We start from the raw sequence: 72089 nt of genomic DNA, 5'->3' as shown, positions 1-72089 counted from the left end.
TTAGCCAGGGTTTCTATTGCTGTGACAAAAAACCATGATCAGGAGCACCTTGGAGAGGAAAGAGTTTGCTTCAGCTTGCAAATCTCAGAGTGCACCTGGTCACTGAGGGAAACTGGGGAAGGAACTCAAGGCAGGAACACAGGTGAATCCTGTTACTGGCTTGTTTCTAATGGCTCATTCAGTCTTCTTTCTTTCTTTCTTTCTTTCTTTCTTTCTTTCTTTCTTTCTTTCTTTCTTTTTCTTTCAGAGCTGAGGACCGAACCCAGGGCCTTGTGCTTGCTAGGCAAGCGCCCGACCACTGAGCTAAATCCTCCAACCCCCAGTCTACTTTCTTATAGGATCCAAGACAGCCAGCCTCGAGCTGACACAGATAATAAGTGAGATGGGCCCTCCCACATCTACCATCAATCAAGAAAATCATTACAGGATTGCCCACAGGGCAGTCTGTTGGGGGCATTTTCTCAATTGAGATCCCCTCTTTCAAAATGATTCTATCTTATGTCAAGTTGACATGAAATTTGCCAGCACAGCTATTTGGTGAACATTACAGCAGAATCTGCCGCAATGCAATATCTTATGGCATGGTGTTTCTCTCACCATAAAAAACAAAGTAGACTGTATTCTAACAACTTCATGTTTCAGGTTCGATTAGTAAGGCCAAGGAAATTTAAATTCCTTTCCTTTAATAATCATTAATGTATCATCATAGTATTTCTTCTACCTCTATAAAAGAAGGCACATAGGGAATAGGAGAGTCATATAATTCTAAGTTGTGGTCATTTAACAAAACTATGTTTTAATGTGAAGAAGTTTTATTTTGTTTTATTTCATTTTACTCTTGAGCTAATAAGAAACTGATACAATGTCGATTCTTATTTTCTATAATAAAGTTTCAAACATGCTATATAATCTTACTTTAATGACTAAATTTCATTCACAGTAAGAACAATAAGATGCAGAAACTCTAGGATGAATCTGTTTCAAGTATTTTGAGATACGTACATGCATATATTAAGACATATGCTCTAATTTAGTTCATTTCAAATATGGTTTGCATACTCAATTGTCTACAGAACGGGATCTTCTTGTCTATCTTTAAAGGATTCTTTTTGACAATATGTCAACTCAGTCCAAATAAATTGCTTCTGTGTTATCTATGTCCCACAACACAAGTAGCAGAGGCTGTGATTGCAAAGTTGCCATTGACTGTGGAATTTCCTTTTTTCTTACACTTTCTTAATGTTGTCCTATTTTTTCTACCTTTCCCTTCCTTCACTGCATCATCCTTTCCATCTCCTCCTGATCACGAAGACTTCTTCCTCTCTCCTATACCAAATTCTAGCACTTCCTCTACCTTTCTAAACCACTAAGAGCCTTCTAATTTCTTGGTACTTTGTGAATGCTCAGAGAATGACATCTCTAGATCATCACTTTATGAAGAGTCCAGAAATCTAATCTGAACAGATTCTCCAGCAAAGTTTTATGTCAATCCTGTCCAGCCTTGTTTCATTCCCTAACTCTTTCCTAGCCCTCAGAATTCCCCAGAGACATCACTTCTGCCAGCTCACTGAGAGAACATAATTCCCTGGGTGACTTCACACTAGGTCATTTACATGTCCTTGTACAGGTTGGGTTCATCTTTCTTAATCCTTCTTCCATGTTTTGAGACAAATGTGCAATATCAAAGTACAGAGACATTTCAAACACTCAGAAAGCCGAAGCAGAATCCCTGGGGATATACATATTACCAAAGAAGTTGGGGGAATGAGGAGAATTTAGTCCACATTACATGTGCTCAACATTCTGAAAGATGTCCTTAACATGTCTTCATGGAAAAAAGAGAACATTATACTATAGGAAATAGGAATTATGGACATTGGTTGGTTGAATGAAGATGAGAGAAGAAATGAAACACTCGGTGCATAATTATATAATGTTTTTCTTACATGGGAAGTGATTTACATTTATAATAACATTCTCATTTGGGGGAGGAGGGCACAAAATGATATAGCACACTAGAACACATACTTTATGAGAAGTATGGCCTTTCAGGAAAAAATAGGACCCCATTGAGGTGCTTCAACAGGAAGCAGATGAGGTGGTGCAGGAGCTTACTCAAAGTAACAAAGGGATTATTGGAAAGATTCCTAGTTTGCAGGGTAAATTGGAATCAAAGCTGGAGATGAGCCAGGCCAATGTTGTATGCTTTTAAAGTATATGTAAATGAGTTTGTATTTCTATATCAAGAAGGAGAACATTCAACTGCCAGTGACCTTAAGAATGCTGGAACCTGCTTTGCTTCCAATGGCGGTACTGATCCTAGAGGTCTGTATCAAGCAACAGCTGAGAGGCTGTGTTGACTGCACTGAGCCATAAATGTTGAGAAGAAGGCCCACTTTAAAAGATACCACATGAAATTTAGAAAAAAGATTAGAGAGGGAACCTGATTGCTCTGCTTGGAAAGGCTAGTTGATCACAAAGAGGAAAATAACATACGCAAACCCAGGATGATAGCTCATATAACAAAAATATCCTTTGTCGAATGTCTTATGTCTTTATGCACAGGCATATGATATATATATATATATATATATATATATATATATATATATTTTTTTTTTTGGTTTTTCGAGACAGGGTTTCTCTGTGTAGCTTTGCGCCTTTCCTGGAACTCACTTGGTAGCCCAGGCTGGCCTCGAACTCACAGAGATCCGCCTGGCTCTGCCTCCCGAGTGCTGGGATTAAAGGCGTGCGCCACCACCGCCCGATATTTTGTGTAGTAATACATCCAAATATGGCGTGAAAGTAGGTACAAGAAATCTCTGCAGTGTATTTCACTGATGCGCTGTTATCACGGAAAAGATCTGTGATGTCCAGGCAGAAGTGAAACAGAATACAATGTGGAAATCAGCGATCAAACTGGTGTCTTCTGCCATTTAGATGTGTATATTTTGAAAACTACAGTTATAAACAAAGTTTGTGGGGACCCTGAATGGACTTACGGTTGGAGATTTCTCTATCATTAATACTCCCAAATGATTCACAGGTATGACTCTGAAAGCAAGGATTTCAATCCAGAAGTCTATCACAAACCTACCACCAGTCAGACTCCTGCAGAGTGGATGAGATGCCCGAGAGTAAAAGGGGCTAGGTTTATAACTTATTTTCCTGGCGATATGAAAACATACAATTATAGACGAGATCGAGGGGGTATATATGAAATATATGAAAGAATCCGTCCATGAGAAGAACCTAAACAGAGAACTTTAAAAAAAGGAGATGGTATTGTTACAAATTTTCTTTGCCCAGATGAAAGATGAGGCATTGCAGAGGGAGGCAAGCTCCGTCAAATCTCAGGGTTCCGCACCTGAGAGATAAACCAAAGGATGACTTTCTATGAAGGGATTTTTTTAGACAGTAAGTGTTTGTCATGACAATTTTTTTTTTTTAAAAAAAAGGGAAAAATAGAGAAATGATAAAAACTCTTTGAAAGTTTCTTGATATATATGGCAAGGAATACACACACATACACACACACACACACACACACACACACACCCCACATATTTATTTCCTCTTAAAGAATACACTAAGCGCTTCACAAAATTATTCTGTATCTCTTTAATGAATCCCCGAAGGACTTATGAATGATTTTCTTCTATGCTTGGGCTTGGCAGGTGTGGAATAGTGTCTCTCAGAAGTCCGCCTTCAACTCTCCTGGGTTTCACTAGCTGTCCTCTATTGGGCCACCTGAGCATTTTTCTCATAGCATAATCCTCTTCCCTTCAGATGCTTTTCCCAACTGGCTAGATGCAACGCTCAGGGTCATCTATGATTTACCTTGTATCCAAACTGCAATCTCTGTCCATACTGCTTCCCAAATATAACCACTTCTTCCTGCAGCCACCGATCTCAGGAGAGACAGGTCACCCTGTACCTGGATGGCTGTCATCTCTCTCAGATTTCCTATCACTGCTCTCTTTGCTACAAATTAACCATTGCATTTCATATTAAAGCAGTTTTGTTCATTGTTATCTTATTCAAATTTTCCATGACAACAGTGACAAAATTCTTGGTCAAAGTGTTCGAAGCAAAGTTTTTAAACTAGGAAGACTTCTGAGGCATTTGTAAAGGGGAATTGAGGTACACATGCAGTTTGCAGGTATTTAAAAGATCCCATGAAAACTCTAATATCTTCCTTCTCTATGTATCAGACCAGCCATTCCCTGGGTGGTAACACAATGATGCTAACATATACTAACTCTCATGATTTCTGTCTGTCCAGCTCCAACAGAAATGGAAATCCTATTTCCAATAATTTCACACAAATCCCAGCATGTATCCTCTTATCCTGCTTGATTTAATTCTACAGAAAAACAACTGTAACAAGAACAAAGACAACCCACAAAATGTTCAATGGAAGCCACATATATGCTGTCCATTTAATCTAAGTAGTATCAATTTTTCCTCCTCAACACCATTGACAGAATCGAATAGAAGGGATGCTTTCACATGGGAATGAAGAAAACGTCCATGAAAGCCTTCTAGAGAGAATCTAACAAATATCAATTTTAATACATCCAGCATACTCCTCAAAGGCTACAATGCCTCCTATTATCATGGACTTAATTAAGTACTACATGATTATTCACAGTTTTCCAATTTTAACTGAAAATCACTTTGACCCTCCCCAAACCCAACTGACATCTGAGAAACCGAGGCTTGTTAGCAGAGCTAAGGGCAGGAACCAGATATATTGACCCCTGAACTTGAACTTTCCTTTTGTAGTTCTACTTTGGAATCTACTGTTCGGTCTTCAAGAACTTTCCATAACCTGCCGTGTATCATACAGCTTCTTTATTTCTCTGCTAGTGTTTCATCACTGTGATGAAATGCTTGAGACGATGAAAATGAGAAAGATGTGTAGTGACTCATGGATTAAGGGGTATCAGTCCATGTTCCCCTGGCCTTCTTGACTTGGATCTGTGATGCCAGATATTATGTGGGCAGCGCATGGTGGAGGGGCTATTTATTTGAGGGTGTCCAGGAAAAAGAGACAGGAAGAGGAGGGGACAACGTTTCAGTATCCCCTTCATGAACAACCTCTATTCAGCTAACTTTTTTTTTTTTTCAGTTAGAAAACACAACTGCTTCAGGTTCTACAACATTCCAGTAGGAACATGGATTGAAGAAGATGCCCTCAACCACTGGGCCCCTGGGGAAATATTTAAGATCCAAACTATAGCAACTTGCACTAGTCCCCAACAAGAATTCAATATGAACCAGACTTACTTTTTCTATATTCTGTGTATGGAAAAATAATACTGACTTTTATTCTTATCTTTGTGTCTTTTCTTCTATTTTTTTTTTACTTCAATGAGTTCCTTATTTTTCTGTTTCTTTTAACATAAAATATGACAAGGTCCAGTGCAAATTTTATTTTTCCAGTCACCTCAGTTGAGCCTATTTTCCAATACACAGAGAAATCTGAAGTAATCAGAAGAAAGTTTGTATGGGTTTCCATCACATCCATCGTTCATCCACCTGCATTCTACCTGTGTGCTGTTTTCTTCTCTTGTTCTGAACAATCCTAGGTCTCGGTGGAGGCCAAACCCTCCTTTCACAGACACAATTCAATCCTCTTTTACCCGTGGACACACCTTAGCAATTCTCAGGCCTTTTTCATTGGCGTTTCCCAATCTATTTTTATTTCTATTTTGTTCTTTCTTTCTTTCTTTCTTTCTTTCTTTCTTATTTATTTATTTATTTATTTATTTATTTATTTATTTATTTGATTCTTTGTTTGTTTATTTATTTATTTATTTATTTATCTGATTCTTTGTTGGTGTTTCCCAATCTATTTTTATTTCTATATTGTTATTGCTTTCTTATTTATTTATTTATTTAAATTTATTTGATTGTTTGTTACATCTATTTTGTTGTTCCAATTTCTTTTTTTTTCCCTCTCTATATAAAGAATTTATCAACACAGATATTTTATACTTTTTTTTTATTCTCTTCTCTGCAATCACAATAATATTCTTGGTCCTAATACACAGGGGAAAAAAGATGGTCTTACTTATAATATCTTCATGGGTCTAAAAACATCACGTAGAGTATACTAGATGGTAGTAAGAAATGAGCCTAAATAGGTTCCCTAGTTCTACTTGGACTATTGCAAGTCAAAATTTTGTGAATGACCAAAATATCAAGGTGTTTTCTCTCCTCTGGGTCATTTAGGAACCTAAGCAAATGCAGAGTCTCTAATTTGGCATATATTCTTTGACCCCTACACAAAATTGTGTCACAATCACCTGTAATTAAGAAAGAACATAACAGCTACAACTATCTGTAAGAAGTCTATTAGCTCTACACAATTCAACCATTCACTACTGGGTCTGGGGTGCAAGCTCTTAACCATACTGCTTTCTCAAGGAGGCCTGTGGAATAATGTTGTGTGTCTATGAAGAAAAGAAATCGTCTAAACGGAGGTAAAACTCTCAGCAGGTTATTAGTAAATACATGCTCTTCTCTAGTTCTATTCCAACACAGTCAAAACAAGTCTCAATCTTTCTAGTTCATTTGCTCGGATTATCTATTTGAACTTTGTCCTTGACAGCTTTTTCTCTTCTCCTATATCCAGACAGTTAATGAAATATCAACCAAATGTCTGAAAGACTTGTATGTGCCATGACTACCAGCACCAATTTCCTGCTGGAAAATGGAATAGCCTTATGACTGACATGGCTGGTCTATCAATCCTACCCCAGTTTTACCCTCAATATACCATCCATGGTGATCCTGTCAAATTGAGTTCAGATCATACCACTTTTCTGCTTAAAGCTACTCAAGCACATCTGGTTTGGAATAGAGGCACTGTTCTTCCACTGACCCATAGCATCACTGGGGGAAGGCCCAGTCTTCTGACAACTTCTACTACTCTCAGTCTTTTATTCACTCACAGGCATTCTAGATTTATGTTTTCTTCTTCTTCTTCTTCTTCTTCTTCTTCTTCTTCTTCTTCTTCTTCTTCTTCTTCTTCTTCTTCTTCTTCTTCTTTTGAGACAGGGTTTCTCTGTGTAGTTTTGGTGCCTGTCCTGGATCTCACTCTATAGACCAGGCTGGCTTGGAACTCACAGAGATCTGCCTGGCTCTATCTCCCGAGCGCTGGGTTTAAAGGCTTGCGCCACCACCACCCGGCTTATGTTTTGCTCTAAATAGACTGTGCACACCCCATTTACAGCCTCTGTGAATTTCTACTCTGTTTATTCATATGACTCATTCTCTCACTTTTACAGTTTTCATCAAATGTTGCCTTCCCAGTCAGAGTTTCTCTAGCTATCCCCTTGAACTTGAAACTTCTCCCCAACTATTTTTATTATCCTCACCTGAATTATTTTCATACTAAAATGTATTGTACTCTAATATATTCCATATCCACATCTTTAACTGAAATCCTTGCACTGTGCCATTTTTTTTCCACTTTGGCATTCACAGCACCAAGAATGCCAGACAGTTTACATTTGTACTGAATAGAATAAATGAATTCATGAATGCATGAATGAGGTACTGTAAATTAAAGTGATTTGTCCTTTGTCTTAACTTCTACAGCTATGGTTTGGAGCAACAAACACATAAACTTATATATGCTGACATTTATATCTCTTGAACCACTGTAAGAGTGTGTCATTTATGTGGAATTTGATCCTTTTACAATATTTACATAAGAAAATTACTTTATTCGCAAATTGATTGTAAAACTCATGATATGAAAAGAAGACATAAGCCTGTCTTGTCACCTAAGTCCATCCAGAGGTGCAAAGAAAGCTGACTGCATCACCGAATAGGAAGCCCAGCAAGTGTGCAATAGGGTTAGTGAATGATGGCTTGCTAAGGCCAAAGGTGCAGAGGAGTAGCTATGTAGACTGTAATCTAAGACTAGTAATATTCAATAATTAATGCAAATGAGTGGCAGACAGTTAACATGGGGAGTCCTGACAGCATCATGCCATCCATGGGGAATGTGCTTGCCACTGACAAATTCAGTACTCCACCAGCCTGACAGCTAACTTTATTCCAGTCTTCCCATTTGTCAGGGCTGTATTTGGCAGATGCCAGACACTTTTCTGTTAATTTTAAAAAATGGAAACAATCTAAGCAATTGAGACAAACAGCAGACCCAAGATAGATTGTGCTCTTTTCTCTATTACACAAATGTTCCCACTTGAATTGATTCTTACATGGCTAAAGGTTACACAAAACAATTCTGAAACAAAAGGTAAACTTAAGTAGGCTAATTTCCAATGGCCTCACTCTAGAATAATACAATTTGGGGGGGGGGGGCTGTGGAGATAGCTCAATGGTTTCCAGCACCCACATGGGAGATCACAATCATCTGTAACTCCAGTCCTAGGGGATCTATCACATTCTTCCAGCCTTCATGAACACTGCATGAATATGGTGCATGAATATATATATATATATATATTCAGGTAAATACTTATACACAAAATAAAAATAAATAAAGTCTTTAAAAATGTAATAGAATACGCAGCTGAAGGAAAGCTGTGATTCAGAGACTCCAAGGCCTGCAGGCTTGAGCTACAACATGGTAGGTTCACAGCGGTGTGTGAGCTTGACCTGCAGCATGGTGGATTCCTGCCACAGTACACAGAGGCATCTCCAAGCTGTACAGTATGCTGCATGATAGATATAGCTTTTGCTAATACAGACAAGGGGGGAAAAAAAGAAAAAAAGAAAAATAGGTTTCTGGGCTACAAGCTGCTTTAAAGGAGGAGATGCCAGCCCTCAGTCCAAGGAGCAGCATGTAATGGCACACAGGTAAAGCCACGGAACACGTGGCTACATATAAAGTTTGATTTATTTATGTTGAATCAGGATACACAAGCTATTTCATCTATTTACTTATGCATGGTTTAAGAAACTGGTCAGAGCACAAAGGTGTATATATATGTGTGTGTGTGTGTGTGGGGGGGTGATGAAGGAGTAGGTTAGAGATTTTGAGATAATAAGTAAGTAGGGAGCTGGAGAGATGACTCAGCGGTTAAAAGAACTGGCTGCTCTTCTAGAGGACTCAGGTGAAATTTCCATCACCAAGATGGCAGCTCACATCTGTCTATAACTCTTGTTCCAGGGGATCAGAGAAAATGGAAGAGAATACAAAATCAGGACAGAAGTTGTCCTCACTTGCAAATTCACAGGCCAAGGTGGGAAAAGCTTCTGTGTTCCAAAGTGGCTGTTCAGTGAAGTACTAGACATAGAATAGTTGAAAATTCTATTAAGGACAGGGGACAGAGGGAGATACAAAATGGGGAAAAAAAACTGAGAGCCCGGTGATAGTGAAAGAGAACTGTGCTCTGAGTTGCTAGAAGAAATGCAGAGACACATTACAGAAAGGCTGATGATGCTCTAGCTTTTGAACTGAGGACTGGAGCTGGTCACGTCACTGTTCCATTTCTATTACTATAGTGATCATCTGTACTGTGCACTGCAGCACTTTTACCTGACCCTAACATGGGGATGACACCAAAGATCAGTGTGGTCTCTGACCGGGAAGAGCAAATATTTCATTGTTATGTAGAATGCAAAGATACTCCAAAAGGGAGTGACCTATTAACCTTCTACCTCATCTTTGTTAAAACATACACCATTACTCAATCTGCACCGGTTCCTAATTGTTTTCTTATGGCTTCAAATTGTCTGCAATTGTAGATTTTTTTCACTCATCCTTTCCCCCTGTTAGAGAGATTATAAGGGACATTTTTTTCCAGATGATAACAACACCAAGATGCTGTTCTGTGCAGAGAGGTCATCACAGTATTACCCATCACTAACATGGCAACTCACTCTGAACAAGGACCTGTTTCCATGGCTATCAATGATCTCTTGTTATTTTATCACTTTTGTGTAGACCCCAGACTCCTGTTAATTTCTTACCTTGATGTTAATACTCAACCCAATTTCTGAGAGTGAATCACACACACACTAGTCTCAGGGCTGTGGAGTAGTTCTATTTCTGCAAAAATTATGGTGTCTGTCAGTCTCTGTGTTATTGGGTACCACCTTCAGATCAGTATTTCCAAGAATTAGGCTCATTGCACAATGTGCTATTCAATGCCATGATTATGTTCCTATTCTTTGCAAATCAATTTCTCTTCATGTTTTGTTAGCTGCAGAGGTTTTTATGTCTTTCTCCTCAGATGACTCTCCTCCTCCTCGTAGATCTAATCTGAAAACACGAATTTTCTGTCTTTGCCTCTCAATGTCTTTCCCTTCTATTATTGAACTTTACAATTGTATGACTTAACTCTGTCAAGTATATTGATATACAGCTTGTACAAAAAGATACTCACCATGAAAAACCCATTTTTGTGTTGGAACACTCCTCCTAGATTAGATTTGTGGTGCTTGCATGAATAATGTTGATAGGAAACAACAAAATGCAACATTAACCTTTTTTTTGTAATATATATAGGTCAACCAAGGATGTTTTCTATTATAAATATATAACCACATATTTAGATGGATGCCAGATAATTCTCTGGAAGATTATCTATTTTGACAATATCTTAAAAAAAAAAACTTACATAAAGGAGCATTGTAGGAAATATAACAGTAGAAACATCCCCATCAGTGTGGTCCATTTGGCTGTTAGTCATCTGAGTGCCCAATTAAGGCCACTGCACTGTTTTTACTGCACTGTTTTCACACCAGTTCTCCAACAGGAAATCAGCACAGGTGACAGGTTCCTTGCCACCCAACCTTCCTCCACCCACAGCTCCTTTAACTCATGCTCTGAGGCATTCTGATTCAGCTCTGAGTCACTGAAGCAAAATCAGAACATCTGGGTAGAGTGTCACAACAGCAGAGCTTACATCAATGAGAAACCCCAGAGGCTTCCTGCAAACCCAGCTCCACATGTTACATCAGTAGCTGTGGCTGCAGGGCTGTAGATGCCCTGTATTAGCATCTAGACCCAATGACTTGTGAAACCTAGTTGGAATACTACAGTGACACAGTGTATCCTTCTTAGCTGTGATCTTAACTGAGTCTCTGCACATGCACTGATGCCAGTTAAGAATACAATTATACTCTATTTAAAAAAGTTTCTGTTATTGTACTGATCTCTAGTTGTTTCTCTCAGCTGGTACACAACTGGATTGGCAGCTTGAGTTATTTGGCATATGTCCGTGTAGTAGATTTTTAAAGATGGAGGTGGCTCGGTGTGTAAAAATGTTTGCTGTGCAGTCATGAGGCTATCAGTTTGAATCTTCAGCAAACTTGTAAAAATACCAGGCATGGAGCACTGCCCCTGGAATCTCAGAGCTAGGATGACAGAGACAGGATCCTTGGAGTTTGCTGATCAGCCAGTCTTGATGGATCATTGGTTCCAGATTTAATGAGAGATCCTGTCTCAAAAAATAAGACGCAAAATAAGCAGAAAAAAATGACAGAAGTTGACTTGTGGCTTCCATATGCATACGTTTGCACCAATACACAAGTACTCCCACTCACAGATAGATTATTTACGATACACTTCAGTTGAATCTTTGGAAAGACTCTCAATATTGTCATGTTTGTTATTCCTCGATATCCCGTAAGTATATAATTGAATCAGAAATCATATAATTATGTTCTTTTCTATCTTGTACAAATAATTGGCCTGGGTAGAAAAATACATTTTATGTTAGGTTTTGTTGATGTTGTTGATTTGCAGGCTGGTGAGGAAATTACATTCTTCTGATGTCTAGAATTCTAGTAAGTATTACCCCACTTATTTCTATTTACTTTTACATGAAGAGCAAGCATCCTAAGAATAATTTTTCCTTGATGTCTTAAAGTTAGTGAGAATCTTTTGCTTATTTTGCACATTCAACATACAGATGTGTTCCCTGAATATTGATATTAAGAAATTAACCCTTTAAGAGTTCTGTGGCAATAAAATTCTTAAAAATATTTTAATGATGTAATTTATAATTTATACAAAACTTATAAATTAACAATTAGTTAAATTATCCCAGAAAACTTTAAATTGTCAGAGATAATGTTTTAATTTGCTATATATGCGAAACAGAAGAAATGTCTTTAATCACTACGTGGTTAACATATATACTTTACAGAGATAATTTAGTAATTGATAATGCTTGCACTAAACTAAATGTTTAGAAATAATTGTTTAATTATTTTAATGATGGGAATGAAGTTACATTATAATTTGTGTTTATTCAGTGGAACTCCATCACCCATGCTTGAAATCTCACATATACTATTTTAAAGTGTGAAGCCAATGGTCTTGTAAATGCAGTGTGAATGTAGTTAATCAAGTGTTTATTTGTACTAATTGTTGATGTGGCCACTGCTCATGAAGATTTTTAAATATTAACTCTTCTTGGAAATGTTTCTGGGAATGGGATGGAAAGGAACTCATTATGATCTCCTTAGCTTCCTCCCCTCTTCTTTGACCAAGTGACACCTCTAAGCTTTCTTATGAAAGAAGCTAAGTTAGTATCTTAAAAGCTAGAAACATTAGGTTGCTACTAAAGCACAATTATTATCTGTAATTTGTATGGACTACCAAGTTGAATGTGCTGATTATATTTGATTCAACCTATCTTACTTTAAAGATTTATTTATTCATTTTATGTATGAGTGCTCTATCTGCACGTACACGTTTATTCCAGAAGAGGGCATCAAATCCCACTATAGATGGTTCTATGCCACCATGTGGTTGCTGGGAATTGAACTCAGAACCTCTAGAAGAGCAGTCAGTGCTCTTAATGGCAGAGCCATCTCACCAGCCCCCAACTTACTTTCTAAGTAAGTTCCTAGGAGATAGGAGTAATTTGAACCTTCATTTCATGCATGTATTTGCTACTACAAATATAACTTAACAGATGACTTCAGAAAATGGTGCTCCCTTGAAAGGTGTATATGACTCTGTGAATGGAGAACTGAAGACCGTTGTTAGGTTCATTTGTAATTAAAAAAAAAACAAAACATTTATTTCATGGTTCACATGTCCTTTATTTTTCTATACCAGAAGTTATGTCTGAGGAATTAGCACATTTGTTTTATTTATTATATTAGTAAGTTTTGATTTTTTTCTGACAAAGCAAATCATACCAAAGCATAAATTAATAGCTTTTCATATGCTTTAAAAGGAAAGCATTGAGCTTGTGTAACACGAATACATTGCAATCAGACCAGAATCTATATTGAGCTACTAAAATACAATAGACCATAATATTGTATATGTCCTCATTTCTGTCTGTAGACATTTTCTACAGTGTAGGAGAAAACAAAGCACTTAGAAATAAGTCAGCTACTCTTAAGGCAACATTACTAATAGGAGTGAGACTGGGTGAAAATTCAACAGCCTTTAAAATAGCACGTTCATTTTTAGAAGGGCAAAAATAAAAGTTAAGAAACACACTGTTTGGCATGTTTTTATCTTGAATTAATTTTCTAGTCATTATAGGTGTACTGTAACAGTTCCAATTGTGATGAATTTGTTTGGAATCCATGTAGTTAATAGATTTATTTTTAGAAAAGTTTGCCACTTTAAACTAATTAAGCAATTTTCTGGTTTTAATGAATTTACTGTCTTGAGTCACTGACTGTAAGTGTGTGAGGCCAGCAGAAGAAAGTTGTTCCATGGAGGGGTATGATAACTAACCCAGTGAGTCTTTCATGCTCTGACTTTGTATTTAATGTAGCAGTTCTCAACCCGTGGGTCATGACCCCCCTGGGTGGGTACAATGACCCTTTCACAGGGGTTGCAGATCATATATCCTACATATCTCTGATATTTACACTATGATTCATAACAGTAGCAAAATTACAGTTATAAAGTGGCAATGAAATAATGTTATGGTTGGGGTTGACCACAACATGAGGAACTGGATGAGAAGGTCACAGGATCAGGAAGGTTGAGATCCACTGATTTAATTCCTTCTAGGAGAAAGATATTTTTGAATACTTTGATAAAATATCAATGATACTTTATCTTCAATGATACTGTCTCTTGACAATCTTGTGCTTTTAAGATCAACCCCTGCAATGTCTCTATTATCCTGTTAACAAACATACTCTTAAATCCCAAATCTAAAAGGTATCATTGCAAACTATGTTCAGTGAATTTCCCCCATAACTTGTTATAGTTCTTTGTGAGATAATTGTATGTAGATATACTAGGTATAATGTGATACGATAATTTCTCAACTCAACAAAAGATCACTTCTCTCTCACTCCTACCTTTCTTGGTGCCTGTTTCTGAGAAAAGTGTTTTCCTGCTTGGTCTAACTATTGATAGTATTTGAGCCTGATAAATCATATTTACTATCTTTTTTTGATTCTATGTCTATTTCATTATGCTCATCTTTTAAATATTCAGAATGTATCTGGTTTATTCTATTTATGTTGACTTGATGGCCCCTACGAACACATCCTCTTTATTATTTTTCCTCAGGAGTCAGATAATTCTCACATTTATTATATAAAATGCATTTTGCCTCTTATTTATTCCCCAAACTGAACTTTCAGTACTACGAGAAAAATTAAATATTACCCTTCACACCATAGCTGATCTGTGTAATCTAACAGTTGACTAGCATGGGAATGGCCACTAAAGTATTAATAAAAAGTTAAATCATGGGGTAGGAACAAAAAGATATATCTGATTTCAGTAAATGAAAAATGATTAGCGACCAATTTTGCAAAACATTTGCTATCTTGTACCTGGTGAATAAAAGAACATTGGATGTTTTGATAAAATAGGAGAAAGGTACTACGTTAGAAAAAGATATGGAAAATATTGGAGGGGGTATAAGAGAAAGCCAAAGATTTGGAAGAGAAAAAAAAGCCTAGAAATCAGTATATAAACCTAGTCTTCACTTTATTTTGGTAAGAAAGAAATACAATTCTTGTTCGGTTAAAGACAGGGCACTTAGAATATGCTTTCTATCAGATGATTCAGAGATAAAAGATTGCCCTGTAGTAGATTTTATTCTTTGAAAGCATCAATCCTAACCATGGGGTTAGAGTTGAAGCTTGAAGTAAAAAAACTGTGTTTAGGGGCTAGACATACAGCTTCCTTGATTGTGTGTTTGAACAGGCTACAATAATCCCCGGGTGTTATGCTCAGCACCACATGAACTAGGAATAGAGGGATGGGTGTATATTCCCAGCACTATGGAGCTGGAAGACGAAGTATCAAGAGCTCATGGTTATCCTCTGTTATACAGGCAGTTTGAGGCCATTCTTGAATATATGAGACCCTATCTCAAAAATTAGCTATTTGATTTGAATAAACAAATGGGAGAATATACTTAGAATCTATGTTAATTATTATTTAAAAAGTAGCTGAATGAAAACAGAAATTTTTTTCCTGTGGCTACATACATGGAAATAAATAGGTCTCCCAATCTGGTTGCGACTTACAATAGCTTTGTTTATCATGGATCCCAAGACAGCATCCAGGTTCAGTGCTCCACTAGGGGAAGGACCAAGACTTACCCTACACTCATGTAATTACAACCTGTTTCAGCCAAGTTCTAAGCAATGAATTTAGTCAAAGGTGAAGTGAATAGGCTAAGTACAGAAGCAACTCAGGAAAATTTCCTAAGCCTATCACCCACAATAAGCATGCAGGACCCATAGAATTCAATCAGCTATGCAGTTTGAAATGTGTGAAATGTTGTCTGCCCGAGAAGCTCATTAGACACAATGTCTAGGCTTTTTTTTTATTGGAGGTTGCTTGCCTAGTCAGGTTTTACCCGACACAGACAGACCAAGGAAAGCCGCAAAGCCTCCATGCAGCATAAACTATGCTGATTGCACAGTATCTCTAGAAAGAACCCATCTTATGAATTTGGGCAGGGGGTAGTGGGGAATCTCCACACAGAAGTTCCCTGATGTCAACCAAGTATCAGGCTTGTACTAGGCCTTCTGGATCAAATGTATGAATATTCTGCTTCCACCATTTTGCCTAGGTTTTTCATTACTTTTCTAGTTGTTCTTGATTTAAGCCTCCAGAGGTTATTTGTCACTTAAAGAAAGACTCATGAGAGGCCTATGACTTGGCCATGCTTGCACCAATGTAGCTAGAGTTTTCCTGCCTGGCCCACAGTCAGGACAAATCTCTCTCACCCGCCAGTCCCACAGCCGCTCAGACCAGACCAAGTAAACACAGAGACTTATACTGCTTACAAACTGTATGGCCATGACAGGCTTCTTGCTAACTGTTCTTACAGCTTAAATTAATCCATTTCTATAAATCTATACCTTGCCACATGGCTCATGGCTTACCGGCATCTTCACATTATGTTTGTCATCATGGCAGCTGGCAGTGTCTCTCTGACTCAGCCTTCCACTTCCCAGCTTTATTCTCCTCCTTGTCCCACCTATACTTCCTGCCTGGCCACTGGCCAATCAGTGATTTATTTATTGACCAATCAGCAACACACTTGACATACAGACCATCCCACAGCACACCAATCCTCACAAGTAGGAAGATAGACAAGTGTCGAGCTTTGCTCAAAATGATTGTTGGTCACATCAAGCTCTGAGGCGTTTGCTGACAGATTTCTTCCCCAACATGTATCAATTTTGCAGGAACCAGGAACAGTGAGAAATGATAGCTGTATTTTCACAATATGAGGCCAATGGTTGGCATGTGACAAAATGCCCTAGTTATCAAAAGCTGTAGTTCCAGGTCACGTACTGGAGAATAGAGATGCCATCTTCATCATGCCAATACACCTTTTAATTTTATCTTCCTTTGAGTACATACTTTATTGGTTCCCTTCTACCATCTGAGTAACATATTCTTACTATGCTGTGTCTCTTTCTGCAATGTCATGAACTTACCTTGATAGGTTTCCTATCTAACGTGCCTAAGTTACTTTCTATCACTGTGAAGAAACACCATGATGAAGGCAATTTATAGAAGAATGAGTTTAACTGAAAAATTGCAGTTATAGAGGCTTAGAGACCATGGCAGGAAGAATAGGATCAGGCATGCAGACATGATGCTTGGGCAGTAGCTGAGAGCTTACATCCTTATCTGCAAGTAGGAGGCAGAGAGCAATAAATAGGAATGGTTTGGGCCTTTGAAACCTCAATACCCAAGCCCAGTGATGCACCTCTTTCAACAAAGTCATATCAACTAATTCTACCCAAACAGTCCCACCAGCTAGGGATCAAATATTCAAACATAGGAGCCTAGGGGGGCATTATCACTCAATCCACAGTGCACAAGTGTCAAATAGAACAATTGTTTATTCTCAAGAGGACATTTGCATTTGTCATATCATGCAACTATCTGACTAGAATGACATTTCACAGAATCACTACTTTTCTGTCATCATGTGATTAAAATGGCATCTGTTTTTAAAAGCCTTCCAAGGTCATCTCCAAACTACAAACAAAATGTATCTTTTCATATGTAATAGGTGAAATGTAAGCAATGAAACCAACCATGGAACACGCACACTTTTCGATATTTTCAGCTTGTGAAACTCAACTGCAAGCTAATTTTGAGCATCAACAGAGTCTTATAGTATGCCCTTTTTCATATAAAAACACACTAAAACATATTTATTTGCATATCTTTTCCATGAAAAAGGAAGTCAATAAATATATGTGAATGAATTATAAACATAAATGTTTCATTGTACATGAACTGGTATTACTCTGCTATCATTGAACATTTTCTTCCACTGTAATAACTCCTTGGACCAGTGATTGCTTTGTCATATCATTTGAAACTGGGAAGCCAAGTAATATTTTTGCAAGTTAAACGTCTATAAGAAAGAAGCATTAGAGTAAAAACACAAACTCATACTTCTACCCCCACAGCACCTACTATGTATTCAACTTTCATGGTTATGCTGGCTAGTTTTGACAGTATATCCATTACTTTTACAAGGACCATCAAATGTATTATTTTTGATCCAGTTCTGTCATGTGAAGGTCACATTATCAGAAGGGTGAGAAATGCCTAGCAGAGCTGCTGGAGATCCCGGCAGATGCTCATGCTTCTGCATGATTTGCAAAATGAGAAGATGTCTTTCTGCCCCATAGCTTCTGTTTTAGGAGATGATCACATTTCAGAAGTGAAATATGAAAAAAAATCAAAGCATTTGACTGTAAAAAAAAATAAAGCTCAGTTTTATTGTGCTTTGCTCCCAATGAGTGACATTTGTAAATTAAAAAAGATGTATATAGCAGAGAACATTGATCATTCTGCTAAAATATTTGTATGTCATCATACTTAGGGAACTTTTCAATATTATCCTATGCTTGTGATGTGGTTTCTCTAGATTAATTATTTTAATGATTAGCATGTATGTATGTGTAGAAGAGGTAAAGTAGAGGGTAATTTTCAGAATGTCAGTGTATTGAAAATAATGAAATATGACACGTGTGCTTTGACAGATCACAGTGTTTCAGTCTCCCACGTCCTCTGCTAATATTGAGCAAAATTTTAGGATAATAAGAACAGACTTCAGTTTTTTAACAAAAAGTGAAGTTCTTCTTGAAAGAAAATGAAATCTATTGTCTGTGAATGTGTCTATATCTAAAAGTTATCATTTCAGGAATGCAGACTTCCCATGTTCTTTTACAAACTCATTAGTTTAGCTTACTACTGCTCCTGATTACACTTAACACCCACATCTTGGTTTTAGTAAATAGTGACAGTGATAAAATAGATAGTCTAAAAAAGTCTAGTTTTCAGGTACTCTCTTTCTCCAGAATTTTGACACTGACTTAAATGTTACTAGTGAAAGTCATTTAAAAATTTCTCCTTACAGATCAAAGCCAAAGTTATAAATCCATAGACTTGAGCTCTTTAAGATAGCCCAAGTCCCTGATTCTCAACCCTGTTAGGCTCAATGTTCCCTTTTCTACCTAATAGTTTCATATGAAAACTCTAAAATTATATTCACAAAAATATAGCATCCTTATAACGTTAGGTTCCATAATTTAATATAATACAGTAGTATATGAAGAAATGAAAGGAACATGCTATTATGATTGACAAATGTGTATTTTAATATGTAAATATTCGTGTGAAACTATAACAGGAAACATGTCATCTTATATATAAATAGAACACCAGTGTAGAGCCACAGCTAAGTGTAATGTGATAAAAGTATTAGAAATTTGAATAGAGTAAGAAGCATTACCAATCATGATATAACTGTAAAATGGTGACTGACATTTAGTATAATTTTAAACAAACAGAATTCCATTTTTGATTACACAGGCTCAGTCCTGAAAATTTTTGCATATAATAAAATATAGTCAATAAAAAGAACATGTTTAACGTTGAAGGGAGTTAGGTTCTATCCTCCAGCATTTACAAACAGGATTTGTTTGCTGAAGGTATATACTAGAAAGTCCTAAACCCTTTCAACTCCCAGACTCAATGTCCTCTACATTCTCATATATTTAGTATTCCTGTCTTTTTCCCACTAGATGATTACAGAGCACCCAAACTCTGATACCAAATATTGAATTCCTACAAAATTTCAAAACCCCCTAAGGGCATGGCTGTTTCTTAGGAAAACCTGTGTCTAATTCAACATGTTCATTTTATGGATGAGAAGACTGACCGATGTATAAGGAATGTAAGTGACTTACAGAACTTTGCATAACCAAGCTACATTACAAACTTAGAATTTGGACCAAACTGAATGTTATTAAATGTCAACACAGAAACTCTGTCTGATACAAGCAATGTCACATTGGAACTATGCTCCTGAGAACAATGGCTGTAGCCTAGCCAAGGGCACTGAGCACATATAAAGTAAGCTCCAGACATCTGGAAAGATTGATTTATTTCTTGAATGCATGGAAACCAAATATGCACCCTTTGTTTCTATTAATCTCATTTCTTTTCCTACTGTATCCTTAGTAAATCTTTTTTCCTCTTTTCCCCTAAGCCTTTCTGACTGATTGATAAAAATTCCCTCATTTGTCTGGCAAACGCGTCATTTTCTTCTACATAGCATCCTAGCTTTTCTTCAATATTATTTACATATCTATTTTCCTGGTGCTTCCAGAATTTTACGTTCACCTACCCTATGACTGAACTTACTTTCTTTTTCTGTAGTTTGGCCCATGTGTCTGTAAAGAATTTCATTTCACTGATTTTTAAGTATCCTGTTAGTTGCTAAATCCTAAAAGAGCTGCTACTCATTCTATGCATCAATGCCATGTTAGACACCCATGGCCACTCCACAAATAGCTGACTGATTTATATCAAATCAAGGAACAGGATTTCCCTAATTCTAATACTAGCTTAATAATACTATAAAAGACAATTCAGTTATACATACATTTTTCAGAGTCTTCAAGCACTATGGATTTCTAACAAGCTCTACTTTGCCACGCATCTTATGACAGCTGATTATTGAAGTTCCTGGATGTGTATCTACACTGTCCTGGTTGCTATGGGCCATCTCCAGGGAAAATTCCTGTAGCGCTCTTCATAGTGGAAGCTGATAAGTAGAGGGCTCACCCAATTAGTTTTTATGGCTCTAGGCAGAACTATACCTAAACTGTCATCAAGTCTTAACAGTCTTCAGAGAATGAGTTACTGCAGCACCCAACAGTAACGAGAAAAGTGCCTAATAGTTGCATGTCAAGATGTCATCCTACCTTTCTCCTTCTCAAAATGAACTTTTCCTTTTAAATTATTTTCTTTAAATATTTTAGAAAAATAGAAAATTCTAGTAAGGATCATTGATACTTAGTAACTGTTGAGCTGAATGCTGTTAAACCACTCTTACTCATTTACTTTCATTGTGCTAAGTGCAATATCATTTTCCATCTCATCTCATGTCAACTTCTACAAATTAGAAGCCAATTGCATCTGAATCTTTCTGATTATTTACCTATGAAACTGCTTTATATTCTATCTCTATCCATGTATTCAGCAAACAACTCATGAGTTCTCCTATGAAATACACTCAATGATAACCTTGTGGATATCCACGATACTAAATACACTGTTCTCCAAAGCATTAGATCTAAAGGCACATGAAAACTGTGTGAGAGTTTATCATCAAGTTAAATGAAAAGCAATAAGATAAACTCTATCTCTATCTTGGCAGCAACTTCAGTGTACCTTTATAAATTCCCTCACTCACACTCACTCACTCACTCACTCACTCGCTTATTTATTTATTTACTTATTCATTCATTCATAAAACCAGTATCTAAGTAAATATCTAGATTCAGGTTTAAACAGTGAGATTACAACAATTAGCAAAGTATTTACAACTTTTAATTAATCAAATTATAAAAACCGTTAGTATAAATATCAAACACATGATAACTTCATACTAAAAATCATCATGCGATAATGGAGGCTATCTGAATAACTAAATTTGTCTGAAGAGTGGGGTAGCAAGGAGTACCAGGTAAGTCTCAAACAGCAATAAACATAGTAGAGCCTGAGCTACCTATATGCAAAGAGCTTGAGGCCAACAGTATTTCAGTGCCTTTTTCTGGATTTGGAATATTTGCTCATGCGGAATGAGATGCTCTGTAGGTAAATCCCAGACCCAGCTAAGCACAGAATTCATTCATGTTTCACAAGCATATTTAACACACAATAAGTCTGCATATTTTTCAATTATACTGCTATGGTGAACCTCAAAAGTCTGAAGATGCACATTTTATGAGAGTAATTTTATGGTTCCATGCAAAAAATCCTTGAATTAAAATAGGTAAAGGTACAGGGAAAACATTAAGAATGATTTTTAAAAGTTCCTGGGGAGGTGAAATAGAATGAGATGAGAGTATGATTTTATTCTGGAAAAAAAGAAAAACACTTCTCTGTAAGAGAAGAAAATGAGTGAGAAATGGTTGCAAACACAAGTGCTTTTCTGAGACTGTGAAGTAAGGAAGGTTTCCTTCTGCTGACTTCCATTTCTTACCAATTTTAGGTGAGCATGCTGGGTGAGGATAATGAGGAAAGAAAGTAAAGTATCCAGAACTTTGGAAAAGAAAAAAAAAAATCTACCATAAGTTGAACATAGAAATCTAATAACAATTCTAAACAGTGGTGAACTTGAGCATAACTCTTCTGAAAGTAAGAGATTCAAAGGGCTGCAAAAATTTAAAACATTCAGAACATGCACATGTCCCTGAAAGTTGAACATTTGAATTACTTAGTAGAGATAAGCATAATTTTTTACTGTGGTCTATATGTAATAATTGGTCTGGTCTCTGATTCCCATTCCTATCTCAAATGCAGTACTCTGTCTCCTCCTTCATTTGAGAATTGGTGTTTGCTCCCTCAAATATCTATTCTCTTTCTTTGTTCTTGTTTGGCTTGCACCCTCCTTGTTTTTGTTTCCTTGCATATGACCATGGTATTTCTCGGACTGGAATATTTCTCCTCCTTCCTCTTTATCCTAATCAATTCACCCAAACTGAATATAAAATAATTCAAGGTAATCAACCTCAATGAGATCCTCAACATTGGCTGCCTTAAAAAGTTATTGTTGATCATTTAGTTTAACTTCATTTTTCTTCAGTTAAAGTCAGATACCTGTAGTATGCAAGGAGACAAATGGTAGACATATTAATGCTAGCTTGAGCACTGCCTGGGTAGGAAAAAGGGGGTAAAGAAGTTTAGATTGTTGGTAAATCTCTTACTAAATAGACTATGGGGTACATCCTGGGTTGAGAGGAAAGAAATCAGGAGATTAATGGATACATGTGGTAAGGGGAGAGACACATTTGCCTGGTTTGAAAACTGACTCATGTGGAAATCATTGAATAATTAAACTCTAAAATGGAGAATACGATTATCAGGGCTTTTTGTTTTAGTGAGTTTTTGAAAGAATTTCAGAAAGACAATATTCTGACTATGTCCATGCAAAAGGGTAACATGGGCAAGGAGAGATGATTTTGGACATGCATGTTTTTACTCAGTAATTATAACATAGCTGAGAGGAAAAATCATAGTCTATACATATTGTTTGTCACATTGGCTATATTAAATAATATATAAATAAATATTGAATGAGCTTAACTCCAATTTTATCTTATAAAGGTCATCACTTATTATGAATTGCATTTTTAGCATTTTTAGTATATACATCTTTCTCATTCTTCTAAAATACAACGTGTAGAATGCAGACAGTTTCTATTCATTGTCTTTAAAGTGTAGTATATTTGCTGAATAAGGACAATACAAATGGATAAGCCAATGTGGATAGGGGGAAGTCTAAGATGCCTCAACCCTACATAAAGAGCTATAGGTAACAAAGAAAAGCTGGAAGAGGGTGAGGTGGTCTTCCCCAGGGAAGAGCACACCAATTGGTTGTCCAGTGCTAAATGGTTTAGCCCTGAAAACATGGAAACAAGTAACACTTTATGCACTGAGTAAGCCATATTTAGGAATATGTACATATGTATGTATGTGTTGTGTGTGTGTATGTCTGTGCAATAACAGTTAATGAAAAAAAAGAATCAATGAATGTGAAGGAGAGTGGGGAGCAGGGAGGAAAGGGAAGGGATAAATGTTTTAATTATATTATAATCTCAATAATTAATAATCATAATATCATCATCATCATCATCATCAAAAATGTAGTAGAAAGTCACTCTGACTTTTACCTCTTCAACCTAGGGAATTAATCAACTCACTTAATATTGAATTTAGAATAACATTCAGCCTAACAGAAATAACAATAGAATTCTTCACCTGATCGCACATTTATAATATGTAGAAAAAAAATTTTAAACTCTTTTGTGGGAGGAAAGTAGTTTCTCGAAGCATCCGGCAGAAATTGCAATTAGATGGTGCTGGTATCATTGAGAAACCTTCTCTACGGCCATTATACTTGGAGTCAAAGAGCAACTTATATTATATTATGAACTAACTACTAGAACTGCTCCTGTAAGTCTAACAAATGAGAGAAAGCTCCTGACCAAGTGCCAGCAAAAATAGCCTTGTGTTGTCTTCTACAGCTTCCTGTTTCACATAATAATTACATGAGCAAAATTAGCATTGATCTGTGGCGGCAAAAACTAAATTAGCCAATAGGTAACTGAGCTAGATAAATTAACCCACTCCTTGGTTTTTCCCCCAGCCATGAAATCTTTACTGTCTTACAATATCTTGAATGAGTGTTTGTCATTAGTTTGTGGCATCATTGTCATTCCTAGAGGCTATCTTAGAATATCTATATCTGACCTAGACTTTGTCATGTGTGACTTGGTAATTACATTGAAATAAGAATGTGAAAAAACTCAGTGGACATATGTCTTGATTAGTCTAAAAAAACGTTGCTTGTGATTGTGTTTTTTTTTTTTTTTTTCCTATTGACCAATGGGACACCAGGTCAGGTTACCATAAATCTCATTTCACACAAATAATGGATATTGAAGACTGGTATTGATGACTGAATCAGATTAATTTCTTGGCTTATGCATTGGTCGCTGACATAGATATTTAACAAATTTTATCCCCAAACACAAATTCATTCTCCTGACTTGTATGCTTAGGAATATTGCTCACTTTTATCCAGGCCAGTGTCAATCATATACCTACCATAAAGGAAAACACTGTTTAAAATAGCTATTGAGGAATTGAAAGGATGACTTAACAGTTATAGGAAGGTTATATTGACTCTTCACCAAAGGATAGCTGATTCTATCAAAGGTTCACTTTTTCTTGGTAGAGCTGAATATATCTGAAATAGATGTACTGTGGTGGTTTGAATAAGAATGGCACACAAAGGCTCATATATTTAAGAACTTAGTCATCAGGGAGTGGCACTGCCTGAGAAGGGTTAGGAGGTGTGGCCTTTTTGGAGAAGGTGTGGCCTTGTTGGAGGAAGTATGTCATTGGGGGTGGGCTTTGAAGTTTCAAAAGCCTAAGCCAGGCCCAGTGGCTCTCTCATCCTGCTGACTGGAGATCCAGATGTAGAACTCTCAACTACTTCGCCAGCACCTAGTCTGCCTGCCTGTCACCATGCTCCTCACCATGATGATATTTGACTAAATCTCTGAACCTGTAAGCCAGCCCCAACTAAATGCTTTCTTTTATAAAAGAGTTGCCATGGTCATGGTGTCTCTTCACAGAAGAAGAACATTAACTAAGACATAAACCCAAAAATGTTCAAAGTAGTTTATTGAATTCTTACTTATGTGACGGTAGGAAGCCAAAAGGCCCATTATCAACTAACTTTTGAATCACAAAATGATGAAAGAGACCAACATTAAGCACTATGTCTTTCAGATTTTAGGTGAAAAATTCAATCAGCCTTCTATGTTGTAAATAAGAAAACCATATGCACAGGCTGAGCAATACAACAAATAGCTTACAGCCCTGGTATTAGGTAATCATTATCAATCAAACTGTGTATAGAGACATACCATACGCATGTGTACATGTGCATATATGTATAAATCTATATGTGCATGTGATTTACAGTCACTTCAGTTTTCCTGCAAGATCCTTAATTTGGCTTCTATTTGTCCAGCAACAGAACACAATAATGGAAGCAGCTCACCCACCATGAAGGGAGAAACCTAAGGAAAACATTTGTGTGGCATGTAGGAGAACAGTCTGCCTTGGCTGCTCATACTCTGCTAAATATGCTGCGGGGTGCTAAATGTCCATTTCAGTGCTAGCAAAACCCACAGGGCAGTCTGATCCAGCTTGGTAAATCAGGAGTGGATGGAAACTGCTCCCTGGCTACTGCGCGGCGATTCCCCATAATCACATGGGCAGCAGGGACTTCAACTGCTGCTGTTGCTTTTCTAAAGCAAAACAAAGCCAGCGATTAAATGTACAAAAGATACTTCCTAAAGAGCTTTCTTTCAAAGAGATACCTGGCAGGGCATGTATCAGGCCTAAGCTGATGCTTAAAACCTCCTGCAAATTGTATTTAAAGCAAAATAAACAGCATCAGCCACATGCAGGGGCATTAGTAAGGGATGCTGATACTGCTATTTATATGTTTTTGCCTCCACTGAAATTGCCAACTTTGTTTATTCCAGAGTGTTAGGAATACAATAAATGTATATTAAATAAGTTATAGCTATCATCAAGGATGAAAAGATATGAGAAAAGATATAGTAGTTTCTGAGGATTAGTAATGCTGTTTTCTCTTTCTCTAGACTTTGTATATATTCCTGAGAAGTTTCTGGGTTGTTGTTTTCTTTCACTTCCTTCTTCTTTCTTTTCTCTTTCTGTATTTCTCTTTTGTTATTGTTCAGGCAAACTCTTGCTATATAGCCCAGATTATTTTCAAATAGATGCCGCTTTTGCCTCAGTACCCCGAGGGCCTGGGTGGTAACAGGTAACAGCAAGGATTTTGTTTGTTTGTTTTGTTGTTATTTTTATTAATTTATTTCAAAATCACAAAAAATTGTAGGTGTCTAGTTGGTTTCATGAAACTTTGAAAGTGTACGATTTTAGATTTTTTTTTAAAAATAATTTACACTTTAAATTGCTAGCTACCCAGGTGTATCCAGTGTAATCTTACAAACAAAGATTTGTTTTATTCCTTCTTAAAATGAATCCTAGGAAAGCACAAAAAATGTTTCAGATCACAATTAAGATTCAAAGTGACTTGTGATTAAATACATGATGAGCACTTGTTTTGAAACATTTGGTAAGTTCATCAAATTCTAGTCCCTTGGTAAAAACCAGAAATTATATGCATCTGACTGTTGCTCTCTTTGAGTTATTTTAGGCTACAATATTCCTGAAAAATCATAAATTACTTCACAACTCTAAATGACTCCACAGACTCTAAAATATTGGACCATTAAAGCTCTCTTATCTTTTTTTTTTGATTCATGGATTTATCAGACAATAACTGGAGGGCGAGTGCCATTAATGTACCTTTACTACAAAGCATGAACATTGAGGAGCATACACAAAAAGCCATTAATGCAATTATGCTTCTATCTCAAAATTTTGTGATTAAGTGCATGAACCAAAAAATAACTATCTGTCTTGTCATTAATATCCCTGCTTAATGAAGTGCAGCTAAAGTATTATTTTATTTCTAATTTTCTAGCTTATTTCATTTAGGGAACACACAAACACGGATGCACACAAAGCATTTGTAATTATTATTGTTGGGAAGGGGGCAGTGACAACCCTGGTTACCAGCTCTTATGCCTAGTTAGCATTTTTGTCAAGCATGTTGATCTTTAATGTGATAGTTGACAGTCTGTGGACATCTGCCATTGTGACTATCATGATTTTGGGCAAGTGGGTGCTGGAGAACAGAGAGGGTCAGTGGGAAGGAATTCATAGTGCTGGTGATTTCTTAGAGTAATCTGACTGAGTCAGAAACCAAACATATGTCTTGACTCTATGTATCAGACAAAACACGTTTTGGTCTTTCATCTGAAAAAAAAAAACACGAACTTAATCCCTTCTATATTTGTTCCTATATGGCTTTACTAAAATCTTTTGATATACATATAACATAAGATATTCATCTATAAACTTCAATCCCTGCAAAAAGGAGTATAGACTTTATAAGATGCAAAATTGGCAGCCAAGTCACTTCACCAACTCTTGTTCTAATCCTAGATATATGATATAATATCCTAATATGAATATAAGATATAATATATACTATAATTTACGTGCAGGATAACAAGGCACAGGCATTCTTTGATACTATTACAGTCTGAATATAAAATGCCCCTGCATATTCATGTCTTGAAGGCTCAGTCCATAGCTAGTGACATTACTTTAAAAAAATAAACATTTACTTACTTATTAGTTTGTTTGTCTGTTGATTTATGTTGGGTGTTCATGAGTATGTATGCACCAACTCATATATGCCATAGTGCAGGTGGGGAGGTCAGATGATAACCCGTGAGCATAATTTCTTCCCTTCTACTATATGGATCCTGGAAATCAAGAGTGAAACTCAAGTCACCTGACTAAACAACCTCATTGGCACACACACACAAAAATCTAATGGCACTGTTAAGGGTGATGTAACCATGATGAGTTCATAACTGACTGGACTGTTGGGGGATGGGTTCTCATTGGAGGAATTATTTTTCTGGGGCTATTCTAATGATACGTGTACCTTATCTCTGGAGTCTTCACTCCCTGCTACCCCAAGATAAGCAGCTTTTATTTCCATCATATCTCATCCTTACTGGAGGTCCACAGTGATGGAGCCAGACAACCCTGATCTTAAATTTCTGGAAATGCTAGAGAAAATTAAATGCCTTCCTTTTAAATCATTTTTCTTATGTAGTTTCGTGACAGAGACCAAAAGCTGACCAATACATGTAGGTTCCCAGAACTTTTGCATCTGTTCACAAGACCATGTGCTTTCACATTGTATCAAGAAACTCAGCTCAGGAGTAAGACCAACATCAGCCCCAAGGTCTTCTGCCTACCTATGCCACAAGTTGTGTGGACTCTACCTTACATTTTTCACAGTTCATCAAAATTGTTTGTTGCTGAATTTTTCCTCCACTCCATCATGTAGTGCTCGACATTAAGACCTACTTATTCAACTCTCTGTGTCAGAGGCTAAGGTTGCTCTGTGTGCTTGACAAAGGCCTGCCTGCTACCTAGATTGGACTCAATGAGTGTGTGCTTAATTGAGCCATTACTTACTACTTAGGAGAGAGAGAATTTGTATTTCAACCCTTCTAACTATTGTGTTCTTCTTAAATTGATCACTGATAATTAATTTTCCTGGTAACTTTGCATGTATTGTCTCATTAGCTCAATACATACATGATAATGTGAATCTCCCCTACAGAGGAAGAGAAGAGGAACCTTTAAAGCTTTTAAGGAGAAAGAAAGATTTAGCCCAAATCTCCATTAAGGAAAGCTACATCCAGATCCTCAGCCATCATTTTCTCCCCTGCACTCCCTTCTCTTTCTTCCCATAATCTTGTTTTCCTATTTTTCCCTCCGTATATTCTCTCTTTCAGCACATTAAAAGGATCATGAAGTTGCTGAGATCTGTCTAGCACCTGCTTAACTGTCCCCTAAAAAAAAACAGTGGAGGCTGAATTTCAGACATTTCCCACCTCCTTCTCTCTACCCCTCCCAACATGCCTACGATTACACTCTGTGGCAGTTGCAGTTTGAAAACTACGCCTACCCAGAAACATTTTGAAATGCCAAGTTGTTTTAAACTCGTATGATTAATTCAAATAATAACCTTTCACTAATACCATCAGTTCTTGATTGTTCACAAGCCATTATGAAAGGTGTGAGCTCCCTGCTTGTCATGCATCCTCCCGCCCTTCCTCTAGGCTTCTGAGGCTGCTCTGCCAGGAGGAGGGAGGGAGGGCCTTGGAAAACAAAGAGCCGAGGCTTCAAATCAATCCATTGTTCCCCCATGTTATCAGCTCTGAAAAATTAAAGGGTTTGCAGAGAAAAAAAAATTGTTGCAACTAGATTTTAAAGCGTGGTTGAGGAATTACAAAGGGATTTATCTATACAATCCCTATGGCTGATACTTGGGCAGAATCAAAAGATGAGCATAAATGTAATATTAGGCAGAAGGTTCTAGCAATAGCCCACCATAGTATTCTAATTGTTTTAACATTGGATCTATTTTTAGCTGTAAACAACTTGTATAAATGTCTTTTTAAATTACTTTTAATACTCATTTCCTCATGTAGACCCTATTACAGCATCCTGTCATCAACTAGTTTTCAAAGACATTTTACTGATTTAGGTCCAAAGTTTCTTGAATGAATGATCCTTTCTTGAGAATAATAATAAAGTTTTAAAATAAAAAGAAGGCTTCACACCTTAGCTGGGAGTGTCCTCTCTTTTAAATCAAATAAATGACAATCCAGAGAGAGGGTAGGGCCTGCTGTAGACCATACATCTCTTCCTGATGTGAAATATACTTAGTGGTCAAGGTCAGATATTGAACTTCCAGGCACAGGAGAGATGGCCCTGTTTCAGAGAATTTGTTAGTCCTCCAGGGGATCACACCCCCTGTAACTCCAGCTCCAGGGAATATGATGCACTCTGCTGGTTTCTGTGAGCACCTGTCTACATTTATGCATATACACACAAATAAAAATAATACATCTTTAATAAAGATGAGAACTCAAATAAGAGCCAAGGTGTCCACTCACAGACATATTTTAAATCTTGATTTTTTACAATCAGCTGTAATCTAGTATTTATCCAACATGCTAATTTTAAATAAGATTTATATTGTTCATAAGCATTGAAAAGCACTGTACTTCCTTGAGAAAATACTGCATGGTTTACTCAGGTCTGTACACGTGCAGTTTGGGCAATTATTTTAAGTTTTTTTCTTCAAACTCTTTTCTACCTTACTCATCACACTCACTAGGAAACAGCTATTGCTTTTTCACTGTTTCCTCTATACCCAGGTTTCCATATATTATTTTGGAATTATAAATAGGTTCTAAGGCTCCCTACTTGTCCAGCTCATCAGGTGTTAGAGCAAATGTTAATGTTAGTAGCCTTGTTCTGTTGCAGAAATGATGATGTGCCAAAATGCTAGCAACTTGAAAGTGCTTAGATATGCAGAACTAAATATTTTTGCAAGGATAGCTCTCTCTTTAAATCTTATCCTTAGCACTTTTATTTCCTACATCTATCCAACAGTAATTTTCCAAGAAAAATATAAATCCTAAAATGAATTCATTTGTTACATTGGTTGTTCTGAAACAAAAATTGAGACCTAATGGACACAAAAAAATATAAAAAAATCTATTTTACCTCACAATGCAATCTTTGCCCAATTCATTATCAACACAGACTAATAATGATTCTCTACTAATATGTAATCACAGAAATTAGGCTCCTTTTATTTTTCTCTTTTATGATTTCTTCAGTTAATTTAGGGGATAAATGTGAATTTAGATTTCAATTTTTTACTCCTAGATGTTTTGAAAGATAAAATAGATTATTTCTAAACTTCATATAGATATAGATTTTAATTTTAATGATTCTCAGTTTCAGTGACAAACTCTCTCAAGCCAAAGCAATGTAAGCCAGCCACAGTAAGAACTTTTTCTCTATTATCAAATAAAATTCTCCTCCATCCATGTCAGTGGAGAAAAGGTCCTTCCTGATGCCAACATTATGCTCTCTCCCGGGTCTGGCAATAAATCAAACACAGTAGGAATGAATCCAGGGATAATCTGTGAGCAGGATTTGCCCTAGTGATTTAGTATTATTAGAGAAATGTCCAAGAAAGACAATTTTACAATTCTTTAGCTGTAAAATAATAAATGTGTGTTAGGACTGTAGCTTGGTGGTAGAGTACTTGTCTTCCATGCATGAAGCCCTCTGTTAGATCGTCTGTACTGAGAAAGAAAGAAAGAAAGAAAGAAAGAAAGAAAGAAAGAAAGAAAGAAAGAAAGAAAGAAAGAAAGAAAAACAGATGAAAGGAAGGGAGGAGGTATTTCTATCGATTCAATTTTATGATGATCTATCTAAAAACATGTCCTTCTGAAAAATTATGATTTGGGGGATAGTACAATTGCTACATCTTTCAAGATTTCCTACCCAGAGAATGAATGATCATATTTTAAGGTCTTTGTCTTTCAATGATTATAATTACAGTTTATAAATAAAGTAAAAACATATATTTTCTAAAACTGCAGTATAACAAATTGCATGGAGATAGTAATTGTTTTAAAATAAAAACAGAGTTACAATAATTATTCATTGACTTGTTGACTATTGTTACAATGACTTCAATTTTAATATAATGGTGGCTAAGAAGGGAAAAATAATTGTCTTTGTGCTTGTATTAGTTTTTTAGAAAGTAACAAATATTGTATGTAACAGTTTTTGAGAGGTATAAAATAAGATTTAAGTTAGTGAACAAAAAGTAATCACCCTTAGAAACAAACACGTTAGCACTGTCATACATGTGTGGTGACTGGTGTGACAGGAGGGGTCTTCCAGTCCATTTCCTTCCCCTCCATATTCTACGGGTACTGTCCTATAGACTGCTTGCATTAAAAGTTGCAGGGGAATGTAAGATGATGCCATTTATCCCTGGGAAGGAGAAATAGATGAGATCTCCATGAGTATACTGGGGACGAGGCATGGGCAGTGGAGGGCAGGGGATGGGGGATAAATTACTGCACTTGTATTATTGCCAGACTACTCAAGACAAACATTTTTAAATAATATTTTATTGCTGACACGTATTATTTCTCCTTTTAAAATGGAGTACAAGGATGCTTGAAGAGTGGATAAGAATAAGATTGGTCCATGGAGAGCCAATCACAGGAATTTGACTGAAAAACTCCAGTCAGCATGTCAAAGTGCAAGGCAGGCTGGTGGGCATCATAAAACCACCTTTACCCTCTGATCTCATCTTTAGGAAGATGATAAAAAGCAAGGTAGAGAAAAATCTAACTGTGATCTTATTTGATGGACCCTCAGGGATGTTTCATCCACCATCCATTTCTTAGGATGGATATACAGCCAAACCATTAGCGATGATAGACTTGAATAAAAAAAAAAAAGTACACACACACACACACACACACACACACACACACACACACACACACACACGTGAGTACTGCCTTCTAAACACAGTCTATAGCTAGGACTTATTTATGTGAATTTTCAAAGAAGGAACCAATGCATTCTTTTTAATGTTTCCCCACTGTCCCTGAAAATAAATGACTCTGCCAAGATCTGCAGCAGCGCTATCCATACCACAATGATAGGTGCTTTGTTGAGCTGCCTTACTCTCTGGCATAATTTCCAGAAGTTAGCCTTCCAAGCGTAAAATATTCTATGTTTGTCCTGAATATTTTGCAATGTGAGACAAGCTGGGTACAATTTATGCTGTGGTGTGTCCTACAACAACTGAGATGTCATGTTGCACAATGCTGAGTGTAAATCTGCTGTAATTTATTGTATACCTTTACAGTGGGCGACTTTCACCTTTCATGTTGCTAAATTGTCCATTGCCTCTGAGGGATTATGTGCATACATTTAACAGAATGTGGACTTTGCTACATTTGTTTCTAATGTCTAATTAGATGTGAAGGAACCTTGACTTTAATATTATGCTTTAAATTTAACTCCGGTGAACTGTGACTGAAAATGATATTATAGTCTATTAGGTATGATCTGGAAAAATAAGCATGTAATTTGTAGTATTATTATTACAACCCCTTTTACTGCATGTGTTTCAAACACTATTATGAAATGAATGTCACTAACATTCCAGTTTTGACATTTTAAATGAAACTAGATGGGAGTGATAAAATTTAAATAAAAGAATATTCCATACCATTAGAGTTAAGGCCTATTCACTTCCCCATACATTGCATGTCTGTGTTAAATCTGTTTAGCTAGTTAACTAATTGTTTTTTGTTACCACAGTGGAAGACAATTTTGCATGGTGTATGGAACACTTCTAATTTCCTGAAGATAAACCATCAGACATTAATTGGCATTCACAATTTAACAGAAATCCCCAGCACATCTCACTTAAGTGTGAAAGAAAACAAACACACAAACATAACATATTAAACATCCCTAAAATTTTTTAGACACTTGTAAAAGAAATAATACACCATTTTGTTTCATTTTCAACTTTTATAACCAAGTTCTTCAATGATTTCTAGAAATGGTTTGAACTGGGCCTGGAGTGACAGGTCAGCAGTTAAGAGCATTTACTTCTCTTTCAGAGTACACATAAAACAAAATCATTTAAAAATTTAAAGTAATTGGATACTAAAAAAGATTAGGAAATGCTTCAAGGTGATGGTTATGTGGCAATGGACTTGAAGTGTCACAAGTTTCCTAAGTAACTGACATCTGGAAGCCAAGAACAGCTCTTGATGACCACCAGGAAAGCTGATATTACTGGATATTGGGTTCTGTTCATGAATTCATTCAAGAGATTTATTTGAGCATCTACACTATTTTAGAGATCCAAGAAACATTTCCAAAACATTTCATCCTGACATGAGGCTAGATATATATATATATATATTTTTTTATTTCCAGTAATGTGCAGCATGGACCTGAAGGAGCATGGATGTGTGTCAGGAGACCTCTTTGTCATCTGCTTTGGATTTTCTTAGGTGAGACATAGAAGAGTTCTCAGATAGTGGACAACTATTTCAGGAAGTTTTGGATACTTCCTGTAGTAGAAATGCCCTCACAGCGGCCAATTTTAAACAATCACATATCCCTGGGTGCAGAGCTGGAAGACACGATAGTTTGCTTTGTATGCCATTACACCATGCAGAAAGAGTAGGTATCTGTAATCCTAAGACCTTAGGCAACAGTGACAAATACTGGGGCAATAAAGAAGTTGTGGGTATTGGATAATTACTCTTGTTTATAATATCACTTATTTATAAACATACATAGATTTTTTTCCGTTTCTTAAGAACAGACTCTTTTCTCACATAATATATCCTGATTGTGTTTTCCCTTTCCTCTACTCCCAGTTTCTTTCTAGCTCCCCCTGCACCTGGATCCATTCTCCTTCTGTCTCTCATTAGAAAAGAACAGGCTTCTAAGAGATAATAATAAAATACGACAAAATAAACTATAACAAGATAAAGCAAAAACCTTCACATCAAAGTTAGACAAGACAAACCAACAGAAGGAAAAGAGCCCAAGAGAGCTTAGTCTGTTTGTGTTGTTTTAAGTAAGTGATGTATTGAAACATATAACTCAAAAAAAGTCTGAAAATTTCAATATCTTTATTCACCAACTGGAATGAGTTGACTATCAAGCATGCTAGGTGCAGAACAGGTTTTAAGAAGCAGAAATAAAACAACATAAAGCTGAAGCTTCTGGTAATAGCCTGTGTTAAAGATGAGTGTGGACAGGTGGACAGTTACAGATCAAGAAACAAAGCATAAGACATCATTGCATTTGGAATCAGCTCCGGACAAATGAGGAGATACATACAGAGATCAACCTGACTCTATTAGCTTCCTCATATTTATCTGAATTACGTTCATTTTAATTTTTGTCAATTTTGGTCCACATATATAATTACATGTCTGTCACTTTTAAGTAATGCAAATAAATATCAAACAGAGGATCTTATTGAACAACATTAATCTCGTAACAAATTAACACGTTATTACAACTGATGCTGAAAAATTCCCAATTCAAGCAGCACACAGGAGGTTGGTAAAACTTAGATGTGTAGTCTGTTCTCAAACTGCTTCATAGTCCAGATAATGCTTCTTTGCTTTGAAGTACACATTGATGTTAGCCAGTCAATAGTTTAGTATATTAAAAAGCATATGTAAATAATAGCTTGCTGAAAATGGTATGGCACACTTATAAATTTGGTGAAGGTACATAAGGTATATAAATATCACATGTGTTTAAAGAACATATACATTCTCATGACCTGTAGTTTGGCTTCGCATAGTCAGATCTTTATGTCCAACTGTAATGTATATTTTAACATGTGGATTCATAATTTAGGACTCATGCAATGAATGTGACTTTTCAACATCAATATGTCATCACATACAGAGACAAATGTTCACAAAATCATCATTTAAAGAATAATTTAATTACTGGTCAATTCTTCAGGCTGCCTCTTGTCACAGTGTTAGGAATGTAGCCCATGTCTTTTTGATAATTAAAGGAATTATGAACATCTGTTGATGTTCTCTGAACATGCCTCACTGTCTCTCTGTGGATGTTAGAAAATTTCGATAAATGGTGATTAGATTAGTCCATAAATTACAGTTCAAGTTAGAAACATTATCACTAATTGTTTTCATTATTGCCCTTGAGATGAGTCAGCTTATTTTCTCCCAATTTGTGATTAAACCGAAGTTTAGGATTGATTCCTTCTGTTTGGTCTACATTCTTTCAAAATTAAGATCTAAATTGACTCCCCAGTTACATTGCTGTTTTCACACTACTGGTCCCTTACTGAATGTCTAAAACTTATGAAAGTCACACACAGCAGATCAATGTGTTTTTCCTTTACACTCTAAACAAAGATGAAAGTTTGAAACAAGTAACTGATGGCTTCCCAGCGTGGATTTATAGTTCGTTGCTTATGTATCTTACTATATCAAATGCATACTAAGGTCAGCTGACAATAAGTAAATTTGGTGTTCATGCTTTATAAGCAGGTAACAGAACCCAGAGCTGTACATCCAGGAGACCTCACTTGCAGCTGTGAGAACATGACCAACTAACTACATGCATAACCCTAGTAAGTCCCAGTCCCAATTTCTCATCGAAAAAATAAGGAAGTGATCTTGATTTGAGTTTTCTTAGACTTAAAAAAAAATCCAAGTTTATGAGTTACTTGTTGCTGTAATAAAAATTTCCCCTAAAAAGCCACTTAAAGAAGGAAGAAATGGTTATAGGAACATTCCATCATGGTGGGGAAGTCATGGAGGCAGAAGGGGGGAAAAAGAAGCTGGTCACCTGTCCACAGTCCAGAAATCAAGAGCAACAAACCATCCACTGCTCAGGTTTCTCTTTCTTGTTTCTTCAGTCTAGGACCCCAATTAATGGAATGACGTGGTACACAGTTGAGGTCTGTGTTCCCACCTCAGCATAATCTAGCTAATCTCTCACAGGCATTATCTAGGCCTTTTTCAAGCGATTCTAGACCCTTTTGAGTGGCAATACTAACCATCAAACCAATAATTTTATCATGTTATCTTTATTGTTTCATTTGTTAATGTTTCTTTATTTATTTTTATAGTATTGTGGTCTGAGTCCAAGTCCATGACAGACAAATATACTCTCCCACTGAGCCATATCCTCAGCTCTTTACCCATTATTTTTGAGACAGATTCTCCAAGTTTGATTTTTCCTTCTCTGATCACAACCATTTCTTTCTACTTTTCTGATTTCCTACTTCATATGCCTATTCTATTTCCTCATCATAATCTCTAGTTATTATCTAGTTGGCTTTCCATTGCTGTGGCAAAATACCTAAGACGTACAAATTAAGAGAGGAAACATTTTTTTTCATCACATAGTTCAGATGATTCAGTCCATAGTCATTTGGCCAGGTTGGTTTTCAGCTGTGGCATGGTAGCACATTGAGGAAATACACAGTGGAGGAAAACTTCCCCTTCACTGTTGCCGAGAAGCAAAGACAAAGAGAAAAATAATTAGCAAAAAATAAACTTTGAACAGTGTGTCTCAGTGACCTACTTCCTCCAAGAAGCCCAGCTCCTCACTGTTCTACCATTTCCAGATCATCTCTTAAGCTATGAAGTGATCAATGAATTAATCCACTGACAAAGTCAGAGCCTTCATGATCAATGTATTTCTCAAAGACTACCTCTCAACACTGCTGCCCTGAGGATGAACACCTTTCCATGTGAGCTTCAGAGAGACACTTCCGTTCTAAATTATAATGGCTCCCTGTGTTCACAGGCCATTATTTTGCTCTCTGTCCCTGTTGTTTCTTTCAGAGTTGGTGATACATGGTCAGACATCACAAGAATTCATCAGATGCCTATGGTCCATTGAGTCATCAGAGTGCCAGTCTCTTGCTCTAAAGATTCTCACAAGTAGCTCTATTTTCCTTCCAAGCAGTCAAAGGTTATCAAAGAAAGTGGAGAAAACATCTATTTACCAATCATACTGTCTTTTGTCAGCCGGGCCCTTCTGCCTATTTGGCAATCCTTTTACCAGTATATATTGACTAAACATCAAAACTCTGAAAAATCCATTTGGGGAGTCACAAAAGTTAAAGGGGTACATTATAAGCTCACAGAGACAAGGGGTAAACAAAAAGGTCCCTGTATCAGGATGGTCTGGGACATGGGGGACAGGCATGGTCCAAGACAGTTAGGTCAGAGGGGAGTCCACAACAGCCTGGTTGGCAGGGTGGTGCTGCTATTTGCTCAGATTCTAATGTCTGAGCCCAGAGCTGACAAAGATAAATTTTGCTGTGGTTGAACAAATAAGCTCTCCTCATCATCAGCCAATAAATATCCCATATTCTGAACAGGCTCCCAATTGACTTCTTGGGACAATTTGAGTTGATGGTCTGTGTAGAAATGAGGGTTTGGGTTACATCACAGACAACCTCTCTGACTATAATTGCCCCATTACAGGAGTGAGCAACTGAGACGTCATTGCCAAAAGTCCCTCACCGTGAACTCCCTGAGACAGGATACAGACTGTTTTTGATGGAAGGCCAATTGCTCAGGGATTTACCGCTGTTAGCAGTTCTCTTGAAGGCAACGAGGCTTGCTTTCAAGGCACAATGAAGAAACCATCTGTTAGCTCAGACCTTTGCCTGAGTGCAAGCTTCGCAGTCCCCAAGGGCTCTGTTGATGTTGTTGTTATTGTTATTCTTCATTATTTATTGATCACCCAAAATACATAATGTACTGAGAAATGATGGTGGGTGTGAAAAATAGGGTTTGTGTGCAGTGAAAAATACTCAGTAAGATACAACACCATACACGATGTGTAGGATAATAGTGCATTCTACCTGATAATAGACAAACTGCATTATGTAGAGGCTGCAGTATTATTTGTTTATTTGTTTGTTTCCCTTTTAGGTAGTGAATTTCAGAAGAAAAAATAGAAACACTTGAACTACTTTAAGATATTATCTTAGAATCTTTGCCCAACTCATCAAATGTGTGATAATCTTACAAAATGTGCTTCATCTATATAAGTTTGCGTTGCCTTCATGCTCTTAATTCCTTCCTTTTCCTTCCATTCATCCCCTTCATTTACCCAGGAAATATTTATGAACATGTATTGTGTGTCAGACATCATAGAATCAAAAATTAATGAACGACTATCATTATCTCAAATGCTTATCTTTTTTTAAAAGAAGTCAAAGCAATTTACCACAGCACCTTTTCCTCTTGGTAGAAAAATATAGATATTGCCCTTCAGATTAATAACCTCACAATTAGTGTTGTGGTTAAGATCTTTAATAGCACAATTATAAGAATATGTATAATTTATTATGGATGACATTAGAGGAATTTTTAATCATATGTGATGATACTTATAATATCCTAAGCCCAGTTTTGAAACAAAGCATGTGGAAGAACTATCTTTATTTTATTGGTATAGGTTTTCCCTGCTAAATGTTTCGATTTTTTTATATTATTTTTGTGTAGTTCTAACCTTTTTCTTTAACCATACCTATTTGTAACTTTGTCATAATGCTAGGTCTAAGATTCACCAATACATGAATGTTTGTAAATTAATCATCAAATAAAATAAAACTAAACATATTTATAATATCAATTGCTAAAAAAATAAAATGAATAGTGGTTTCATCTGATTTCTATGATGGAAATGGCTACTAATAAACTGCATTTTAAATGGAGAGTCTTGTTTTGAAATGTATGTGGAAAGTTTTATAATTCTGCATCTGTGGCACTAGAAATTCTCAATAGTTGGGATAATGTATTGATGTTTGTTTTCTGTGACCTTTGTAAACATCAATGTCTTTAGAGAGGATCAATATTTTCTTTTGAATAGAGTGAGTTCAATGAAGAGAACACTGGAGGAAGACATGATCTATCTTTATTCAGCTGTCCATACATATCATTTTCTATTAGACTCTTTTTTCCCCAGGTATAAAAATATTCACCAAATATATCACTACAGAGTTCATCCAATTGACTAGCATTGATTGAATTTATATATTATCTAAGGGACAGATTGAATACAAGCATGGAAGGTGCTTTAAACTATGCTAATATTGCCTGGGTAAGCATAAAAGACAGGTAATGCTATTTTTGAAAATCTTTTACATAATTCTAGAAAAATTCTTCATTATTATAAGTCTAAGGACTAACATTATATTCGACCAATTAAGATTACTTGAATACAGTATGCATTAATTGTACTGCTTGTTATGAACTCTACTGAAAAAAATTAACTTTACAGATTCCTTGTGCACATTGATCTAGAGATATAAATCAGTACTTAGTGTTTACAAGCAGTACAGTCATTTCTGTCCAGTGAGTCTTCGGATCACAAAATATCCACCTTTAATGTAAGATAGACCTACAAGTCCTCATTCGTCTTCAAGTAACAAATACTTATTAAATTTATAACAACCATAACTCATAATACAAAGTTCAAGACAGAGTTTCTCTGTGTAACTTTGGAGCCTTTTCTCGAACTCACTCTATAGCACAGGCTGACCTTAAACTCACAGAGACCAGCCTGTCTCTGCCTCCCGAGTGCTGGGATTAAAGGCATGTGCCACCACCACCTGGCCAAAGTTATTATTTAAGAATAAAAAGTATTCTCTGAACCTCTTTTCCTAGTATTTACTTCAGTGAAGACATCACCATGAAGGGAAGTCTAATGCTTTAACATTCTTCTATGACATCACATCATCTGCAGATGCCATATTCCTAGCAGCTCTGGGATGCATTCATCCCACATATCAGAAAAGGTGTCTCTAGAACATACAGTATCTTTGTGAGGTGTGATCACGGTAAAGGAATATGGAATAGACTTTCCCTCCTTATAAAGCTGTTGTCGGATACTTTTACATCACACACAGCCCCCTATCCCTGTAATTCTTGTCATTTTTAAGTATGGTTTTATATCACAACTAGACAGAAGATATAATTAGGTTTGCTATTGGAGGAGAAATAATCAGAGATGCACATACTGTATGGGACCTTAGCTTCTAGGATGTGTATCAGTGGTCCTCAACCTCTGAAATTCAGGCCTTACGTAATCCCCACCCCTTCCTTTCAGCGGTAGCTAGACACAGAGTCTCCGTGCTAGCCAATATGCATAGAATATAGCTTAAATGATGGACTGTTTCTAAAATGAGGTTTATTTTTTTAAAAAGTAGTATTTTTCCTATCTGTATGTCTCTATTTCTGTCTCATTTTTCTCCATCTTTCCTTCCTCCTTCCTTCCATCTGCATTTTCTCTGATAGTACAAGCTGCCATACCCTAAATAAAAGCCCATGTAGCCAAGAACCCAGACCTGCTTAGAGTCAAGTGTACGAACCTGGAGCAGGTAGCCTCTCTTCCAAAATTCCAAAGCCCAGGCCTATTGTTTGTTGATGTCATGTGACTTCTTTGATGCAAAGACACTGAGCTAAGCCATACCTAAAATCCTGAACCACAGAGTCTAGATGATAGCATGTGTTTATTGTTTTGAGGCACTGAATTTGAGAGGATTAAAACAGTTTTAAAATTCTCATTAAGTTTATTCTATTATTATTAATTAATATTAAGTGCATGTTTTTGTTTAAACTACTGTCCAAAATAACTATTCCTGGAAGGATATTTCTCCTGTGTGCTTTTGTCTAAATAATGATTCAAGAACCCAGCTTTTTTCTATTTCCCTGGAAGGCCATCCTTCAGGTCATAGGAATCATTCCCATTTGTCCAATTGTGGGCAGGGAACTCCAGCATTTGGGAACTGAAAAAGGATGAGATGAGGTGTGGACATAAATGAGCATCATATCTTGACAAACAGTACTGTAAAGAAGAGTACTGGGAAATGTTATCTGGATGTATACCCCAAGAGCAATAGGACATGACTGGCCAATCTCTGCCGAGAGGAGCAGAGAGTGAGTAGGTAAGGTTGGACAAGGGTTAGACACACACAAAGAGAGAGAGGTGGCAGGATTCCAGGCAGAGGGAACAACTCTCTGGCAACATAGAAGTGTTTAACATACAGAGCACTGAGAGAAGCTGAAGAGCAACTCTGACCAGATAATCCAGTCCCTCATCCTTTTCTCTATGAAACAAACAAAGAAGCACATTTGAGAAAAACAACAGGAAGCCACTTACGAGGAAATAGAAATTATATATCTTTTAGAAAACTAATTATGCTAAACACTAGCAAATTGCAAGATCCAGAAGGGTCAATGCCAATTACTCAAGTCAAGTTCAAACAAAATATCAAGACTATCTCAAGCACAAAAACAGTAGTCATAGCCCTGCATGCGCTACTTGACTGTGTTCCAGAGAAGAACTGGTTCCTGAAGATAACACTGAAGGATCCTTTCAAAGAACTCTACTTAAAATAAAAAGAAAAATCTCATTTCCAATAATGAAAAGGACGTTCACTAACATGTCATTTGGCTGTGAAAACATTGCCAATATTCTCCTTTGCAAACATATTTGTCCTGTTTATATCTTGGTATAAGGGACATTAATATGTCATTGAACAGAAGTTAATTTTGACATGAAGTCTTCTGAGAGAGTAAAAGGACTGGCATGACATAGAGATGTAGGCTGCTTTTTCATTGCCATTCTGAAGTTTAGGACTGCTTCTTATCAGTTTTTCTGGTGGGAAGGAGAGGAGCTAAATCAAGAACATTCCTATATGTCTGAGTATTTATGTAACAAAAATAATTATAAAACTATAAATACCACAAATGTCTTTTATATAACTGAAGATGATTAAACACATGTTAAGAGGTCTAGAATCTTTCATCTTAGTGATTGCAAGTGATACACTTAGGATTCACTGTTATCTCAAAAGCTGTCCTTGATACATGGGGAGTAAAATTTGTGATTTGGATGAAATACAGTATTTACCAAACCCATGACTGGGGATATGAGTCAATGAGTCAAGTGTTTGATTTTCAAGCATGAATTTGGATCTCCAGCACCCACAAAAAATATTCAGGCAGAGGTGCACATTTCTGTTACGCTAGCATGGGGAAATGGATGGAGAGAGATATATTGGTATATTGGCCAGGCAGCCTTGCTGAATTGATGAGCTCCAGGTTCAATGAGAGAGCTTATCTCACAAAATTAGATCAAGACTGATTGAAGAAGATACCCCAAATTAACCTTTGGCCTTTAAATGACTGTACCCATATGCATCTAGTTATACATTCAAAACACATACAAAATACATGTCAATAGACACACACACACACACACACACACACACACACACACACGAAAATAAAAACCAGTAAATCTTTTGGGAATTACATATATTCTTTTTGGGGAAGTGACTTGCATGACAGAGCATTTGTGTGAATGTCAGAGAAAGCTAGTAATAATCAAACGTTTTTGTGAGAGTCTTGGCTCTCTTTCCACCATGTGGGTACCAGAGATGGAACACATTGTGGTGAGTCTTGGCTAAGTGGGAGCTAGATGGGTCATTTTGACTTCTATAAAGAACAACTAGAGACAGCATAGAATTGGATGTCTATACATTTTAAAATCTATGCAATTACTAATACAAGAGACCTCCCATCCCTTTCTTAATGCCAAACTGCACATAGTTGGAGACTTTATACATACTGTGTGCACTGGAGATATTACATGTGTGTGCACACACACAGATGTATGTATACACAGACACACAGACACACACACACACACACACACACACACAGCGATAGTCTGGTGATAAAATTTGTCAGTCGGCAGCAAATTGTAAATGAGGGACATTGCTACATGTGAGGATTTCATCTGAGAGTAAGGAAAAAAACTACCTAAAGTCTGCAGTGGTTAAAAAATTAATTCTGAGAGATCACTACTCTGAACTCATTTTGTGTTAAGTCAGACAGGTCTGTGTGCATTGAGTAGTCCCTGAGGGCATCATCATATTACTGCAAAATGCAGTCGCTGATGTTCATAGAGATAACCCCAGGGCATCAGGGAAAGGTTAAATTATGTTCTGTGTTCTCTACTTAAGGAGACTGGGACATGTCCTTGCACCTTAAGAAGACTGCTTTTACAGGTGATTAAAATGAAAGAATGGTTGTGCTTAAAGAAGCTTGTCTTCAATCACTTTAAAAAAAGTTTCTGTTCTATTATTATTTAGAACGCTATTCTCCACCGATGCTAGATAACTGTGGCTTTGTCTTTTTAATCGTTTTAACATGCTAACTTCATTTATTATGCTTGGGTACAGATACCTCAAGTCTTTGATTTCATGCTCTCCATTAGATTGGAGGAGAGGTAAGGCTGTCTTTGTTTACTTTATCTTTCATTTTTAACTTCTTAGCAAAATGAGAGAGCTGCTTTTACAGGTAATCATCTCAGCATCTAGCATAAGAGTCTAGAAATAAATACTTAAGTGTACATAGATAGGAATCTATGGAGATGCCTCTGTGGATAAAGCACCTGCTACGCAAGCTTGAGGACCTAAGTTTGAATCCTATGCACAGTAGTAACATGTGTAGGCACAGACCTGTAATCTCAGTACTGGGAGGTCAAAGAAAGCTTGAACCTACAGGGTTCTCTGATCAGGCATTCTACCCAAATTGGTAAACTCCATGTTCACTGAACAGATTCTGTCTCAAAAAATAAAGTGGGGAGTGATAGAGTAAGTTGACCTCTGGTCTTTACATATAGGCTTACATGTGCTCACACACCCACATGTACACATTCATACTCACATAGAGATCATACACTCAACAACAACAGAAAAAGGAAAACATACAGATGGCTTAACAGAGCCAATGCATAATGTAGATTGTGATTAGTAGTGTATTCAGTCTAAGCACTTCTGGTTATTGAACTGTGATGGAGACCATTTTACTCCTGTCTTGGGATGGCAAATGCTGATTCTTGATTATGGAGTGCTCACGTGTAGTGAAAGCACATTCCTCTTTTTCTCATTTGGGTGGCAAGGTGAGAAGAGAGAAAGGGTTAAAGAAGATAGAGCTGGAATATAGCACAATGCCAGGAGGGGAAAAGGGAGAAATTGTGATAAGACCACGCTGGCTTCTTCCACTGAATTCCAACTGAGAATTCAGGGCATGGTGGCCAGGAAAGGATTCTATGACTTTGAGCTATGGTCAGTCAGAGCTGTCACTGATGTCATATCCAGTTCCTGGGCAATCCTCCTCCATACACTTTATTTAAAATTAAATGGCAAAATGATCTGCATTAATAGGGGCCCAAAGCACTGTCAGTACATGAGAAAGAAAGTCATACTTATGGTAATTCAGTTTCAATACATTGGTCATGTAAAGAGAGTGGCTGACAGCAGGTTATCAAAGCAATTTCCAAGTGGGCTACTGAAGATGGGCATTCTGACTGAACATGAACAAAAGAAATGCTTCAAGGACACAGTGGACACACATTCTAATAATGTGGAAAATCTGGCATTAATTCAAATGCCATGCAGCATAGTAGTCAACAGTGAGTAGATAGATGTGAACTGAGTACTAAAAACAGAGAAGAGCATGACACTTGATAGCATGGAGCTGGCAACAGGTCTTTAAGTTGACGAGGGTCTTCAGAAGTCATATACCACAATACATGCACTTGAATCCAAAGGGAGCTTTGTAGTGCATTACAAAAATTGCCATATTTAAAAGAAAATAATAGTTTGATGCTGAGTTTATAGATTTTTATTTAGAAAGATTCTATCTCTAGAACACATTTTTTGTTTCTTAAATGTTTATACCATGTGTCTAAGATTGTATGTCTAGTACTGGGTACTGAAAGTGCTTGAAAAGGGGAAAAATCAGGATTGTGCTCATGTGGCGCATCCATTTGAATTCTTCAATAATTCAATAGACTTTCTGTTCTGACTGCAAAAATGCAGCAATGTTGCTCTTCTATCTATGCAAATGTTTTCCATCATTTCCCAGCATTTTCTTTCAGAGAGTTTTAATTATGGATTATAACCACACATTACCATTTATATTCATTCATAAGAACATAAATTTCCCATTTCTGTGTTTCAAAAAGTCAAGCTCTAACAGAAGTGAGACCGTTTATAGAAGAAAATATACTATTTTCTAACCGAGGGAATATCTAGCATCAGTTCTCCATAATCCCTGTGCTGAGGCTATAATATACTTTACACTGACAACCACTTTCAGGGTTTGGTTTACAATATGAATGTTATGCAGTAATCTTAATGGAGAATCCACTTTGGGAGGTACTAAGTTCGATTATACTATCGTTGATTTTATCAACTTAATTGGATTGAAAGGCGTCTAGATGATTAGTTAGGCATACCTCTGAGGATGTCTATGAGGGAATTTCCAGAGGCAATTGAATCATAGCCAATTTCACTCAATTGATGGACACATCCCATAATAGATAATATGATGGAAGAGTCAAAAGTTGGCAAAAGGTAGGCGGTTGGACCTAGTTGGAAGAAGTGGTCCCTTGACAGGTATTCTTGAGAATATAACTTATTGCTTGCCTCTTTGTGAATCTCTTTATCTGTTCTGTCCACTGTGATGTGAACTCTTTTGCTTTACTTCAGCCTTCTCACTGAGATGGAATGATAGTTATGAAACTCTGAGCCTAAATAAATAAATCTTCCCCTAAACAAATTCTTTTGGATATTTGATCACTGCAATAATACACTTATCAGTGTACCTTGTGACAAACTATCCAAAGTTTGTGTCACATAAAGAGAAGATTGTGGACTCAAAGTATTTCTTTATAAATTTTGCACATGGGAAAATAGAAGATTTCAACAATATCTCAGGTGCCAACTGAGTGTGACATGAATCTTGTATATGTTACCTAAGAACAGGCACAGCATTTAACAAATGCCTTGTTCAGTCACTTTTATATACATGGGAACTTAGCATGTTTGTAGATTTGTAGATGCTTAGAAAGCACAAATAACAAACACCATTTTCCCCATGAAAATTTTGTAGCATACCATAGATTCTATTTACAACAAAAATTGTTTCTGATACAATCAGAATCCCTCACAGGGTATGAGGGGTGTAAGTGGATTCCCACCCACCCAAGATTGTGCCTCTATGTCTCCACTATAAGCTTCTGTTAGGCCATTCTATTAATATAGATTCTACCAACAAAAAGACCTGGTTGGATGATTTTAATATAGATCTTATCCAGGTACTTGGGAGATGTTGTTTGCCACAAGGTTGGATGAATTCTAATGCTTGACTGTGAATTTATTTAATCTGTTTCACAGAATATAAAGGCCAATAAACTTACCTTCCTCCTTTATGCTTGTTTTTTTTTTTTTTCTTTTTCTCCTCCTTGGAGGAGCAATTCCTTTAACATACAAAGAAGTTAATTTTCAGAGGGTGCTACTGAAGCGATATGAAAGCCATTTAACAGGAGAGAGACAGTTGTTCAGTCAGGTTGAAAGAAGCCTAGATTCTTGCAATTGCATAAAGGACTGTGCATGGTGCTATTTGTTAAAGTAAGTTGAATAGATAGTACTTAAATTACATATAAATGTGTGTTGTTTTGAACTGTTTATGTCAGTAAAGTAAATCTAATGACACAAACATAATAATACCTTAACTGCTTTTATAACCAGTTGACTATATTTATCACTGGTGGAACACAGCTAGTGTTATCTGCAACTCCACAGTAATTTTCATTCACAACCTCAAAATAGTTAACGCTAAAAGGAATCAACATGTGCGACATTTTATTACATACCCACAGGCAATAGCTCTCTGTTAATGATCACAACTGCCAGCTTACTCTATCCCAGGAATTTTTCTCTTCATAAATTAAATGCAGAGAAGTGTGAGATAAACTCTAAGAGCATACCCTGCCTGATATTTCAGTAACTCTCTTATTTAAGTTTTTAATTCTTTTTTTTTAACTTTAGCTGTAATTCTATCATTGAGAATTATTATTACCTGCACTTGAATTTTACCATCTGTACCACTAGTTGAAGAAGTACCAAGAAGGCTAGCTTCGATGATTTTGTGCTTTATCTTTGTCACATTATGTAGGAAAAATTCTGTTCCTTTAAAGCCATCTTCTACAATGTTACCCAAAAAGATCAACTTGATGGAGACATGTTTGCATAGGGGAAAATACAGTATGATTTGCTCTATTAGCACTTAAAGTGACATATGCTTAGATGACTGGAATGTGTGATCTGTGAGAGGTGATGTCATGATCTAGTGAAGGCTGGAATGGATTCTGTCTTGATTATCCTTTATTCAGCTGTTGCTTCTGAAAATGTGCATTCAGTGTTATCACAATGTCACTATTTGCCAGACAATGTGCTAGTTGTTGAGCAAAAAATAAAAAATAAAAAGGAGGTAGGAGGAAAGAAAGGGAGAAGAGAGAAAGATGTACACAATCAGGGAGAGAGAGGCAGAGAGAGGGAGGAGGGGAGTGGAGGGAAGGAGAGAAGAGAAGAGAAGAGGAGAGGAGGGGAGAGGAGGGGAGAGGACCAAAGTCAAGGCCAGTAACTGATACCACAGAATTTGAAGTCAAGCAATAACTGGATTGGAGTACAAATTCTTTGCAAATTGTAGGGATATAAAGAAGTCCCTCGATTGCTTCATGGGCTTTGAATTCCAAGGGTAAAATGGAATATTTTTAAAACTTGTAATGTATTTGAGATGTTTAAATGAGAAACTTAACGCTAATATTTGACACCATGGTGTAGCCTCTATTCTCAAAATACTCACAGTCTGATGACAGGGGAGCAGGTTGGACAAACATGATTATAGTACAGTATATCTGCTGTCGTGAAAGTATGCCCCAATTGCTCAGAACATGCATGAGGGATTCCAGAACCTAGACTGTTGGTTTTAAAGCTGTACAGAAAGCCCAGGGTAAAGGACTCCCTTAAAAGTGTTATGAACATCCTCATTGCTTCAAGAATTTTTTAATAGCCATTCCCTATTCAGAACCATAAAGACCAAGACACAAAACTATATTCTGGTATGAATTTGAGATATTTTCCCTCAAATCCATTCAAACTCTTACATGCACAAAATATATCCTCGGGGATTTAAAGAGAAATAAGATTAATTTATTTCAAGTTGTTTATACTCTACTGTTGTTTCTAGCAATGTGGACTCTGGCTCTTTTTGACACCCCACATAGTACACACCAGTTAGCTTGCTTGTGACCAATTAATCTGGCCAGAGAGATAGAAATTTTCCTGGATCAATTCATATGTTGTAAACTGCCTTGAGTCCCTGCCATTAAATAGGCAAGTCTGTTTTTTTTCCATGCCAGCTCCCTATTGACTCCTTCTAGGTACATTCGGAGGAGAGTATTCTCCACTCTCCAGGCCAAGAGTCCTCTGTACTAGCTTGCCCACCTACCTAGTTCAGTGAGATTGCACTATTGGTTAGCCCAACAATATATCTTCAGTCTTTCTCTTTTCGTTGCTTCTCCTCGTCAGTAACTTCTGTCTCTGAGGTCTCCACTTCCCTCCAGGCTGCCTCTAAGGGAAATTCTATTTCTCACTTCCTTCCTACTACAATTCTAAAGAGCTTGGTGATTTCTGTATCCCTATCCAGCTCTCTTTCTTCAAATGGACTCAATCACCTTTGGTCCCTACAGCTCCATAAAATGTTCTTTTCAAGCTAAGGAATATTTTTTCACAATATTGATTTGGTTGTATTGTTTCCCAATCAATTCAGACGTTTTGAGAGACACAAGGGGGTGGTTTTATCAACTACATGCTGACAAGAAGGATAATCAGGACTTATTTAAGGAAATAAGAAACAGGAAAGTGTGGTCCCTTCCTGATGCTGAGGTCTCAACTTTTCTACTTTCTTTCCTTTCTGACCTTCCTTCTGATGCAATGGGCTCTTTCTACATTTCCATTTTTATGTTGTTTCTAAAAATGTCTTTCTCTTAAATTACAATGATAAGAATTATTCCAGTGAAGAAGCACAGAGGACAAGCTGAGGTAGTGTATCCTCAAATTCCAGCATGGCAGCCGGGCGGTGGTGGCGCACGCCTTTAATCCCAGCACTTGGGAGGCAGAGCCAGGCGGATCTCTGTGAGTTCGAGGCCAGCCTGGGCTACCAAGTGAGTCCCAGGAAAGGCGCAAAGCTACACAGAAACCATGTCTCGAAAAACCAAAAAAAAAAAAAAAATTCCAGCATGGCATAGGAGATACTCTCTAATCCTTTGTTGATTAAGTGAAAAGGCTTGTAATTCTGTGACAACTTCCTTGAGAAAGATAGAAGGACTCAGAGCCCAGGGCTGAACTACATGTCCTCTGTGGATCTTCCACATTTGAAGATAATATAAGTCTATGATTCCCACATTCTAGACAAACATTTAAATCGTTTACAATGAAAAACTCTATTTCCAGTGGGATGTTGAGGTTGATGTCAGTACAAAAGGCATTTCAAATTGGAGCTGCTCTACCTAAGTTTGAAGAATTACCTACGCTTTTAGTTTTAAATTCCTTCACTTTCTAGAATACATCCACATGAGAGGAGGAACCTTTGCCCCATGAGAAATGTAAAATAAGAACCTCTTGAATGTGGCTACATTTTCACACACAACATTAAAACATCTACAATCGTGGCTAGAGATACAGTCAAGCAGGTAAAATCTTTATTCCACACCTAAGATGACCTAAGTTTAATCTCCAAAACCCATGTAAATACTCAGGCTTGTTGGCATGCTTGTAATCATAATACTAGAGGCAGAGGGATGGGAGTAGCTAAGACTCTCTGGTGAGTCTGCTTATCTAAATGGGTGGGCCTCAGGTCCCAGTGAAGGAACCTGCCTCAAAATCATGGTAAATGACTACTTAGGAGTGATAGCTAAGTTTGATTTCTACTTCCATGTACACATGTACTTATACTTACACATGCACACCACACACACGCGCGCACACACACACACACACACACACACACACACACACACACATACACACACAGCCCTCTGAATATCAAATCAGATGTTCTTTAAATGTAACCTTGATAGTAAACTTGAGATAATGATGCTCTTATAGGTGCCCCCAGACACTGTGACTCTGCCCCTCTTCTGAATACTATCATCAGCCATTTACTTGACTTTTCTGTATGCCATGTTTAATATGCCGTTCCCTGACTCCACTGTGATTAACCTCATTGCATATCTCTCACTGAGTCTGTACTGGATATAATATGTCAGGCATCTCCTATTCCAGGATCTGTTAGTATTTGACTTTGTGTTAGTCCTTACTTCCTCAAATATTTACATATGACATTTCTAAGAAAGTAGTCTGTTTTCTCTGTCTCTGTTCTACTTACATGTATAGTTCAGTTGTGTGTCTTTTCTGTACTATCCACTCTTGTAATTTCATACACAATACACACTAAAACACGTTACCCCCGTTTCAGAATATATTTCTTATACTTATGAAAACAGTATAAACTGTAATTGAGAATTTATAGCCAAAATCAATTGTCAGACCTCTAGGATGTTTCTTGGGCTTCTCTGCACCTCTGTTTCTGTATCTATAGTATAAAATAACAATGGATTCTACATTGTGGTGTGTTGTGAAGATGAAATATTTAGACGTGTAATCACAATAATATCTGACATATGGTAAGTGGTACAGAAATGAAAGCTAGTGATAGTGTCTGCCATAGCTAATTTTCTATTGCCATGACAAAATGCCATGACTAAGGAAACTTACAAAAGAAAGCATTTTAATTCGGGCCTCAGGTTTCCAGAGAGGTTAAGGCCAGACCACAATGGTGAGGGCATAAGAGCAGATGCTATAGCAGTAGCTGAGAACTTACATCTGATCCACTGGCCAAGGGATGACAGGGGCTTTTGAAGCCTCAAATCCCACCCCCAATGACACATGTCTTCCGACAAGGACACACCTCCTGATTCTTCCCAAACAGTTCCCCTAAATGGGAAGACAATCAAAACATACGAGTCTATCAGGGCCATTCTCGTTCAAACCATCAGAATGCTGCTGTCGTTGCTGGTAGGGATAATAAGGAGAAGCTGTCCTTTATTCTTATGTAACAAAGTTTAATGATGACTATGAATTATGTAAAAGTTGGAGATGTCAAAATTTCAACTTCGAATTCCCCATCCCGTTTGCCTACCTAGTGCCCTATGCTCCCCCTTTGCATCTCTAAACATCCTGTAGCTTATGTTTGATTCTCCTTAGCTTTTCTTTCACATCTATCTTTTTCCACATGCTCTCCCTCAGTACTTCTGACCAAACTATTACTAGCAGTGATTACAGCAAAGCCATCACCAATTTAACCAAGTCCATCTAGTAGACAGGCACCAATAGTTTTAGAGATACATTAACTAGCAAACCACAAAATCTAACCAAGAACAAAGATGCATTGGGGTTTCCAATCTTGGAGCAGACAACTACTGCTCAAAGGAAACACTTGAAAGGCACATTTATACCTGATCGAGAATTCCACAGAGTACATTCAACTTTCTCCGACTGGGGCAAGAAGAATAGATAATCCCCAAACAAGTTGATGCTGTTCTCACAGTAATGTCCAAACAGGGAATTCCAATCCCAATAAAACACTTGTGTTCTTATCCTCATTCCTCTGACTCAATCAATAGCCTTTTGGTTTCTTCTCTTATTTGGTGGAGAAAGCTTCAATTAGCTGATTATCTGTCTTTAGCACATTTCTTTTGCTTCTTATAGGGTTTGATTGCCTCCAAACAAAGAGAGCTAATAATCTATTTTTATCTAGGAAAGTGTTTTGTCTGCAGGAACCAGAGAGCATTAGAAATGAGCTGGGGCTCTAGCTCAGCTGGAAGAGAGCTTAGATGAAGCACTGGTGGTCTCTCAGAGCATCCAGGGAATGCTCAGAATCTGAACATTGTCATGTTTTCTGAATGGAAATAATAATTCAATCCTTATATTTTCAAGTGGATGTTCACTTTTTAATCTTTGTGACTACTTTACAAAAGAAAAAAACCCACAAAACAAAACAAGCAAACAACAACAAAAACCTCAAGTGGACTGTGAACTCTGGGTTGTGGCTTCTATTCTTCCTACCAAACCACACTAAGTAGTAAAATTGCTTTATAAAACCAGATACAAATCCAATATTGGGTAGATCTTTCTTTCTTTGGCTTGCTACCTTTTTGGTTTCCACCTGTTCAAGAGCACAGGGAAGGTCATTTCTGTCACTTCTCTGAATTTCGCTATGACTTATCATGTACCACAATAAGAACCATTAGCATATCAATAAAGGAAAATTACTAATCAAATAGGAACAGTTTGAATCTTTGAATTGATAACTTTATATTAGATTCTTACTAGCCATTAGTAAGTGATGCTTACCATGTGCCATGTCAGTTTCTAAGTGTTTGGAATAGTCTTGTAGCTTTCACAACAATGCTCTGAAGTAGGACCCATTATCATCACTACTATATAGATGAAGCAATTCTGTTTACAAAGAAATTTATCTTGTAGTTAGTTCAGTTTCTCACAGGCAGAACAAAATTGACACTAAAAAGAGATTGACTCAATTTGTCTTAGACATCTGAATGATTGCATCGACCTGTATAGTAGAAAAAAAAATTAACTTTAATACTTTGAAAGGTTCAGAAAATAATGATGCTGACTCAAAAAGTAATGAACTAATGAAGTGATTATGAAAGACTTTATTAAAATACTGAGAATAGAATAAGTATGAAATGTGTATTCAGATCTCTTGCTGTTTCTAATGTTTTACCACTTTTAATCTTTCATAATTCTCTTCCTTACAAATACTAAAAGAAAACAAGTATGTTAGTAGTTTCCTATCTTTGAAATGTCATTATTCTCAGATTATAAAAATGATTTAAAAACATCTTCTAATCCTTATTGTTTTTTCTATAGGAGTTTTCCTAGGGACCTTACTCCTGTGTGTTCCACTGATTCATTGTCTACATTTTGCTAAGTTTCGTACCACCTGGGAGGCTTACAGTGCTGAATTGCAGGAGTGTAATTGACAGGAGACTGTGGCTTGTCATGAGTTTTAACCAATTTGAGGCACTAAAGGATGAAGGTATGAAACAGAATGAGATGAAGGTCTATGGTTCCTTTCATCACAGGTAACTTCATCATGGGCTTATTGGTTATCTGAGAATGCCACAGCTACTGATCACCCTTGTTACTCCTTTGTTCCTAATGGGGTTCAATAGTACTTCCTAGTATTACAGACCTCAAGAGCATCTTATTGATGCTCCTGCTGTTTGAGCCGTTCTCTTCTCTCTTTAGTTACATGATATTATTGTAACATCTATTTCCTGCCTAGACACTGGTTGGCATCAAAACTTTCAGAATTTAGTGGACCCTAATCCATTTAATGTTAAGTTTCCTGTATAAAACCATTTTTTCCTGTACTTTTTTTTTTAACTTGAAAAAGTTGTACCAATTCTAATCTTGGGCATATGGTGTATCTTTGTAACACAGGTGAAATTTGTAACCCTACACTTATCAGCATTTCCAAGTTGTAAGTGGTTCCTATTTTAATCAAAGGAAAAAATTTAAATTGTGCATGTAAAAATTTAAGATTTTCATTAACATCTCTGTGTATCATTGGATCCATTAGTGTCATAGGACATTCTGTTGACATATAAATTTCTTGAATTCATGGTACTGATTGATCTAATAATTTTGTAGGGAATTCCTGAATTCTTAAATTATTCAGATGTTCTGAAGAACACATAAGATAGATTCATGCATAACTGTTTTAGAAGAACAACTTAAATATTTCTGTCAGAAGGTGGTCCTTTTGTTAATGCAATTGGGTAAAAATTCACTGGAGTTCATCAATAGTATTTAATATTTCTTTCCACTGAAACAAGATATTCTTGTTATGAAATCTTAAATACCTACTAAGATTCAAGGGGGAAAATATATTATTAGATAAGAATATATATTGGACAAATATACATTAGACTTTAAACTGCACCAAAGATAGAATCTCAGTAAATTTTTTAATGCCAGAATTACAGATTAAAATCTTCCAAACCGTCTTGAACCATAAATATAATTAATTTGGGCAGGTGTTCATGTAAATTTCTTACGAGATTTATAGAAGAAGATTTAGGAAAAGCTTAATTTTAAACACAGATTTCTTAAAAATACTCTTATTACTACACAAGAGAAATTAAGATGTCTGATAATTTTATTACAGTTAGCATTAAGTGTGTAAAAAATCTTCTACAAATAATGACTTGGTGCCCATTTAATTAACCCTTAAATTTAATGATCAGAAAGTTGGGCGAGGCTCAGCTGGGTAGTTGCTACTGAATTCCTTCCAGCATCTTCAGGAAGCAGGTTGGCTGTGAGCTGGCTGGTCTGGGATCACCTGTGCTGGAAAACTTCCTCTGTCCCACATGGTCTTTCTTCTTCCAGCAGGTTAGCTGAGCCTGTTCATATGGCAGCTGGGCAGGGTTCCAAGAAAGCTAGCAGTAGCACAAGAAAGCACAACATTGTTTCACCAAATTCCGTGTTGGAAAGGAAGTCACCAGGGAGCTCAGATTCGGGCAAAAGGAAGAAACTGGGTTTTAATGGGACACATTCTAACTCCAAGATCAAGAGGAATGGAAGTAGAAAAAGCAAAAGGGCAGCTGCTTTTACGATCAATCAAAATTAGGCAAAGGAATAAGGCGGAGTGAAAGTGCCACACAAAGGCTGAAGGAAAAGGTCATTGTTTTGTGTCTATCAACCTATCCACGCACATGCAGGTGCTCCAGCGCAATACTTGTGAGACATTAACAGAAATTTGATTCCTACCAGTTCTCTACTGGGGTCTTATTTCTCTGTTTTTTGTCTTCCTTTGTTCTTCTTTCCAGCCAAATCTATAGATCCTTCAGTTGTTTTGTTGTTGTTTTGTTTTTCTTGGCTTTCCTTGGCTCCCCCTACTGACTCCCTGACTCCCAGATCTGCTCTATTCCCTCTCTGAGTGAGTTTTATACTTCCCCAGTCTCTCTTAGCCGGCTTACTGTCTATTCCAGAATCTGGCAGAAACCAAGTCGATGAAGAAAACACTCAGTCATTTGGCAGCACAAAGGAGCAATGAGATGCCAATTTCTAAAGGGCTAGAGGACATTTCAACCCCAACGGCTGGAAATCTTAGTGAAACTGCCACAGAACTGGGGGAGAAAAAAGTAGGTGAAGGATTATTAGGGAGCACAAAGTTGGCCACAATCTTCCGTTACTTACTACATGTCCATGTTTCTGTTTGAGCTAGTGCAAGGGGGGAAACCAATGAGCTCCCGAGAGAGTTCTGTAAAAGCGATGGAAGCTTATCTCAGAAGTTTTAGAGAGCAACCATAAGAAAATAGTTCCCAGAATCCACAAACACAGTTGACAATGTAGGTTAAGATTCCCAGTTCCCCAAAGATTCTGAATGGGTATTGAGATGTGCATTGTAGTTGGAAGCACAAAAGTGGCTGTTCATTCTATACAGGATATGTTATTGCATTCCAGCGAGAGTAGGCTATTACTCCAACCTGGATTTTCTATTTTTCATTGTTATTCTTATAAGACAGACCTTGCCCCTTGCCCAAGCTAAGTCTGTTACTCCACTGAGGGTTTTTAGACATCATTAACCACAGGAAGAGAACATAACACAGCAGAAACTTGAGATTGAATAACAGCCTTGAAATTCAAACTGACATCATGTATTATTGTGTGCATTATATACTAAACAGTTATTAGGAACAATTAGCAATTAAAGACTCTTAGGTGCAGTTATATGGTTTTGTACAATATATCCCAAGTAGCAGGCTAAGTGCTTTGGCTGCAAGCCAATCATCAAAAAGCCCACAGAAAATGCTAATCTCAAATATGTGCATCTTTATGGCCATTGAATGAGGCACGTTAATCAAGCAAGGCCTTTACAGAGACTGGGAGACTTCAGGTGCAAACTTTCACTACAAAGAAAATACCATGTTATATAGAATGCAGGTGGTCCCTGCGTAATAAAATGTTAGCACTTGCTTTCTCCACTTGGATTTAATGAAGAAGGAGAAGAAAAAGAAGAAGAAGAAGAAGAAGAAGAAGAAGAAGAAGAAGAAGAAGAAGAAGAAGAGAAAGAAAGATAGAAAGAAAGAAAGAAAGAAAGAAAGAAAGAAAGAAAGAAAGAAAGACAGTTTAACCATGGAAATAGATATGCAGAACTGTTTCTAAGACATACATCTTCAGTACAGCACTAAATTAACATAATATTTATGTCTTATTAATGTCATAGGTATTTTTTCTGTTCTGTAGTGTTTGGTGGTGATATTTGATGTTCACCACAGTTATCCTGAAGTCCTAAAAACATACTTTTCTGAAACATAAAAGTAGTATTACATCATGGTCCAGCCAAATTTACTGAGTGTAATTGTGAATATGTAACTCCTTATCAACTTAATAGCGTATGGTTAATTTTAGGACTTTCACAGTATTCATACTCCCACATGTTCAGTCATAACAAGTAAGGTAGATTTTGCATTTTACTGTATGCTACATTTATTTTAATTTAGTACAGGTGTGTTGGTGTCTATTAACTCATTGCTAGTACTTATGCAAACTATTTTTTTGGTTTTCAAATTATACACTGAGTATAAAGTAGACTGATCTTAATCTTTATTTAGCATAACTTTTTAAAGTATGAAGTAGGCTGAAGGCAAAAGATGTCCAATTCTTATATTGAATTCAGTACAGTAAAAGACAGAAACACTATAGAGAGTTAAAACTAAAAAACAAAAAAAGTTTACTGGCCATGTTCACTCATGTGTTTGTAGATAAATAAGTGATCAATCATGCTTAACCTGGCATACATCCTTCCAAATGTCACTTATAACAATGAAAATGTAATGGTGTGTGAGACTGAAGTAAGAAAGTTAAGAGATTGGTTTTACATTTGGACATGGTCTGAGTTCCTTAAGCTTTACACAGCTTCAAGAAATCTTAAAGACAGAGCAATATGACAACAAATAATAAGTCAATTTTATAATTGTTATTTAGAGAGGAAAGAACAGTCTGGTTGAGTTTCCTGGTCGCATGTGTGCAACTGGGAGCAGGAGGCAGGAAAGTGGGAATTTCAAGGCCAGCCTGGGCTACATAAGAAGACTATGTCCAAAGCCAGAAAATAATAAGACACTGTAAGTCATAAGTATTTCAAAATTAAAAACAAAGCATGGTTGTAGAGCTGGCTTAAGAGTTAAGAGCCCTTGTTCCTGTTTCAAGGGATCATTGGATTTTTTACAACTGTCTGCAGCTCCAGCTTAAGGCTATCTGATCCCCTCTTCTGACTTACATGTGCAGCTGCACACAGGTGTCATATACTCACACAGGCGCATATACACGAAAAAAAAAACTTTTAGAAAAGCAGCTGAAACTGTTATGGATTAAAATTTAGTTATTTATAAAAAGATTCTCTTGTTCCATGAAAATTAGTATTATAGCTAAATGGAATAGCACATAAAATAAACTTTATGAGTAAGAAGACACATTAATACTTGGAAGAAAAAACAATTATGAAAAACTAAAATAAGGTTTCTAAAACTGTGTCTTATTGTTATTACATGAAAATGGAACATGAAAATGGAGCTGCATGGTGTTAAAATCTATAAGCCAGCATTCAGGTGGTATGGAAAAATTGCAATTTTCCATTCCAGATGGGAAGCATAACTAAATGAATGTTTTCAAAATCTGATTAATGCAATGGCCTGTGAGTTTGTTACTTTAGTAGTAGGTTTTCCACATAGAGTGGTGTCCTGTGCTGGGTACCTGCACGTGGGAGATGAGTTTATCATAAGCCCCAGGCTTACTTTCCATTATGTTTAAAGACTTTCCGAGATGTCTGTTCCACTTCTTGGAGAATCGTGTACAATCTCTGTTCATGACTGAGACAAAGAAATTTGGGGGGTGGAGGGGATCAGTCCGAATGAATGTTTGGAGAGACAATTTCTTGCATGCCTCTTGATCTCTAGCAGTTGCTAGTGATGTGCACTTCCAGCAGATGGAGCTATGGCTCAGTCTGAATGCTCAAGCTAAAATGGAGAGGGAGAGAGAGAGAGAGAGAGAGAGAGAGAGAGAGAGACAGAGAGACAGAGACAGAGACAGAGACAGAGACACAGAGAGAGACACAGAGACACAGAGATAGAGACAGAGACACAGAGAGAGACACAGAGACACAGAGATAGAGACAGAGACAGAGAGACAGAGAGACAGAGACAGAGAGACAGAGACAGATACAGATAGACAGAGATAGACAGAGACAGATGGAGAGACAGAGAGACAGAGATTTAACATCTCAGAACTTCCTTTAAGCAGTTTAAAAAAGAAAGCACTTCCACTGAATGACAGTGGAAGATTAAAAAAAAATGGGGCAAAAACATCAATGCACAGATTAAATTCAAAAGAGCTTTCTAGCTTAAAGTGCTTTAGTGTACAATGTTTATTAGGAGAATTAGAAGGCACCAAAGGCGTTCCTGAACAGAATTCAGCATTTATGGGCCCTTAGATTTTAGGTAAATGAGAACAGTCAAGACAATCAGAGGTGTGCATGCGTTTTCTTATTAAGGAGCTCGCTACCTTACCCCAAGTGTATGAGAGAACACCCACATATTCTTATAACTGCTGCAAGTGTGCTACTTCAGATTTTCCATGTGTCTGTATCCTAAGACATTTTACCTAAACATCTCCTTCACCTGGCTTTTGCCAACATTTATTAGAAGTCATAGTATTGTTCTCCCAAGAGTGTGCAGTGTGCCTCTGTCTCATTATACAGTTCCTACCTAAGAAATCTGTTTGTGGCCGATATCTCAAAAGACCGTAATAGAGATAGTTGCCATCCATGCAGGGCAATCACCCTCTTACGGAAACCAACTCTCTATGGAGGAAGACTGTTCTGGACCAGTGGGCCAGGGGATGAGAGGTGTTCTAGGCAGCAGGCAATTTCAGCAACATCACAGAGAGAGCTTTAGAGCTAAAGAACAAGTGTGACCATCAGAATTTGTCTTTGAATCATTTTACAACTGCGGAATGTTCCCGTGATCTCGACTCTCTTTGAGCCCCTCAGGACCCTCGGACTGCGTGAGGATTGTGTTACAATAGACTAAATTGAGCACTGGAGTTCACAGAAGGTCGTGGTTTCATGGAGATCCTATTACAAGTTTGGTTTTTGACTCACCTCCTCAAATGTGCAGCTTGGTGCATGTGTGAGATGTGCGGTGAGGACTTGGTTTCTTCGTTTTGTCTTGTCGTTTGTATTTTGTTTCGCCCTCCACTGTTCTGTCCCATGCATTTTTATTCACATGCAATAATGCATAGTAGCTGTGGCAGCATTTCTTTTTTCTTTTTCTTTCTTTCTTTGTATGTGTAAAGTATACACATAAATGCCCACATGGAGATCAAAGGACAACTTTGTGGAGTCAGTTCCAGGGATCAAATTCAGGCTGCCCAGAGCATAGCAAGTAGCTTCATCCACTGAGCCACCTTGATGGCTCCAGAGCTTGTGTTTTGATTTTCACACAGGAGTGTAACACCAAATGTGAAGGACATCTAGTCCACATCATTTCTGATGCAAACTAAAACACAGTTCAACAGTACTCTCTTGCTGTTATTATTGTGACCTTGCATTGTTTTATGACTGTTTTTAATTTCCATGTGAGAATGCATGGGGTTTGTACCTTTTTGTTAAATTTCAAATTCTCTTCCTAACTTCATAAATTTTCTCTTAGTTGATAACAAGGACATAGTGCTGTCTTATAACTACCTATGGAAATTGAATTCCCGTGGAGGAACAAGAGGTGAAACTGCCTCTTCAGAAGAAGGGAACACTTTGCTTTAAACTTCGAGTATGAGTGCAAATGTTTGCAACATGGAGATCCAATGTTTATCCTAATTTTTTACCAGCAGCAGGGTATAAAATGTTTAGAGTGCTAGTTGCTCTTTGGTATATAAATGATATAATCTGAAGAAAACCCAGGCTTTGAGCTCCTACCTTGGAAAGTACTTCCATTGCTGAGCTTTGCTGTCTTCAACCCTGAAATGGGCATACACTTGTAACTTTATGCTATGCACTGACAAGTGAGTAACAAAATCTTTGGCATGATCTCTGCGTAACAATTGCTTTGTCTAGTCTTCTTGTTGAGCACAGTACATTCGATGACTTCATAAATGCCCACTGTTCTGCCATATGTGAGGATGTTTGAATACTTACAATTTTAGGATGAGTTAAAGCAGATGTTGCCAAAGAAATCAGACTTTGCTGATATGTCAAATTATAAATGTTTGGTTGCTTCTTCAAAATTTTAGCAAAGACCAGGTCTAGGCTGCTTGCAGCAATCTGAGAGGAAGTGAGGCCACATGAAAATGAAATCCTTCTCCCCAATGTGCTTCCTAAGTGCCTTGAATTGTTTCAGGCAAGAGAGGGTGGGACTTTGTCAGAAAAGCTCCTTGGAGCACACAGCACAGCACAACCACACCACCCCGATGTCATTGCCACCACAGAAAATTGGCTCTGAAAAGACCAGTCTGTGTTAGTTTTACCTGTGTGTTTCAGTTGTCACTTGCCTACTCAGGGGACCAAAGAAGAAAGCATTTTCCAAGCGTGGCAAGTCTACGGGGGTCTGGGAGTGGGAATCTGCCAACAGAAAATGAAAGTAATAAGGGAAGCGCATTAACAAAAGCTCTTTTTCTTTTAATAAACATTAAAAAAGGTGTCCCAGTAGGCCTGCATTTTTCCAAGTGTTACTGTAGTTAGCGATTTTTTTTTTTTGTAATTTTTAAACTGTAAAATAGGAGAGAACAGAAAATGTAGCTTTTCATTTTTGTATGTTTTTTTTCCCTTGGAAGTGGTTTTACATGCTAATTATTTCTACAACTCATTGCTCTTTACTTTCCCCTGAAACTTACAGATTTAAGTTAGTGAGGATTCAGTACGCTGTACATAGGGTCATGTCATTCATTATTCATTTTATAACTCTGGGGTGACTTTAACTCAAGATCTGCCAGATCCTGGATACTTGGATTGCAGAACTAGGCTTTTAGAAACACACAGGGATGAGGTGTTTGTTTTGTGTTGTTAAAGCAACTATCATTTCCTTATTCAGCTCTGCTTCTTCCTGATTATCTTGGCTCTTCACTTTAATGGTGATGCTTGGAAATAATTTGGGAAAAAAAAAAAAAAAACATTTCAGAGCCTATCCTCTACAGCTTCTGCCTTTAATAAGGAAAGTCTACAGACCAACATTAGCTAGACAAGGATGTAAACAGCATACGATTCTAGACTGTGTAAAACAGCTCTCTAAATTTTCTCTCTCTGCCCTGTTAATTCTGGCTTCTTATTAATGAAGGCTTATGAGACACCTGGAAGACGACACTGGCAAAATGATGCCGTCAAGATATCAAGTTGTATTCTCAGGGCTTGATAAACACAGTTTCTCCAATAGCTTCTGTTTGACGATGACGAAGATAAAGAAAAACAAATATCCCCACAACGTAGGGAACTTACAAGCAAGACAGGTCAATACAGCATTAATCATGCTTTTTTTTAAGCACATGCAAAATAATTGTTCAATTACATCTGCTCATGAAGACGTGCAGAAGGAAAGATAATCAAACATAGCAGTGAGAATCATCTATATTTGAGTCAAAATGACTTTTTTGTAAGTTACATTTGATTATAATTGGGTCTGATATTCTGGAACACCTATCTGAGCACCCAGCAGGCAAGGGCATTCCCACAGATACACTTACTGACTCCTTGCTCCCTCACAGAAACAAAGACAGAATGTGTGTCTACCTGCGGAAAACCTGCTCAGGCAGCAGCCAGGACTAAGCTACCTAACCTGGTCACTGGGTACAGGTCTGTGTTATTTTTATTTTGTTTTCCTACGACATGGACCTTCACTTAAGGGAGATTGAGGAAGAGGAGGAGGGATGGGAGATTTCTCTTGTCTGATAGTCCATGTTCATCAACCATGAGTGAGTAAGTATAGATAATGACTGAAAACCAGTTTAATGAAAGTGAAAAAATGCAAGGAAAATAACAGGAGTAGCTCTGGCTGGTTCACTAATGCAGGGATTTTATGGAAAATTGACCATGGCAGTTTAGTTGCCTTAACCCAAGTGCAGAGGTATCACCTGTTCAGCAGTACGTGCCATTTAGCAGAAGAAAAGATACACTCTTTTATTTCCCCAAGCTGTTATATTTCCTCTTTTCAGTTTGATTACTATGTTAGATCCAGATGTTCAGCAGGCAGGGGAACATGGCCAGGAATTTCTGCAGGTGATTTCAGGAGATGGTGGACACTTTAGGATCAATGTGGTGTTGGGAATAGGTTGACAGTGAGTCAGCAGCAAGGGTCCTGGGGTCTTACTGTAATCAGAGGGTAGTTTGAGTGCTGACATTATTTAATTACAGAGAGAGTGAGATATGGGAAGGAAGAAGACACACACACACACACACAGAGAGAGAGAGAGAGAGAGAGAGAGAGAGAGAGAGAGAGAGAGAGAGAGAGGAGAGATTATTGAAGTTCTGTCTTTATTTATTTTTTCTGGTAAGAATCACTTTGGGGCAAACTTGCTTATCAAAGAATGTTTTACCCCAGAGCATACTTGCATCTAAATACATGTATCAGTTGCAAGGATTTCAGATACTTCTAAAGGTATTTGAGAAGTCACGAACAGAGAACATTACTAATTGAATGAGGGGGGCCAATGTACATTAGCTACCAGATGGCTTATTGTATTTTGTTTTGTTTGTAGTGGAGGAGCTAACACATAGCCTCAAACATGCTAGCCAGGTACCCTACTACAGATCTGTAACTCCAGACTCCTTTGCTTTAATAGTTGTTCAAGAAAATGTTTCCAGATTCAGAGGATTCTTAAAAAAAAAAAAAAAAAAACAAAAACCTGTAAGCATTTGATAAATATCAACCCTCTAGACAAATGGAGGAAAAGAACAGCATAACCCATGGCTTCACGTAGAAACTGCAATAATGAGATTTGTATTGTTCTGTATTACTTTCCTTCAGATACCTTCAGATGATACTGTAAGCCATTCTAAATTCCACAAACTTAAGTTCCCTTTTGCATAATCCTAGAATGAGACTGAGTTTTTATACATTGTAAGATCATATGCTCTTTATTGTAACCACAACCATTACCTTATCAAAGGTAAATAAAGTGGGAATCATAAAGAAGAATATGGAGTTGATTGATCATAGTGGATCACAGAAGGAAATAAAAGATATGAATATGGGTAAGTGATGGCTAGGAAAGAGGGACAGAGTGGGAGGGAGAGAAGAGTGTTCACAGGACACTGGAACAGCCATTTATGTTGTCAGAAAACTTCCCCTTTTCTTTCTTAAAACTCAGCATTGTAAACAGAGCTGAATCCACTGATTTTTTTTCAGCTTGAGGCATTTAGTTGCAAATATAGAAAGGCAATTCTAATAGTGCATTCAAATATGGTAATTTGTTGGATCATGTAGAGAAAGGTCCATACATAATGGATTCAGGCACAGTTGGATCTAACTGCTGAAACAATATTGCCAGGGATATCTATCCCTTCTTGGATCTGTTCTCCTCCTGGCTTTATTTCACACATTTTCCTTTCACGCCATAACATCAGAAACTTCAGACTTATACCCTAAATTTCACCCTGCTACACTGAAACTGAGTACACCATTTCCACTTACTCCACTAACAGTCTCTGACCTAAGAGTTAAATGATTTGGGTCAACTTGTGTGCCATAGACATTTCTGGAGTCAGTTTCTGAATCCTACAGATATGAAACACACAGATTGTCCAGGTCTTGGTTCCATTTTTGAATGGGATGGTCAACTTCCAAAAGGAAAGTTCCTAACCTATCCTTTACCTCTAAGAAAAATTGGGATCATAGTTGTCAGGTTAGGACAAAAAAGAAAGGTGGATGGGGTGTTTGAAGGAATTTTAGAATAAACATTGCATAAATATTTACAATCCTGAAGTCTTATGATCTTGCACCTGAAAAATCCTGAAGACATTTCAAATTAGATAGCCATGTTGGAAAATTTAGCCACAGGTGAGTAGGATATTGGTTTGGGAGGTGAGACATTTTCTCCAATGTGTGAGGAAAAGTTCAACAGAAAGTCAAGGGCGGTGAAGTGTTTATTCTTGGGCAAATCAGCACATTTTGCAGAATCGCCTTTACTCACATGGCACCATATCCATAAGGTTTTCCTAACTGCCTTACACTCTAAAGTAAATAATGCTCTCATAAGACTCTCTTGGCAGCCCCAGATTTTCATTTCCTTTCCTCTTGTTTTATTTTCCTAAATGATTTTGTTGACATTTGACAATTTGTATGTTGCCTTATTATACATCCTATATATTCATTTCTTCTTTGTCTTGCCCCATTAAAATATATGTCCCATGAGAATCTTATTCAATTTTCACTGCTCACATAAGTGATTAATATAAATTAGATAAATAATTTTAAATGTTGAAGGAGTAGGGAATGAAGGAGTGTCATAGTCAGTGTTCTATTGCTGTGAAGAGACAGCATGACCCAGGCACTCTTATAAAGGAAAGCATTTAATTGTGGCTTGCTTACAATTTCAGAGGTTTAGTCCATTATACTCATGATGGGGAGCACGGCAGCACATAGGCAGACATAGTAGCTGAAAGTTCTACATCCAGGTCTGCAGGCAGCAGGAAGAGAAAGGCACTGAGCTTGGCTTGATCTTCTGACACCTCAAGCCCACCTGCAGTGACACACCTTCTCCAACAATGCCATGCTTACCCCAACAAGGCCACACCTAATATTCCTTTCAAATAGTGCCATTCCCTAAGCATTCAAACATATGAGCCTATGTGGGGCATTGTTATTCAAACCACCAGAAGGAGTAAATTAATAAAAAGAAAAAAATACAAGGCTTTAGGTGATCAAGTTAGAGTTTCAAAAGGCCAAAATAACCCAACTCTATAGATGACATGATAAAGGAGCATTACTTCATTATTTAGTATTCTTCAAAATAGTTGTATATGATGTCATTGAAACACATATTTCAGGGGTGCTATATCTGGGTGTTGTATGTGCATGTGTGGAGCATGTACATGAGTATGCTGATGCCCGAAGAAGAAACTGGGGATCTTATTCTATTCTCTGCTTTACTGATTTTAGGTAAATCTCTTGCTAAATTGGGAACTCCTTGTTTGGGCTAGGCTGGCTGATCAGAAAACTTCCTGTACCCACATGTCTGCCCTCCACCCCCAATACTGGAGTCTACATGGTGCAGCCATGCCTAGCATTTTATATTCCAATGATTTAAATGCAAGTCCTCATGCTTACCCACAAATATTGACCCCCATCCTTCAAACACAGATATATTTTTTAATTAAGGAAAAGATAAAAGCTATTTAACATAATTGCAAAAACCCTAAATTACTATTTTGATGAGGATAGAGGTTACACTGGTATATCCATTGTAATCTACAGTTTTGCTCTGCTTTCCATTAAACTTAATTAATATCTAGTAACTATATTTAGAGTAAATCATTTCATAGTAGTTGTATTATAGTTAATAGAAAAATCAACTCACGGACAATTGAGATTCCATAACTTTTCATACTAAGTCAATGTAGATTCATCTCTCAACAGTATCTTAAAGAGAACTGAGTGTTTGCCAAGCAGAAGAGACACCCTTCCTATATCAGGCCATGTTTAAAGAGCACAAGTGACGCTATATCTAGTTGAAAAAAAGATGAGTGAGCAGCAAGATAAACCAGTGCATTCGGCGCACATTTAAATTATTGAGGTAGATCACTACATTTTAATCTGTGTCAAAGAAAGCTAAGGTCCTAAAAGACCTGCTCACACCTAGGTCATTCTTTCCTCTCATGGTCTTCTAGCATAACTTGAATTTTCTCTGACGTCTTGAGTACATTACCATTGAAAGTCCTCCTTCTCTTCAGTCAACGTGATATGTGAAGCGTCTGGAATAACCCCTACATCTCTCTGTTCCACTGTCATTTATGCTGGTCTCCAGAAGAAAAGACATATGTTTGTTTGCTGGATCATGAGTGAGTAAGCAAGAAAATGCGACAACCACAAACTGGAAAATGCTAAGAGTATCCAACCAAAATGTGGCATCCAATGTTTCTTTAGGAGGGATCCTGGAGCTCAAACACAGGGGATAACACAAGCTAGGCAAATACTCTGCCAATGAGCTGCTTCGCACATTGTTGCCTCAAATTTGGTACATAGTAAAGGAAGACCTTTTCTTGCTGGTGTTCTTGCATCTGCCTCCCAAGTGCTGCCAGTTTCTGTGATGGTGAGGACTGAACCCAGGGCTTTGTGCATGATACACCAGAACTTTTCCAGCTGAAACAATTCCTCAATCTAGGCTTATTGGTTTTAGAGATTTGTTTTAGTTTCTCCCCTATCTAAATACTAATGAGGATATTTTCCCAATGTAAAACATATATGTTATAATTCTGTCTACTAAAAAACACTTGGGACTAGAGAGATTGGCTCCACAGTTACCAGTCACTGCTGCTTTTCTAAAGGATAGGAGTTCAGTCCCCAGCACCTATGTTGGGGTGGTTAACAACAGTTTGTACTTCTAACTCCAGATGTTCCCACATCCTCTCCTGGCCTTCATGTGCAGCCTCACACGTGATACACACACACACACACACACACACACACACACACACACACACACACACACACAAGTAAAACAAAAATAAATCTTGAAGACAACAATCCTTCTCCACCTCCAATAGAAATGTCAAACTTAGATCAGAAGTTTTCACCCTTTCTACAATATTTCATTCTTCTCTAACTTTTACCATTGTTTAAAAACTGTTTTAGATTCCAAGTAGTTAAGCAATTTGTGTTTTGTTTTGACCATGCTGCTTAAAATGTATGAATAGAATATTGTTTCTCCTTCTGGATCCTTCTGGGTGCTTTAAGTACTGGACACATGCTTCAAGGTTCACTTCCTTCACAAAGACTTATGGCTTCTTATCTATTGTTTGGTGAAATATAGTTTTAATTATTTCTTTTATTTTTAAGATTATAATATAATTATGTAATTTTTCCCTTCTGTTTCCTACTTGGAGGTCCTTCTATACCCCCTCCTTACTCTCAAATTCATGGACTCTTTTTCTATTATTAATATTACGTAACTATCTATCTCTTATCTACCTACCTATCTCTCTGTGATTTGTGTGTGTGTGTGTGTGTGTGTGTGTGTGTGTGTGTGTGTGTATTCTTAAACACATAAGTAAATCTGCTCAGTCTGTATAGTGTTACATGTATGTATGTTTTCAGGGCTGGGCATTTGGTATTGGATAACCAATTGATGTGCTCTTTCTTCCCACTCTCCGAATTCCTTGGTTGCTTGTAGTTCCTTGTATAAATTTGAGCCTCCTGGGCTTTTCCCTGTCTACATTGACATATCTATTAGTGTCTTTCTTGTTCAGTTCATGCTTCGGTAAGATATTGGTAAGACTTTTTGGGTGTAGCTTCTGACATTCCTGAGAAATATGATCCCACAGCAAAGTCCATTTCCTGGTTCTCACAATCTTTCAATTCCCTCTTCTACAATGACTCCTGAGCCTTAGGTGTGGCTTAGGTGTATTGTAGATGTATCCATCAGGACTGGACTCCACAATTTTCCGTTTTGATTACCTTTGTTTTTCTGTAATGGTCTCATCGGTTGCAAAGAGAAGTTTCCATGCTGAGGGGTGAGGACTACCTTTACCTATGGGTCTCAGGACTGCTATTTAGAAAGTAATTAGGGATATGCTGGTTAGTAAAGTGATGGGTGTAAGTTCTCCTCCAAAATCCATGACTTTACTGGAGAACCCATGCCTGATATTAAGTAATGTGTTTTATCTTTTTAATATACACCTGTCATCCCACTAATTTACTAAAACCTGACCATTCAGGGGTATATTCTAGATCCCTATGACTAAGATGATAATAAGTACCCATTAAATTTTGCTGATGGTGATAGCATTAATGTTTATGTTAAGAATTGTGGCTACAGCCTATATTGCTTGTTCTTTAGAAAGGGTCACACATTCAGAGGAAATGAGATCAAGAAATAGTTAAGTAGTGGGAAAATTAATTTTTAAAACTAAGAATTAGTCTTTCTCATTTTTATTTTCATACTTTTTATATTAAACTATTTTGCTAAACTATTTACTTGACTTATAATACAGTGAATTTCAATGTGAGAAATTAAATAAAATGGTATGCCGCATGTTTTATAGTCCCAAATATTTTAATATAACCCTGCCATGATATTCATATCCTCAATTTTTCCCTAACAATTTTGTTCCTATTATACTTGTGCTTAAAATATCATGTGAGATATAATTGCATGTATGCCATGGATCCCTAAATTAAAGAATATGAAAAAATGACATTATTGTTAGATTTTTCAAGTGTTCATAGTGTGGAATGGCCCAGTTCTTTTGTGCTAAATCTTTTAAAAATTATTCAACTCCACTGAGGTAGAATCTACTTCTCTTTCCTCTCTAATCTAACCCCTAGGGCCACTGCTATATGAACATCTTACCATGCTAAATTGAGAATCCTGTCCTTGTTGTTTTGTGTGTACCTTATTTAGGCCATCAGCAGACAAAATGGAAATTGTATTTTGTAACCCACAGTGAGGTCCACAGGGGAAATGAGGAGTTGATAAGTACGTATCTAGTACACTTACTCTAAGCGATAATTAAAACCAGAGCCCAGGAACACAGAAGGAGCCACGGAATAAAATTGTCAATCTAAAAAAAAAAAAAAATCAAATTGAAAAACTCTCCTAATTTCTCTGCACACAGCAGCTTTGGACAACCTTATCAAAGTCCCACCTTTGTTGCCCTGTTTACAATTTAGAAGAGTTTTAAAAGCAGAAAGAAATTGTATTTGTCATGCATGGGGTCCTGCTAGTGTTCGGATGCTTTCAGCATATCTATTACCTTTTGAGATGAAATATAGAGTAAAAGATCAAAGATAAGAGTGGCTTATGTCTTACATTAATACATTAGTATGCTAACTTAGCTATCTGTCTTCCAATGCAAAATGGCATTCTTTTATTTGTAAGAGTTGTTTCTTATTTCAAATGCTTATTATCTCATCATAATCTGATGTGCTCCAATAAAACCAGGCTTTATGTAAAGTACACAGAAATGTTAAATTTTTCTTGCTTCTATACTGAGTGTTCTACTTGAAGAATAATTTTTTAACTGAACTACAAAAATCAAGGGACTATATGCACACCAACCTATGCTAATCATCATTACCTCCTAACAGGATTTTGTTTTGTCTTAACTGCTTTCAAACAGTTATTATAGAAACTTAACACCATACCTGCTGTAAGTATACTCAAAATCACATGTCTACTATCAAATTTTTTTAAGTTAAAATCAAGCAATAATTTAGATTCATTGTTAAGGGTTCAAATTTCAGCCTACCCTTTACTGGGTAACCTGTGACAGCATACTTAACTTCTCAAAGCTTCAGTTTCTTCTCTGCTTGTAACTGGGAATAAAATAATACTCAACCCTAGACGTTCTGTGAAATTTAAATGTGTAGAGCCTGGGCATGTAGCTCAGTGTTGTGGTACTTCCCTAGCGTGTGCAAAAACCCGGTTCACTCTGCTGCAGTGAAGTATGTGTGGCCTAAACAGTACACAGTAGAGTGCTTGCTACCAAGTAAGTGCTCAGTACCTGGCAGGTGTGCCAGTGTCTAAGTATGACATTGTCAAGGAACTACTGGAACAAAGATACACAGCTAATGAAGGTAGACTCCAAGCCAAAACAAATCTGAACTGAATTAAAATGGAATCCAATGACTTCTCAATAAATTCATGGGAGAACATTACAGATATTTTACTCTCTAATTTTCTTAGAAGTTATATTCTGAGAGCCAGAAGTCCTCACACACATACCTGTCATGTCTAGACTATGGAGGCAGAGATGATAGGATGGTGATATGAGAGCCAGCTTGGTCAAAGTAATGAAAACTTCTTGTCAAACAAATGAATAAATTAATGGCTAAATAAATAAAACTGTTTTAACACTGTTGTGTGAGGTAAAAAAAAATGGAAAGTATTATAAATATGTGCACAAATGCAAAGATGGATAAATCCCTACTTTGAAGAATTGGTTAATTTGGCAAGGTATGCAAACTCATGTGTGTTACTGTTATCAGAATGGAAGGAGGGGAGAGGCGAGAGAGAAGACTAGAAAGGGGGTAAAATAGAGGGAAACAAGAAGAGAGAAGAGAGAGAGGGGAGGTAAGACAGGAGATACAAAGTACATGGTAAAGAAAGAAGAGAAGGGGAGAAAGGGAGAAGAGGCAGAGAGGGAGCGAGAAGGGGACAAGGAAGAGAAGAAAAAGGAAAGGATGAGTGGAGAGGAGGGAAGGGGAAGGGGAAGAGATAGGCAAGATTGCATCTTACCTCCCAAAATGCCTCCAAAATGATATGTTTTAAAAGGATAAAAATTAAAACCCCAGCATTCAACTTTCTGGTACAGTTCAGCCAGCAGTGACAGAGTTTCAAAATGCCCACAGAAGCACCGATGATATCTGCTGTAGAGCATATACTGTTTGAGAAATCTCCTCTTCTACACTGGCATTGAGAAGACAGAGCAGCAATAAAGACCAGCAGGACAGCTGTGTGAATGACTGGATATTTTCCATGCACACCCACCTTGTAAACAAAAAACCTTATTATCATCACTCCAATATTTTATTATTCTTTGGATCACACATTCACAACCTATTTGCTGTACAGGTCTCTAATTAGGAGCAGCATACTTTAGATGTTACTTTCAATCAAAAGCGTTCTACCAGATGGGAAGTATGTCTTACCTGGGTTTTCTAGATAGCCCCACATGCCAGAGTGAGGAGGAGATGTGAGAAATTTGCAAACTAGGAAATATAATAAACACACTGCGTATTTGCTATGCAAAGTTCCTCTATTGGGAGCTTTTCTGTTTAGTGGATTTTTATTCTTTAATTATTATGATGAACCAATTCTACACATCCTTCAAATCTTCAAACATTTTCAAGCCCAAAGAGTAGGAAATGAGAAATAATAATAAACACACGTAAGGTGCCACACTACATAGTCCTGCTTTACTTAAGTTATACTCTTTAATTCTCCACAATCCATTCCTGGAATCTAGCAAGCTGTCTTTAGTATAGAATTACAAGACTTGCCTAAGGTGATAGTTGTATACACACTTGTGTGTGTGTGTGTGTGTGTGTGTGTGTATGTGTGTGTACACGAGTGCACGCGAACGTGCGTTATTAGCAAGGCCTGAAACCCAGGTGTGTCTGATTCTCCATACTTACTTCTCCTTAAGCCTGTTGCTTCCAGCCTGAGAGTTGTAGATATTTAGGAGAATATCTAATTTAGTACACATATGGTTCGCTCCCAGAAAAGCATATTCTAAATGGTAAATAAATAGCT

Source organism: Peromyscus eremicus, chromosome 17, assembly GCF_949786415.1.
Source record: "Peromyscus eremicus chromosome 17, PerEre_H2_v1, whole genome shotgun sequence".
Lineage (NCBI taxonomy): Eukaryota > Metazoa > Chordata > Mammalia > Rodentia > Cricetidae > Peromyscus > Peromyscus eremicus.
Note: the sequence above shows the minus strand (reverse complement) of the source record.